Source organism: Macrotis lagotis, chromosome 5 (assembly GCF_037893015.1).
Source record: "Macrotis lagotis isolate mMagLag1 chromosome 5, bilby.v1.9.chrom.fasta, whole genome shotgun sequence".
Classification (NCBI taxonomy): Eukaryota; Metazoa; Chordata; class Mammalia; order Peramelemorphia; family Peramelidae; genus Macrotis; species Macrotis lagotis.
This window is the reverse complement of record NC_133662.1, coordinates 222,996,910-223,068,998: the sequence shown is the minus strand read 5'-3', so window position 1 is coordinate 223,068,998 and position 72,089 is coordinate 222,996,910. Positions and strand designations below refer to the sequence as shown.

The following is a 72,089-nucleotide window of genomic DNA, read 5'->3' as shown; positions in this document are numbered from 1 at the left end:
AAAGATAGGACACAACCAGTGAAAACACCTGGAGTTGGGAGATGGAGCTGGGCATTTGAGGAGCAGAACAAGGGCAAGTGTCACAGGATTGCAGAGGACATGGCAGTTGGGTTTCAGTATAAAAAGACTGGAAAGGTCAGAGAGAGACATAGGTTACAAAAGGCTTTGAACACAAAGAGAGAATTTACTCTTTTATTCTGGAAGTGACAGCAAGCCGCTGGGTTGATTGAATAGGGGGATAACATAGTCAGACCTTACTCAATCAACTCCAGTGGCTCCCTAGCTGAGTGGAAAACAGATTGAAGTGGGGACCCTTGAGGCAAGGAGATCAACCTACAGGTTGTTTCAATAGTTCAAATATGAGGTGATGAGGGCCAGCACCAAAGGAGCTACATGTTAGAGGAGAGAGAGGGGAAAGAAATGTTGCCTTGGCAACAGATGATCTTTCTCCCTTAGAGGCTCCTCTCCTCCTAACTTTACAATTACTGTGGAAGCACCACTATTTTTTCACTTGCCCTTGGAATAACCCACCAAGGAATGGGTTTACCCACTTTTCCATGCTTCCAGAAGTGAAATAGAAACTAACAGGCTTAACCAAAGGCTTGGTATAGGCTTACCACAAATATCAGGACTTCTAGTACCTTCTGCAAAAGTCCACTTATATACTGGCAGCAGAAAAATCTGGAAAGACTTATATGAACTGATGGGAGTGAACAGAGCCAGGAGAATACTGTACACAGTAATAATAACATTGTTCCATGAAGATCTGTGAATGACTTAGCTTTTCTTACTAATACAATGATCCAAGACAATCCCAAAGGACTAATGATGTTTTCTATCCAGACTGCCTTTATTTTCCCTATTATGAATATGTATATGTATATACATACAGATAGATAGATAGATATAGATAGATATGCATACACATATGTGAGTGTGTATGTATGGGTGAATTGTGTATGAATGTGTATACATGTATATATATAGATGGTTGGCTATCTTATCCTTCCTTGTTTGAGAGCAAGGAATAAACTTCTTTCTATTTCATTTTCCTATTGCCTATGTGGCTAATAAATGTATGTTGAATAAAATTGTTCAATTTCTGCTTATCCTCTAGCAGACTCCGTGCTTCAGGTTCTTAAACTGTAACTAAAGGGTGTGGGGGAGAGACAAACAGACAGAGACAGAAAGAGACTGAAACAGAGACAGAGACAGAGACAGAGACTGAAAAAGAGAGACAGACCAAAACAGAGACAGACACACAGAGAGAGACAGAGACAGACAGAAAGACAGGGAGAGACAAAAGACATAGAAAGAGAGGCTTCCATTAAGAAATTTAGAATGAAAAAATTTCTATAAGTCTAACTCCGGTCCATAGTGGTAAAGTCATTGCTATTGGAATCTACAAAAGCTCCAAGATGCCCTGGCCAGAAAACATAGGTTTGAATTCTTATATATTTGAGGGACTATTATTTGTAAGATGAGTTAAATACTCTATGCTTGTTACAAGCACACTAGATAGACTCTGGGGAAACTAGGAAGTGTGGGGCTATCCCTTCAGTTCATCTCAACCATGGCATCCAAAGGCCCCTTGCCCCAGGCTTACCCAGGCACATTTTTGAGAACCCAGGAAGCAAGAGACAATATCAGCTCCAAGAGCCTAGTGTTCAGTATTAATAGAATTCATGCAGTGACAGGCCTGGGCCATGTGGGTAGATAGCAAAAGCAAATGGCTCATTATCTCATGGACACTTATGGAAAGGATTTGTTCTTAATCTGTAAACAAGGAGAAGCTAGCTGCATCTGAATAGTTTGGCTAACTGGAAGGTAACCCTCCACTAAGCCCTTCTTCAGAGTGAATCTCCCTGTGCCAAATAAGAATGAATTGCATTTTGCCTCTGAAGGGTTGAGTTTTTATAGGATCTCAAGAGGTGAGTTGCCCACTTATCTGTGCTTCCAGAATGGAAGAAGAAAACGGCAAGTTTAGCTTAAGGCTTCCTATAACCTTATCACATAAACCAGGCCTTCCAGTAACTTTCTATAAAAGTTCACTAATATGCTGGCAAGCCTGAATCTGTTAATTTCTTAGTCATGTTTGACCGATTTGGTTTGCAAGTTCCTTATTTTTAAACAATTTCCCCAATGATCTCAGGGTTCCATTCTGAGATTGACTCAATCTTTTAAAAAATATATTTATTATTGGGTCATTGTTCCAATTGTCATCTCTCAGACCCTGATACACACTCTCTACCTCCTTTACAAGTACAAAGAGAAAATAGGACAAATTGTTTTCAAGAAATTTATGGTCTAACTGGGGGTTGGTTGATTCATCAACAGGTTGCCAAGAGATGATTCATAATTTGGCCACAGTAATTTCTCTGAACCACCTCATCCTCTAAACAACAGGTTGTAATCTATGTTGGTAGATGGAATACTGACACCAGGAAGATCACATATCCTAGAAGTAATGAAGGATTTATAAGGATAAAAGAAATGCAACTGTATGAAGAATTCAGAGAATGAGTCCTCTTTCCAAGTGTTTTCAAGTGACAAGGAAATATGAATAAAGGCATAGACATAAAATTATAAGCAAACAAACCTTCCCAGTCTACAACAGGTATTACCATATTCTATACTATTCTATTTAGATCTAGTTCTTTAAGCCTAGAATGATCCATGATTTCTTTACAATCTTGTAAGTTCATTCCTTTATAGTCTAGGATACTCAAAGGCAAACTGGGATTGGCCCCTATGTAAGTCCATTCAACAAATGAGATCGGTGAGTTTTTTCAACATAGACCAGTTTTAGGCTACTGTGCCCAGATCTAATCACTGAGCTAATTTCTACTCTCCTTCCTTGGTAGGAGGTTTGAAATGGGAGAGATGGATCAGTATGTACTTCCTTTAAGGTACAAATCAGGAAATACAAATAGGAAAATTAGATAGTGTTCCTATCAATCCTCATATCATAATAATTCAATTTAATACACAACAGGAACTTATAAAAAAGTCAGAGACTTTACATAGTTGAGAAGATTTAAGAGGAAGGAATATATGATACTAATACATTTACAATAAATATATATACATTAATAAATCACTAATTTTATTTGTCTTTTGATAATTCAAATGAGTGGCTGTAATATACCAATGATTCTATATACCATGGACTACATTTTTATTTCTCAGTCTTAGTCTCTTCATCTGTAAGATGGGGATAATAATTCAAAGCACATAGGTTTGAATTGAGGATCAAATGAGATAATAGGGGTAAAGTGCTTTGCAAACCTTAAGATGCTACATAGATGCTATTATTATTTTATCTCTTTCCTGCCTTATAAACAATTGGTGAGAATTCATGATTAAGATTCCAATGAACCTGCTATGGAATTGATTGAGCTCTCCAAAACTATTCCAGTGAAGTATAAGCTCTGGAAGGCTCTAACATCAACCAATCAATATTTATTTTGTACCTACTATGTATCAGACATCATGCTGGTACTAAGGATATAGGCAAAAATGAATCCAGACTTTGTTTTAAAAGAGTTAACATTAAATAGTTCAGGAAAGATAACAACAAAAATGGATTGTTGGGGTGGCTAGGTGGCGTAGTGGATAAAGCACCGGCCTTGGAGTCAGGAGTACCTGGGTTCAAATCCAGTCTCAGACACTTAATAATTACCTAGCTGTGTGGCCTTGGGCAAGCCACTTTAACCCCATTTGCCTTGCAAAAAAAAAAAAAACCTAAAAAAAAAAAACCTAAAAATGGATTGTTGATCACGTTGCCCAAGGACCAACCCTAACCAGATGCAGAAAGGTTCATCTCATTGCATACCAATTCATAATTTTTTTTAATCACAATAACTTATAAAATATTCAACAGTTTCAATCTGTCAATACTGAAGAAGTAAGTATCATGAGGATGGGGAAAATCAAGGTTCTTTCAAAACCTCAAGGACAAATTTACTAATGCAAGGAGAGACTGAGGTGTATGCATGTGTGTGTAAAGTTATTTGAGGGGAGGGGGATTTCCTGGCCTGTAATCACCTGTTTCCCTATTTCAAGGATCCTGAGTCACAAAGGTCACTATGGTCTTGCCCAGAATCACCTGGGCAACAGTGGTAAGCTAAGCACCAAGGTATTTCAAATTACAGATGATTACCTTTGGGGTGGGATTTTGGAGAACATTTCAGTCCAAGAAGTAGCATCTCAGTAAAATGATGTGACTTGTCCAAGGTCTTCTGACTCTCAGCCTAGTTACTTCCATTGAACTTTCAGATGATATGAAATGGAACCCATGAAAACAAGAGGCTTTTTCCCCCAATAAAATTAGCAATTCCTTTTCCACCATAATCCATTCTGTTTCCACCTTTCCATATTTACTTTTTCTTCTGTTCTACCCTAACCTCCACCCTTCTAGCCTATTGGGGCAGAAACCCAGATCCTGTGATTCTCTTCTCTTCTCCTCTCCTCTCCTCTCCTTTTCTCTTCATCCATCAAACCTTCAATCCTCTGATTTTCTGGTTGGGGATCTAGCCAATGAGGAGTAAATAGCACCTTTGTTTAGCTTGACCTCCCTTTTGACAGAGGAAAATGCCCTTCCAGGTTGACAAAGGATTATTAAGACCACATTTTTTTTCATGTTAATGCAAACCTCTTGAGTAGAAAGTTTTAGGGGAGTTTATTTGGTCTGTGTCATGGGTTGTTGTGGTTATACAATCTTTATTTCAAAGATGACGTGTGCCAGAAACAGTATAAAAGACATCATTGTATATAAATAGAAAAGAAATTGGATTGGTCATGTAGTGATAAAGAGAAGTGACAGTGGCACACCCCGGTACCTCTGAGATGTTAAAAGAACAAAAGGAAGCCATGGAAAGCATTAGGTGGATCCTTGTGGAGGATTAATGAGAAAACTTGGATAAGAATTACATAGAATGGGAAGCTACAGAAGTTATGCTCTGAATTAGTGAAGTTCCTACATGAATTTACCAAGCATACAAAGAACCAAAACCAAGGTTAAGGCATCACCTATAGATATTTGAAGGAAAAAATCATGAAAGCAGATTGGGATTTTTTTCTTGAAGTTCCCAATTTCTTGCATAATTATAGTTTCCTGGCAAATTTGAAAAAGAAGACAAGGGGATAGAGCCTAATGTATGTTAAGCAGGAGACTAAGATATTCTACCCTAAATTTAAGCTTGAAATCCCAGAGATTAAGACAATCATAAACGTCCAGTGTCCCCAAACATATTAATGACAACTCTTTGAGGTCATAAATACTGTTTCACAGTTCAGGTAACCATAAAATCTTAGAAATAAAAGGGACTTTACAGGCCATCTGTGCACCTCCCTATCTTGAATAAGAATTCTACAAAATTTCAATAAGATGTTTATCCAGTCATTATCTGAATATTTCCTGGGAGGGAGAGCTCCTTATTTTTACTGAGAAAGTTCATTCCATTTATGACCAGCACTAATTATTAACAAGTCTTCCCTAATCATCAAGATCTAGCCAGTGGTTCTAGTTCCGATCCTCTAAGGCACAAAAGTTTTGAAAGACAGTGTCTTCTAAGTGACAATATACTGACTTGGAGACACGAAGACCTGGGATTCTACCTTGAACACTTAGTACCTATCTGGCTGAGGGTGACTACTCTGGGACTTCACTTCTCTGGGACTCGATTTATCTCAAAAATCAGGAGGCTGAATTTTGATGCTCTCTTAAGGTCTCTTCTTGATCTTGAAAGCTACATTCCCATGATCCTCCAAAGAGTAATGTCATGGGAAAAGCATGAAATTTGAAGTCAGAAGACTTCAACTAGTCAACTGTGATAAGTCATTTCATCTAAGGAAATGAAAATACTTCCTTCATCAGTTTTATGGGGAGGGAGAGGTGTTGTATGAAGAATCAAGTGACATACTGCGTAGGTAAAGGTCTGTGTCTATAAAAAGCTGAATAAAAATGAATTATTACACAGAACGAACTTACTGTCTCTCTTCTCCTTGATAGCTCTCCCATGACACATATTTGATGACATATCATGTCCCTCCCGAGCTAAATACCCACAGTTCCTGTAATCATTCCTAATATGACATGGTTTACAAACATACCTACAGTGGAACTAATAATACCTTCATCTATTCACATTATATTTCTATTAGTGCAGCTTTTTTTTGTAGCAGTTATGGTGCTATTTTTTTTCTACTTAAATTTGTTTCACAAATGCTCTTGTTAATTTACCCTTCTCCACCCTGTATTTGTGTCATTGATTTTTAAAAAACTAAATGATGAACTATTTACATTTCTCTATAATGTTATCCATTTTTGTATGGGACATGGTGTTAGTTTCTAGCCTTAAGGGATTAATATTCTACAGGAAAGAGGTAAGGGATAAGAGGAAGAACAAGTACCTAGGAAAGTCAATACAAAATATATACCAGAGTAAGTTCTAGGAGAACAGGTATAGTAATCAAGATGTACGTACAGTGAAGCTTTGAACCTCAGAGGATTCTTTGAAACTATGTGAGTAGTGAAAGCATATTGTACAAAGGTGTGAAATTAGGAATAGAATATCAGCAAATCAGCCAATTTGGCCAGACCAGAGAATTCATTAGGTAGAGTTCCTTTTCCTCTGAAAAGGTGGGTTGAAGTCAGATTTAATTGGATCCAAAGAGGAGACTTTTATTCTGGAGACAAGGAAACACTGACAGTTCCTGATAAGTAGACTGATAAGCTTTAAGACTATCAGGCTATGTGGGGGAGGCAAAGCAAGGAGAGCAATTAGGAAACAATTGTCATAGTCATGGCAAGAGATGATTGAAAGTATGAACTAGAAGGTGATTGTGTAGGGGAGAAAAAGAAGCAGAAGCTGTAGAATCTGATGTGGAGGTAGAATCCCCCAAATTTGGAAACTGATTGGATATGAGAGGTAATAGAGAATGAAGAGTTGAGTATGGTTATGTGTCTGAGTAGCTAGAAGAATCAGAGTACCCTGGGAAGAAATAGGAAAGCAAGGAGGACAGGAGGATTTACTCTCGTTTGTTTCAGTTGATCATTTTAGTCGGGTTATGAAATTTGTAAATCTTGATTGTCACTTCATCATTTTACTATTTCTTCCAACTTGGTGTCATCTGCAAATTTGGTAAGAATATTTTTATCTTCCTCCAAATCATTTTCAAGATTACCTAATAAACAGAAAAGGGATAAAAATTGAGGACTTTAGGGCACAAAAATTCTACAGTTTGACCTTAAGCCAATTAATTGCCAATTATTGGATACCAATTATTACTAGTGTTCACAATAATAATAATAATAATATATAATACCTACTCTGTGCCAGGCACTTTATGAATATTATTTCATTTCATCTTCACAACAACCCTGGGAGGCAAGTTTCATTATTATTCCAGTTTCACAGTTGAGAAATTGAGGCGGGTATTTGTTAAGTGACTTGCCCAAAGCACACATCCAGTCCATGGCTGAGGTTGGATTTGAACTCTTCTTCCTAACTTGAAATCCATTGCTTTAACCACCATGTTACCTATTTATTCCACCTGAGGAGGATGCCTGGAAGAGAAAGTAACCTCCCTAGGACCCTGATCTCAACACCACCATCCCTTCTTCTTCAACTCATTTCTTTCAGGAGTTGGGACTTAGCAAGTGTTCTTTTTTGATGGGTCTGTGGAGGAGAAATCTATTAATGATGGTCAAAGAGATCAAAAGCAGAACAGGTCAGTATGGTTCAAAGGTACAATTCGCACTAAGAAGGTTTGGGTTCAATTCCTGACCAGTGTACTCATGCCTTTATCATACTTTTCTCCATCTTGTCTGAGAGGATTTTTTGAAAGTGTTTTTGAAATTTTACTGTGTGTCTTTAAAATCTAGATATCCTGTTACTAAGTTACTCCAATTTATTCATGCAGCAAACTTAAGAAGAAAGAAAATGAAGTTAATTTGGGATAATGAGTTCTCAGAGTACCCAAATGGTACCTAGCAATCTGAGTTCTCTTTTCTAAGTGTTACAAATCATTCATTTAATAATTCATCTCACAATTTTGTCCAGGTTCACAACCTTCCTTATTAAAAAAAAAATTAGGATATTTTAAACCTTTTCAAATCATCTACTTTCCCATTTTTCAAAACTTCTTCAAGATTTCTGTCACTGGTCTTTTTCCCTCACAAGGTCTCTAAGTGTCCTGGCATATATTTGTCTGGGACTAGAGATCTTAACATATTGAAAAACTGTTAGATGCTTTTACTATTACTTCCTCAATTATCTTTGATTTCAATTACTATTAAAAATTATTTCATTTTTAATTTATGGAATATAAGCTTTTCATAACAGAATATTTTGTAAAAGATAATTGCCCATGAAACTGCAAATCTATTATCTTCAACTATTTCTTTTAAATACAATAAAGTTAATATGTAAATTTATTTTTTTTACTTCTTAATTATGTTTTTCTAACCTCTCAAGTCTGAAGATTGGCTTTCTTGATGGAGAAGTCTTAAAACAAGATAGAAACTAAGTAAGTACTTCTGTTTTTTTTCTTCTTATTTTTAATATAGCACCCAAGCAAAGGGCCTATCTATCCCTTCTTTTTTTTTTTTCTTGTTCTGGACATCCCTTAAAAAAATATTTTTTTGGTCATCTTTACTGAGTTTCAAAAGACCCAATTTGTTCTGAGCCTCAGCTTTCCTGATACTCTTCTTAGAGATTTGTGTTCATTCTTGAACATGTTCCTACTACTGTTGGTTATACGTATCCTTTTAAAATATACATTTAAATGCATACACACACACACACACACACACACACACACACACACACACACACTCATCAGAGGACTTTCCATGCACCCATACATTAGTTTCTTTAAATGCTTGATCCTTTTCTCCTTCATCAGCATTATGTCATTGTGACATAGAAATTCCATTTTTAAGAACACCAATTCCTCTTAATCCCTCTTCCTTTTAAAAACTATAATTTCTAGATTTTTTTTTAAAATAACTGTCTAAAATCAGAGATATATACCAATCCATGCTCCACGTTCCCTTCTTTGACCTCAAGATACGTCCATTTTTCCCCTAAGGTTCCCATTAGTTCTACATTCAATTCAATTAATGTGCAAAGCAAGAACTTCTGTTTTATATAGAAAGGTTGATTCTTAACTTTTTGTGAGTGATAGACCCTCTTGGCAATCAAAAGAAATCTTTGGGCCCTTTGCCCCTTCATGGTTTTTAAACATATAAAATAAAATACATAAGAGTTACAAAGAAAACCAATTATATTGAAATGTTATTGACATTTAAAAAAAAAAAAAACCAAGTTCACAGATGCCAAGTTAAGGATCTTTGCTAATGTTCCCAGGCTCTCGATGATCCCATTTGGGGAGTTATTATTAAGATAATTAAAAGAGGGAAATACAGTCCAACGTGGGGCAGCTGGGTTTTTCCTCCCCAGGATCCTTCATCTTTGTGAATTATGAGATTGTCCAAAAAGCAGCTGGCATGGACCTTGCTCAAGGAAGGACTGATACCATCTCTCCAGAAGTCACTGGAAGAAATCTCAATAAGATATGGCCCTAATTTTCCATGTACTACCCTGCTAGACATTGCCAGGAGTAGGAGAGAGGAGGTGAGAGACAAAAAAAAAAAAAAAACCATAATGAAACAGTTGCTGTTCTCAAACAGATGATGATCTGGGATTGAGGACATCAAAGAATTGGATTATCCCTCTCATTACTGATCAGTGACCTAGTTTTCATTTCAAAGTAATAAACTGAGAAGGAATGGAAGTAGGGGCGTCCTGGTAAATATTTCACAAGTCACTCTCCAGAAAAAAAGAAGTCTTACACACTTTGAGGTTTAATCTTGCACATTCACTTTTTTTTCCCAATACTTTCTTAAGTTTTAACAATCAACAACACAATAAATCAAGCCCTGATCTATAACAATTGCCAATTTCATTCAGTATAAATGCTGATACTGAAAATTGAACAGTTTTCTCTAACAAGACCTGGCTCCAACTCACCACTCATGGGAGGGTAAAAAAGGAGAGATGGAATTTGCCAAAAACCTCCCTCCAGTCCTCCAACATGATCCTGATCTGAAACTGCAGGATCTTCCATCCGGAATCTGGTATTTCCATGTGTTCCAACCGCCCTCCACCTATGCACTTCTGATAATCAGCCACGTTGGGAAACTAAAAGGCTAACTCTTAGCTCTAAAATAGGAAGTTTTGAACTAGTGTTCTGAGGCTTCAGGCTGCAAGGAGGAAGAAGACACCAAGCACTAATTTTTGAGGAAGAATAAGTCTTTCCAAATGCAAAGCAGTGTTATTATTGTCATTCTACATATGCACTTGAAAGCAAAAGGCAGCTGGTCACAGAATTAGAGAAAATCAAGAGAGTTCTAGATTTTTGTAATGTGTCCATCGTAATTCTTGGCAAAGGAAAGTTGTTCCACAAAACAAAAAAAAAAAAATCGATAAATGACTGCTGTGTTTGGTCTATTCTCACCCGGAACAACATCTTTCATTTGACCTACATTGAATAGCCACCGCAGCCAGCCATGAAGCAGCAGCCCATCCACCCAAAGACCTGGGAAATAAGCATGCAGTGCATATTGGCTTCACCAGGTGCTGATTGACTCTCTTATTGGCCATGATGTTGTCACTAGTTCCTCTAGCCAATGGGGAATGTTACATGTTTCCAGGAACAGAACTTGAACCCACAAGCAGCTTTGACAGCTCTGACGCATGTGGCTTTCAGCCCCAACAAGGACGAGCATTGTCTGCATCCCCCACCCAGATCCTTGCTGCAGCTCTGACAGTAGTTAACCCCAAGTAGGTCTCCTCTTTTCCTGATCTTCTGCAGTGTTTCAGAGACTGAACGATATAATTTAGGGCTTAACTATTTGTTGTCTTATGTTCCGACATCATAGGAGACAAAAGGGTATTTGGCTGGACATTCAGGACTTGGGGTTTCAGAGTCCAGGTTTCAAACTCCTACCTTAGACATTAGCTGGATGATCAAGGACAAATTATGTCTCTGAAGTCTCAGTGGGGAAGAGTAACAAGTAAAATGTTGGCGATAATAACTCCTACAACAAAAGATTGTTGGGAGGATCAAATAATAAACTAGCACAGATAGCAAAGAGCCTGATTTTATCATTTATATACATTATAAGAAGGAGATAATGTCAAATGCTTTACAAACTTTATATGAAGTGTGAGGTATTACTTTGTTTCAGGAATAGGTGGGTGTGCTCCCCACCGAGACTTGTGGTTCCTTGAAGGGCGCAGACTCTGTTCTCTTCAATCTCCACATCCATAGAGCAGATGCCCAGTAACTCCATCCAGATCTATGAGATCTCAAATGGAAAGTAAAACTGTAGCAGCAGCATCTCAGTACTTACTATTTTTAAGTCCAAGTGACAGGGCAGCTAGGTGACACAGAGGATAGAGCACCAGACCTGCAGTCAGGAGGACCTGAGTTCAAATGCAGCCTCAGACTTAACACTTAATATTTATTCAGCTGTGTGACCTTGGGCAAGTCACTTAACCCTATTATCTTGCAAAAGCCCCAAATGAACAACAACAACAATAACAAAACAAAGTCCAAGTGACTTCAGGGGTTTCAGGAAAGCTATGCATGCTGCCAGAATGCAAGTTCTGGGTAGAAGGGCCCAGAATACAAAGCAAGTGACCACCTAGACTGTATGTGTGTGGTTGGAGGACCAATCTAGCCATGGGAGAAGCTCCTCATGAGCTTTACATAGAATTGCTTGCATGTAGTCTCACCCTTTACTTGTAAGCTCTTTGAGGAGTGTTGTAGGAGCTCAGGGAGGACGAGCACCTCTGGTGGGAGAGCTTACTGAGCCCTTTTCAGGACTGCTCATCCAACCTTTAATGGCATTCAACTCTCACCGATGGTTCCAAAAAGTTGTTGCATAGAGTGATCACAACCCAGCAAAACTATCTCCACAGATGGGATAAATCAGATTGAGAGTGACTGATGCATCTCAGACCCAATGGTGAATTAGGGGGATGTCCACCCCAAAATGTGAAGGCTTTCCTAGGCAGAATGGGCAAATAGATGACAGCAGTCTGTTCTAATGGCCATGAAGGTGGTGGCTTGTTGTACACTTACAGCTTGACCAGATGTCAAATTCCAGTGAATTCCAAATCACTGCCCATGTCTTGAGTTTTGTTTTGCCACTGGACTTGGATGACTGAGAACAGAGTGAGGCTGATAACTTTGCACAAGTCACTGAAATCCAATTCACACACAAGTCAAGAAATCACTCACTCCATGATCCCATTGGTTCTCTTCTAGAATGAGGGACCAACCAACAACAAGGACCTGAGAGGACAGGTATTATCTTTTGCCTCTTTGTAACCCCAGCACTTAGCACAATGCCTAGAATGTTCTTAATGTGTATTGAATGAATATTAAAAGTTGGTCTCAAATTGTTGACTGTTTTGCAAGAGTGGAGGGGGTTAAATTCTTATTATAAAAGAAAAGGGGGAAATTGTGAGGAAAATGTGGGTGTTTGGGTTCCACAAGAATGTGAAGTTTTCTAAGTTCACATTACAAAGACTGGGCTCCTATTGTTGCCTTATGGGCAGGTGACCTCAAATCTGATGAGATTGCCCCACCTGCTTTTAGCTTAACCTAGAGTCTTGACCTTCTCCTTTGTTCTTGCTCATTAGTGGGGGAAAATGCATTGGAACCAATGTATCAATTAGATTTGTGACCCCAGCATGAAGGGGCAGGATCAAAGTCTTTCAAAGTGCATAAAAGCTTGTATGTTGGGATTTCCCTGCTCCTCTCTCCCACCATGAGAGAGGTGTGCCATTTTGTTAAGATATCTTAATAAAAACCATTTGTTCAGAAAGAACCAAACTCCAGGCCAATTTCTCTTGCTGTCATTGAAGGTGATATGAGGACATCCTCACAGCAGTTAAGGATGATTCAGAATAATGGCTTCTGGAAGTACAAAAGAAAGAAAACCATAATTTGACATTAGCAACTTATTAAACCAGCTATTAAGGCCTATAAGGATTTTAGTTTGCATAGGAGAAAGAAGTACTCACACTAATGAAATTAAGAATCCTAAAACAAATGTAAAGGGTTAGTTGTAAGGAAGAGTTTTATTAGGTCTATAAATTTAAGTGTTAGGGAAATGGGTCCTCACCATGCTTGCTTCCCATTTCCTTATTCATATAGCATAGACAGACTGAAGCATTATTGACAAACCTCTGCTTGATCCACTTTACATTTATTGAAATAAGACCATGGAATCATAGATTTAGAGCCAGTAAGGTTCTCAAGAGCCCATTTAATCCAACACCCTTATTCTACAGATTGAAAAATTGGAGGCCAAAAGAAAGTGACTTGCCCAGGATCTCCTAGTTTGTATGATGCATCAGGTATATCCAGGAACAGTAAAAACTCTAGAGGTGAAGTCAAAGATGGATTAACTTTGTGGAAATAATTTACAAAAAGGCATCTAGAAAATGAGACCAAAAGAAACTGCAAGAGAAAAAGGTCCTTGTCTTGTACATGTTCAAATCATGTGAAGGCCAAAGAAACTGATACTTCACAAGGCGGGGAGGAAGGAAAACCTGAAAACAATGAGCTTGCTGCATGGACCAAATCCAAGGGAGACTTTCAAAACACATCACAGTGGAAGTTTTGAAAGTGAACTTTAAACAGATGAGGAGCCAGTCGAGTGGAAGAAAGCAAGAGGCATGCATGTCATGGTCGAGCAAACAATTGCTGACCAAATGACGCCTCTTCTCACCCAGTCTCTTTGGCAATGTCAACAAGCAAGAGCAAGTGTCAGAAAATGGAAAGAATTGTTCTCTTAAAAGCCTCTACCCTGACACTATTCAAGGATGAGGCCAGGACCAGTTTACTAGATTAGTGCATCAAAAATCCTGTTTACCACTCTTTTAAACTTCTAAAGGCTTTTGTTATTGGCTCAGTGTTAAGCCCCCTTCCTACTCAATCTCATTTTTTAATAGCTTCTATAAACTGGGTTACCAGGTTTCTGGTAAATTAACTGATGCCCTCTGTCTCCTCATATTTTTCCTTTTGCCAACATTATTTTGGGTATGAAGAAATAATACTCTACTTCTCATGGGGCTGTAAGCTATTAAATAGTACATAAAAGTTCATTGCTAAAAATAATAAATTTTTAAAAATTTCAATGTTAGGAGGGCATTGGTTTGAACTCATCTTAACACTTTCCATTTGGTCTTTTTAAATGTTGGGCTCTGCTATTGACATGAAAGATACTTTTGCTTCTGTTTAAAACTTCAAGCAAAAGGAGTGAAGGTCACTGGGCTTCTCCTTATCCCAATCTATGGAGAGAGAAGAGCATCCCAAAAGTCACAGCTGTTTGAGGAGACTACTGATCTGTGAAAGGAGCTCTTGTAGCTTAAGAGAACCTGCCCCGTTTAACATGAATTAGTGACAAGGTCACTCTCTCTTCGGCAGAATCCCCACAGGGATCACGCTACCCTAGGAATGGATGAAAGTTCAGAAGATTTAGTACTGCTGAATTTGGGATGTAGGTAGGAAGGATTTGTTGACATGAACTAAATGTATATATTATGCATATACATATTCTCATTTTCTTTTTCCTATAGCATACATGTGTATATGAATATATGTGAATACATAAATTGTATAGCATGCATATATGTATATGAATATAAATATATGTGAATATATGAATTGTATATGAATAAATGGGAATATATGTATACATTTGTGTATGTGTATACATATATACACATATACAGGACACACATAAATAGCAAGGTGCTAACTTGAATGACAAACAGAATGTAAGCATTTAGAACTGGCAGAGGATGTGCCTGCTTTATTTTAGGGCAATCTGAACCACCCAGCTTTGGAAGATAAAGGCAGTCATCATCATCAAACTGTCAAAATTCTCAAGCAATATAGCTAGTCTTAATATGCCTTTTATTTTTCTTTGAAGTGCAGAAGAAAGAATACCATAATTTGGACTTGAATAAGTTTATTGAAGTCTCTCCATTTCAATTCATCTGTAAAATGAGGATGATGGCTATAACCACCATACAAGGTTGCATGGGGTTTTAGCAGATGGAAAGGGACAGGAAAATCACCATGCTTTTAAGAGTATTAGAGAAGAAATCATAATGATCACAATTAGCATTACCTAGCACTTGAAGATGAGCAAGGGCCTGTCATCTCATTTAATCAAGGAAAGGTATTATTAGTGTTATCCTTCAAGCATATGCTTGCTTTTCCTAAAAAAAAAATAAAAAGTTGGGGGGCAGGCACTTGGCCAACATCACTGATCAGAAAGAACCAAACTCCAGGCCGATTGCTATCATTGAAGGTGATACGAGGACATCCTCATAGCAGTTAAGGATGAATCAGTATAACAGCTTCTGGAAGTCTGATCTCCAAGTTGGAATTGCTAACAGTTATGAATAGAATGAGAATCCATTCTCCCTTCGTTCATGTCAATGAGAGACTTTAGGGAGCTTTTCTAACTCCCCAATATCAATAGTACAGCCAAAATTGAATATAAGGTAATCTGGCTGTTGGGTAAAGGCTACTGACCAACACAGTAGGAGTGAGTCAATAGGCTATCACCACAGTCTACACAATGTTAAGAAAAGGGCTAACAAAAAAACGTCAAAAGAAGTGGATCACTTGAATTCTCTGGAGAGGTCAGAATAGATGCACACAGAAGCTTTTGTACACAGCAGCAATGAGCTATCAATTTCCTGCCAGGAATTAACTGGCTGGGCATTGTTGCACATTTGCCATCAACACTTATCTAATTAGTTAACTAACATAGTATTTGTTAACATAATACTGGTTAACAGGCAAGAAATTTTTTTCTGAAAGTTCTGCTGGTCAAAGGATGAGGCATTAGTGGGACAGTACCTAAAACATACGTCAGAACCTGTGTCTTATGAATGACATGATCCATAAGGAACAACATTGATGATTTAGAATGACCTGACCTTCAAAGTATGATTTATCCACAGTAAAAATCCATATTACGTACCATCCACAGTACTCACATCAGTAAAAACACAATTGACCAGAGTGTTTAAAATAGATCTTTATTTCTTGATAAACTCAAAGCTTTTTTTTTAATAAAGTTTTAACACATTTTGCATTGACAAAAGAAAAGTGATTTCATCCATATTGACTGAGAAGGTTAGTGACCATTAAAAAAGAAGTAATTCCACACATCTTGGGTAGCTAACAAATCAAGAATTTCAATGGTTATTTGCTCTGTAAATTTAGAAAACTGAAAAGAATTTCCTATTTTGCCTAATAGACTAAAGGTGGGTTTTTTCTTAGTTGTATATATTAATTTGGAAACAAAAAAATTTTTAAAAATCTACTAAAAATGTTAGGAGTTCCTTTATCTGTAAAATTAAATTTCAGGCAAAAAAAAAACCAACACAGAAACCCACATCATTTAATTTATCTACTTCTTTAATGAATGATCTTTTAACCTTCCCATGCATACACTGGAGTAGATGATTACTCTGTATCTTTGTGCCAACTACCACACTTGGCTTTTTTTTTTTAATATTACTTAAATTATGAGAAAAATAAGTGATGAACAAGATTTAGGCACTTGAAATTTCTGGTTTCAGCAAAATTAGTCTTTCCTTTTCTTAATTTGTTATATTATACCCCTCTGAAAAAGTTTTCTAATATCTTTCCAGGCTTCCTTTGGTCCTCTGAATCTTAATTAGGGGAATTGGAATTTGTTCCAGAGCCAGCTATGACCAGAGTAGATACAATAATGTTCTGGCCTCTGCCAGCTTAAGGATATCTGGCTCTAAACTTAGAAATCTGAGTGTTTCTTCTCTCATCTTCTAAGAAAAGAATGTTTGTACCTTAGATAGGTTGATACACACACAGTGGATTTACTCTGATTCAGACTTAATAATCAGATAACCACTGTGAATGATAATGGCTCATAGTAATATATACTTTCTCCCACCCTGTGGTAACATTTTTATTAACATCACCCTAAGGAAGAAAAGGTTTGAAGAATCTAACTTGGGCCCCAAACAAAGACTATTCCAACGGGGGGGGGGGGGGGGGGGGGGGGGGGGGGGAGAAAGGAGAGGAGAAAGCACTACTCAAAAGGTAATTATTGTTCTTAAGAGGAAGGGAATATCTAATGACTTGAGGGTCACTTCTAGCTAAGAACAGTGATAGCGATACTACTGAAAATTCTATCCAACTATTACTACTGCCAACTACCACCATCATCATCACCACCACCACCACTAGTGCTAATACTATTATTCTACTATTATTACAACAAAGGTAAAGATTAGATATGAGTGTGAGAGTGCTACCACATGGAAGATGAATTCAATTTGGATCTTTGGCCACTGGATGAAAGATAACCATAAAAATCAAAAGATTCGGAAGAAAATTTGAAACTTCATCAAGCTGCCCAGTTGCTTCTGTACCATATATGATTCAAGAAGCATTTGATCCTTTCCTTAACCCTAAATAGACATCTCCCTCTTATAGGCTGTGAACCATACCAAGTTTTCCCACATGTGCCTTATTAATATGAGCTACACTGATTGAGAATGTTCCAGTGAAATGGTTTGGTCTAAGTGTTTGCCAGTGAATTTGAATATGTGATACTATCTGCCAAAGTCAGATTATGAAGGAAATCTGAAAGCTTGAGGCCCAGGAATTTTAGTGTGAATTCCTTTGCCAATATTAACAAAAAGGTACATTTCTTATCTCAGCTGACCACTCAAAAGCTGATTCTCAAGAATAAGTTAAGATTACACTGCATGTTTGCAAAAGACCAAAAAAAAAGGGGGGGGGGACATCTTAAGGACCCAACATAAATCAGGTGCTAATTAACATTCTAATACTTAAGACTTCTAATTCCCTCTGTGACTACCAGTTTCCTATTTTTCAAAATTAGAAAGAAAGAAAAAAGGAACCCCTGGATTTGGTATAAATATAGACCATGGAAACCACTACTGTGGCCCCCCACAAACACACCTTTAAGCAAAATGTCCAGTTCATTTGAAATTTAATGATTACCTGGCACATCCTTAAACTAGTTAAGGTAAACTATACAACTGAGCCAGAGATTCAGTTTTAGTGATCCAGTTTTGTTCTTCACATGTGGGCTAGACCATGTGGCACACTTAATTTGGAGTGAGCAAGCTGCAGCTTAGGCCACTTTGCTAACTCCTAAACAAGCATCTATCTGCAAACTACAAAAAGAATTTGATCAGACTAATCTCAGATAAGATTTTATCACAAGGGGGTTCCCCAATGTGCGTGTAGGTAAGGGTGATGATGGGTAAAGATGAGCAAAAAGTACCAGAAATGTTATGTGGGCCCCAAACTTGGATACTTTTCTGTCCCCACAGTCCCTCCATGACTCCTAGTATTTTGAGACAAAATAGAACACAATAATTAATCTTAGTAAAATCCTACATGTTCTAGATTATCTAAAGCATGTTCCAGATGACCTAAAATGAATATCTAAAGATGTTGGTACTCCTTCAAGAGGATGGAATAAAGACAAACTTTTCACAGGTAGGAACAGAAGAAATGGTCCTCTACTTCCTCCCCTCCCCCAACCACCCTGTGATCTGGACATTAATACCAGAGAGAAACAAGAGGTATAAGAAGAATGAGCTTTAAAAAAAAAAAAAAAGACAAACTGGGAATTCAATTATTTAAACTAAGAGTATAGTCCTGAGGTCTACCACCACCCTCATCCCCAAACTTATCTGGCAAGCCTCTGCCACAGCTTTGGTTACTATTCTGCCCCAAATGGATAATTTTAGTGCAGATGTATTGCCATTATCTAGCCAAAGACAGCTTATCGTAAGGCACAGATAATCAAGTGGTTTGATAAATTCACATTCAGTCTGTGTTACACCTGAAATTCTAAGGGACCTCAAACCAATCCCGTTCACACCTGAGCCCAGTCTTATAACTTAGCTTTGATTTAAAAGCAAGGAGTTCACCATAATTTTCCAAGGTCTTCTAAAGAAGCAAATGCAAGTTATACTGCTAAGGTGGCTTTTTATTCACCTTGCTAAAGTTAATACATTATGAGTGACACCCAAGGGGGGAAAACAAAACCAAGCTCACCCATCTGTCTCACTTGAAAAAGGGGCCAAGATATCACATTCCAGACAGAGCACACCAAACATGTCTTAGCTTTCTCTTAGATAGAGAAGTCATTGATCTTCAAGTATTCTTTCATTAAGTTAGCTTTGTCACGGCCTAGGATTTCTATGGCCATAGCACAGTGTCAAATTCAGGATCTTGGATTTGAATAAATCCCTTTGAAATCTGCCAACTAGGCTATCGTTTTCCTCATCATCTAAAATTGTTTCCCTGAAGTAGGAGATCCTATAAAAAGCTACAACATGAGATTCCTTCTCTGTAGGGAAGAATCTGCAGTGGTCTTTACACATGATGATCCTGGAACTCCTAACCAAATTGAGCAACAGAGCCACTCGCTAAACACTGTCTTTCCCCTAAAGTGCAGAATACATGATAATTACAGTCAATCAAGTCAACAGCACAGCTAAGGAAGATCTGGGAGCTTTTTCCACTCACTAAGCCAGTCCTTAACTTAGACCGGAGAACTGAGAACTTCATTTACAAATCATTATCCAAATGAGGAGCTCTGATCACTTCCAAGCTAGACTTCTGACTAAGCCCAAACTTCCTCCAGTCATGAGATTTAGAATAGCAGTCTAAATTCTACAGCCATTCTAGGAAGCCATAAGCATTCACTCAAGGAGTCTGTTCAATTCAAGGGAATCTTTGCACACATCATTTGGAATTTCAGATGAAATGATCCCTACTAGTCCAAATTCCTATCCACATAAACATTCTAAATTCAATTGCAGTGAATAGCAAGTTAAGGAAGTAGTTACATTACAAAGTCTTTTTTTTAGGGGGGAGGGAGAATATTAGCACTCAAAATATTTCAAATAAAGAAATTAAGTTGTCATATTTGGCACGGGATCAAAAGGGGTATCGCATCCTACTACAATACATCAACAGACATGGGAGAGTCTGTATGGGCCATTGTAGTACCAAAATAAACAAGACCACCCAACTTAAGTCTTTAAAAGCAAGACAACAAAACAAGTCAGCTATGGAGGGGAAAAAAAAGACTGGATGGAAGAAACAACCAAAAATTCATTCATTAAGAATGCTTGGGAAAAAAATGTCATTTGAACATTAATTCTCTAGTCACAACCATCACCCACCACCACCAATTTTTTTTTCTACTTTTAACATTGTCTTACATTTTATTTTTGTTTTTGAGTTACATTTCCAAGAAACCTTTTAGGTCATGCTTTAATAGTAACCTCACACAATTCTTTGGGATAGCACAGCAACTAAGTCACTTATGCCACTTCTAACCAGACCTCACTTGGGAAGCTGTTGGCCTTGGTTTAAGTGATGAAGGAAACCTTCAGTTCTGCCGAAAGGGGTTAAGTCAGCAAACAGAAGCAATTTGGCCTTAACTCAAAAATCCCCTTGGAACAAGAACAAAAGCACCCAAGAAGACCCTCACCTTTGTCATACGGCATGAATTCAAGAAAAACAGTTTTGCCCAAGCGTTAGCTGCTAAGGACTGTGGACAAGGGCAAAAACACAGCCTAGTTTCGATGCAAGATTGAAATGAGAAGACAGTCGACTTTTAAGGCTTCTCACTGCTCAAGTTAGTTTCCATTCTAAGTAACTGCACTGCCAATGGGGCTCGCTCCACAAGTGCATAAGGTTCAGGACCATGAAGTGTTAAGTGTGTTTTGGACAGGTCAGGTTCCAAAGTGGCACTGGAATAAGGGTCCCTTTAAAAGTTTTCTCATGCTAGATTGTAGACCCATTCGATGGGTACACAAAGAAAATAAGCAGAATCAGAGCTGAGTTCCCCTTTAAAAGCCAAACACCTGCATCTAGAAAGGCTCCCCTACACCTCCTGAAAGCCCTTGCCCTTGGGAGGTTTTGTTTTCAGAAATCCTCAAGTCAAGACATTAATTAGTTACAGGGCAGCCAAGTGGGATATGGCTGGCTGTAGGGCATAGGAGTGTTGGCAACATAGTAGTTGTTGAAGTTGCCATCACTGACGTAGGGAGCGGGCTGGTAGTAGCATGTGACGTTGGTGGCATTAGGAATGATGTTCTGCTCCGCCAGCACACGCAGGGCCAGGAGGGAGATGAGGTTGAGGGTCTGCCTCCGTTCATGTCCCATGAGACACACAGTGCTCTCATTCACAACCCGGCGAAGGATCATGAGGTAGTCATATTTGCTTCTCTCCTCTTCAGCAAAGTGATTCTGGAGGTAGGTCTCCAACTTCCTTTGTTGCTCCAGAATGTCTGGAAAGTCGATGAAGAATCTGGAACACATGTACCGTTCCAGGGTCTTGATTTCTTCTTGGTCTGTGGGTCTGAAATCCCGCACCAGAAGGTTACTATACTTCAGGAGTCCCCCACCCCTGATTTCTTCTGGGTTCTTGGTAGCAATCAGTCTGTTCTGGAGGTGGTCAAAGGCTGCCTCAAAGTCGCCATACACACTCTCCCCAATCACAGTGGGGTGGAAGTGCTCAGACATGGGATTGCTCGAACAGTCATAGTACAAAAGCAAAGAGTCCAGAATGATTTGGAAGGAGTCCACGCTAAACTCGAACTGACGGCGGATGGAATCTACAAACTTGAGTTCCACATTCCTTCCGTTCTTGTTGGAGAGGGAGATCAGGCTCCAACGGTCAGTGTCTGTGCAGACCTTTACCAGTTTCTGGACATAGGCCTCCTTAAGAGTCACTGGACTGATTTTTAGTTTGTTGACTCCCTCTGGCAAGAAGTTCAGAAGAGAACATAGAACAACATCTCGAACAAGCTGAAACTCTGCCTCTGTTGGAAGAGCCACATGAAAAATTAGGTCCAGGTCTTTACAACCCAAGCCATTGTCTTTGACCAAGACGTGACCAGCTGCAGAGCCATTCAGTCGAACATCCTGCACCTTGATTCCTGCCTCCTCCAGCCTGCTGCGGACAGTCTGAACAATATCCTTCAGTGTGATCTTCAGGGTGGGGAAGTTGCCCCGTCCATGGATTGGTACAACCTCAGTCAAAACTTCATTCAGCCGACTGACCTGATCCCAGTTCAGCACACTGAAGGACATGCAATCCCTGGTGTTTGTCTCATCTGCCATCTTGGGGTTTAGTCTTTCCAGGGAAACTGAAAGGAGGGAGGAGAAATCAAAGTTAGCATTTACTTCCAGGCAGCAAATAAGCTCAAATGAACTTAAGACTATTGGCTTGGGACACATTCTGTTCCTGCCAACACCACCTTCAATTAAGACTAGTTCCTCGAGGAGGGAGGAAGGTGGGGAGGTGACAACACAAGAGGCAGAGAAAAGCCATCTAAATGACACATCCATTATAATCAGATAGAAGAGTTCAAAAACTTGGCAAATGAAATTCCTCTCCTCTATTCTCAGGGAACAAAAAATAAGGTCCTAAGAGTGGTCCTCTCACTAAAAGATCAATCCTATACCACTGGTTCTGGACCATCATAGATCCTTATATTCTTGTGTAACCTTTGGAAAGAGTAGAACCCTCTACAGGTTATTTTAGAATAACAGAAAAATAGGGACTTTATTTGAGTAGAAGCAAGCATTAGATTTAGAGTCAAAGGCCTGGCTCTGCCAGACTGCATGACTCTGAGGGCAAGTGCCTCCTCTAATAACTTTCCCTACAGTTCTCCCTTTGAATCAATCAGTGATGAAGCGGGTGGTGACTGCTAAAGAATGGCTCAGTAATCACAGGACTTGGAGTCAAATCCTCCCTAAGACACTGTTTCTGGACAAGTCACAACCTCCCTGGATCCTCGTTTCTTCATCTATTTAAAAAAAGAGAGAGAGAGAGAGAGAGAGTTGGACTAAAATGAGATCCCATCCAGAAAACAGATCTATGATCTAGCATAGTCTGGGAAGGGTGGTCTGCTCAACTAAGTATTCCTGTTAACTACATGTTAACTAGCTAACATGTGAACTATATAAAGAATTTCCACCATCATCAACTGGAACCACTGAGATATGGATATGTCTGAATAGCTTTCTATTTACCTTCCAACTATTATTTTAAGAAATGGTAGAAACAGGGTGACTAGGTGGTGCAGTGGATAGAGCACCAGCCCTGGAGTCAGGAGTACCTGAGTTCAAATACGGCCTCAGACACTTAGTAATTACCTAGCTGTGTGGCCTTGGGAAAGCCACTTAACCCCATTGCCTTGCCAAAAAAAAAAAAAAAGATTAAAAAGTAAAAGAAATGGTAGAAATAAAAGTTAAGATTGTCTCCAGGCTTTAAGTGGAATGGATCTAGAAAGAAATAAAGGTTACTCCACCAAAGCTTTGCATTGAAAATCCCATTAGTCATTAAAATAAATATAAAAAATAAAGCAATTAGAAAATAAGAAGCTAGAGATGGCTCTGAACAACAAAAGGGTACTATATAACGTACTTGGTAAAATAATATTAAATTAGTGACTGAAAAAAAAAAACCCAGTAGATCTCATATTGCCTCCATATCTCCTGAACAGACCTTGACAATTGAATCGACAGAAATGAGAAAGAAATAGGTTAAAGTTTAGTGTATGTAGCTAATCTGACCTGCAAATACATTACAATGATTTTATTGTAGTTGCTGTGAACATCAGATAGTAGGTTTCCCACCCTGCTCAGTCTAATTTAGGGCTCAACTGATATATGAAAAACCTTTCCAAGATTTCTAAAGCATTTTTCTTTTGTTGGAAACTTAAATCTTTTAAGTAACAATCTTTGGGCTCAGATTATCTCAGACTTTCCATCCTTACTACAGTGCCAACTGATTTTGATTTTGAAAATGGTTATAAAGTCAATGAAATGAAGATTCTTCATTTCACAAAATTTTACTGAGCAAATATCTGTATGGTACATGAGCCACATTGTTTTAGATGTCCCATGAATACCAAATCTTACACAGAAGAGACCTCTGACTCAAAGAATGTATCATATAGCAGGGCAGAGGGCACATGCTTATCAGCAATATGTGTTAAATGCCTAAATGGTACAATTATTTTAAAAAATCTACTTCCAGCTGGGGTGGTCAGGAAAAGCATTGTGAAAGTGGTACCATTTATGATCGAGCTGAAAAGGTGAGAGAGAAGGAAGCACTCCATAGTACATAAGAGCCATGAAGTTTGGGGAAAGGCAATAGTCTAGGGACTGGAGAATCCAGACTGGGGAGGAGTATAAGAGAAAGCTGGAAAGGTCTCAAATTTCAGCCCAACTTATCTGAACTTTATTTCAGAAAGCAATGGAAGATCTAATGAAGATTTCTCAACAAGGGAACACCATGATCATAATCATGCTCTGAGATCAATCAACAGCAGAGAAGAATTCTTAAAGAGGAATTTCTCTAGGAAGAACTTTTTTAAAGTTTTTGACAAGAAAGCACTCTTCCTAATAAGCAGTATTCTATCACTCCCCCCCCCATTATAAATTAAATGTTTTGCTACTGTTTTATCACAGGACAAACTGGTAAGTTGCATTTTTAAAATTATTATAGGTACAATATTGACCCAAAGTGACTACTACTTGCTACACTGTAGTAAAACAGGATAATTATGCCATTTTCTAGTTTCTATTTTGACTTGTCATATCTAAGATTTGAAGGCAAGTTATTAGTTACAATGGCAGAATACTAACTTCAAATGGCATCATTCCTGTTGTTCCATTTCATACCAATTTCCAGGACTGCCATGTTTCATATTCCAATTCCTTGAGATGGTTGGGAAAAGGACCAATAAAGAGGTAAGAATACATCTTTTACCTCTAACAGTCTCCATACAGTATTTTCCATAAACATTGATTATTTGTGTATGATCACATACCCCCCCCCCCCAATCCCATTAGGGCAGGAAATCTGGTGCTTCAATCCCCAGTGTTTTGCTGCAGGGTAGGCACTTTTTAAATGCACACCACAAAACTTAAGACTTAAAAGCAACCACACTGTGAATCAAATTCAAATCTCCCAAGGCCCAGACACCGATCTTTTTGCAGGGTCACATGACTTAGCTGTGAGAGTTTTAATAAAAGCTTCATTTTCCTAAAAATCCTAAATTCTTTCAATCATACCATACTGCCTTCTCTCTAAAGGTATGATATCATAATCACATCATGGAAAGAGGAAAGCCTTCATCCCATTTATGATGTGTAATCCACTCCATCATTCTAAAGTAGCAGGCAAAGGAGATTTCACTGGAAAAACATTTGAGTAAACAATTTTAGTGCAGAAACTATCTGAAGAAGTTTAAGAAAATATTTAATAAGCACTACTAAGCAGTAGCTTCAATGCTTAGATTCAAGGTCTTCTCTTCCCCTAATATCCTTCTGAAAGACCTCCTTTAGACTTTTTGTTTTGCAGTGTTTGAGCTATTGAACAGCCTTCCTTCATTATTCTCTTTAATTTCCATAAGGGTTATCATACCAGCCCCAAAGGAACAAGAAAAAGTAGTCTCCCATATCAGTCTTCTCTTCCCATTAAATGGGTTTCACATGTTACTAAAGATGACTCCCACATGTAGGATCCCTTCCTCAGTAATCTATACCAGTTTCCTTGTCATCTTTTCATTTTTTTCAAATTCATTTTATTTTAGGATTAATTTTTTTTAATTTGAGTTCCATATTCTCCTCTTCTCTCCAGCCCCTCCTCCACCTATTCATTGAGGTTTGCTTAATATCACTAATAGTTGTTCTACTACAACCTCAAATTCAATGAGTCAAATTAAACTTTTCTTCCAATTTATTTGTTGATGGCACATATGTATCAATTTCCCAAGTCATACAGGTTTAGAAACCTCAGGGTCATCTTCTTGCACATGCCCTTCATCAAACGCCAGAATACTTTTCATCTGCTCCATCTTTTCATTCACTGCCACCACTAAGGACCCCAGACTAAGCCTTCAACTCTTTTCCTAGTGTAATCCTCTCCTAACTTATCTCTGCCTTTTCCAATCTTTCACAAATCTTCCTAATACAAAGATCTCAAATGAACATTTTCCTGAACAAAAGTTTTTAGTGCTTCTCTTTTTGTCACTCCTCAGTCTGACATTTAAAGTCTGCTATAATATGGGGTTAACCCACTTTTCCAGTCAAACTGGACTACTGATTATTTCCTTATCTCATATTTCTGCACCAGATTACCTCTTACCCCCCTCCCATGGTGATTGCTTTCTATATATCCACCAGCTTCATTTCAAACCAATGTAAGTATTTAATAAATGACAACTACATCCTTAGTGCTGGGACTAAGGAAGCAAAGACAAGATTAAAGACAATCCATTCCCTCTCAAAGAGGTCCTTTAAGGTCCTAGTCCATTACTACTACAACCTCCACCAAGCCTTTCTAGCCTCGCCATGTGTCCCCCCCCCAACTCTACATCAGCCCAAAGGGCTAGTCTCAAGATCCCTGAGAATTTTATGAGCCTCTCTCCCTTGGATCACTCTCCATTAACACCCAGCTCAAAGGTTGGAAAGGACTGGAACCATAAATGCCTAACTATTTGGTACTGAATTATTACCTCTTTAAAGAAAAAAAAATTGTCTTTGCATCCCTAATATGACACCTAATTTATATATATATATATATATATATATATATATATATATATATATATGTGTGTGTGTGTGTGTGTATTTATATATATACATATATATATATAATTATGCACGCACACACACACACACACACACACACACACACACACTATATGAGGGACTGAATTTCCTACATTGTGACAAATGGATTGCCAGGCCTTCACAATGACAGCCATCACCACCACCATCAAATATTAAGTGTTTTTAATGTCATGCTAGCTATGTTTGTGGTCAAAATTCTTTTTACCCAGAATGATCTTTAGTTAAGCTTCTATTTGTGCATTCAATATTATTTTAATAGCAAGACACTTATTTACAAAAATGAAAGAAATAAAATAAATTTGGGAAAAAACCTTTAAGCTACAGTGTACCCATCATTATCATAGTCCCATTCCACATTTATATTTCTAAATGCTTTGTATTCCTGAGAAGCCCTTGCAGTTTTGTTTGATTTGCTCTGTCACATGCTAAGATATTCAAGAACTGGATAGTTACCAGTTCTTGAATTTTCACACACACACACCCCCCAAGTTGGGTTTTTTTTTAATCTAATGATCAAATATGGACCTGTCTCTGATATACTATCTTTGTAACACTGGTACAAGTTGCTTTACCTGAGTATTCCAGGCAGCGAATTCTAAATTAGAGAAAAGGTGTCCACCAGCACTGGTAGAGAACTTCCTCATCTGAGAAATCCCAGGTCTATTCTCTGTCCCTATCCATGTTTAGTTTGAGGATGGTTTGGAGACCGCAATGCACTGAACAATTCTAGGGGAACCCCCTCAATATGCATCCTAGGAATTTTTTATGCTTATATTTACAATAATTATAAAATTTTTCAGTCTTGTCTTGTAGATACTTAAAAGAAGTATTATTAAGTTATATTATTAAGAGTACTTAAGTAGTATTAGGTAGTTCACTGGAGAGAGCATGGAGCTTCAGAAAGACCTGGGCCTCAAATATGTACTAGCTGTGTATGGGAGACCTTCCAAGTCATTTAAACCTATTTGCCAAGTTGCCTCAATTGTGAAAACAGGGAGGAGAACAGCACCTTCATCCAAAGGTTTTTGTGAAGATCAAATGAAATAACTTACAAAGTGTTTAGGGTGCCTGGCACTTACCAGGCACTTTTTATTTCATACTAAACACTATATGGAAACATTATTGTTATTAATGATATTATACGAGTGGCAATATAAGAGGTCAAGAGGTTCTATGATAGCTTCTTTTGAGTCCCAAAGAGTCATTCTCCAAGTTTTATCTAACCTACAAGAGTAGAAGTCACTTCTAATCACTGTCAATTTGTATTTTCCAGTTTCTCATCATTTTGAGCACGAAGGATTTAAACTGTAAAAGCTGCTCAAGAATGAAGAGTGACATCACACTAATCTATTTTTTACTGCTAATAATGCAATTATCAATCACTAACTAATCCTTGTTAAGTGAAAAATGATTTCTCTAATATCTATTCTCCCCCCTCACCACCATGGTAACATATTTAATAATTTTAAAACTGGGTCAACAATGATGATATTGGGGTAGATGTCAGGACCCTGCCAAAAAACTGAATTCAACTAACAGTTTTGGTTGTAACTACTTTGGATCAGCACATAGATAATCCCTACATAAAAGAATCATGTGATATATCACCTATATCAGATCACTAGCTGTCAAGAGGGGAGGGAGGGAGGGAAAGAAGGGAAGCAGAAAAATATGGAACTCAAAATCTTACCCAAAAAATGAATGTTGAAAACTATCACTGCATATAATTGGAATGATAAATAAATTTAAATTTAAAAAAAGAGTCACATGAAGCAGTCCAGTTTCATTCCCAACGCATAAACAACTCCACTCACTAATAGGGAAATTCCAATGAACAGGATTAATATTTGAATAGTGACCAGATTAAAGAGTCTGGAGTCAAGTAGATTCACATGAACCAAAATATCCACTATTTCCATACTGTCTGAAGAACCTCTATAATCAAGTTAAACATTCATTCACAATGAGGTGGAAAGAAGCCAATGACTTCATTCAACTCATGGATCCTTATTAGACATAATATCCTTATTATAAAGTCATGAGATCATCAAGCTGTAGCTCAATTGCCAAGCAACGTATGGATCCTACAATCATTGATCCAACTCCTGGTGAATTTGTTCAGCCAAGAGTCAGAAGGACCCAAATTCAAACCCAGCCTCAGACTTTTAGCAGCTGTGTAAATTGGGGAAAAGTCATTAATCTCTGCCTCATTTTCCTCAACTGTTGTCTTATTATGTAATTCTGCTATATCTCATACTACACATCTCTTCCTTAAGGATATGATTTCTCTCTCTCATCACATTCAACTTAGATCAATGCATACTATGGGAACAACGTAAAGACTAACAGACTGCCTTCTGTGGGGGGGTTGGGAGAGGGAAGCGAGATTGGGGCAAAAACTGTAAAACTGAAAATAAAACCTTTCTAAAATTCAAAATAACAACAACAACAACAACAACAATAATAAGTACTACCTCCAATAATAAACATTACCTCCCAGGGTTGTGCAGATTAAGTGATTCATAGTAGGAACTTAATTTATTTCCTTTCTTTATTTCTGATTTCTTGCAAACTGGTAACCTCTCTTTCCCTCAGCTCCATTACTCCCATCATGTTACAGTGGAAAAAGAAATTATCACATACATGTAAGAGACTGAGGCACAGTAAGTAGGTTCTGGCTCTAGAATGAATATTTTCAAGGTGAGTATCTAAGACAATTTTTCCCCCACTTCTAGGCTAAGTCTTTCTCTGCCCTCAAAATCTGAATAGAACACTGTAGAAGTTTTAAGAGGATGCCATAAGAACAAAGAGGACAGAGAAAACAGAGATAAAATATGGCAGGTATAAAGATGGATAACTCCTTCAATCAGGAGTCTAGGTCCAGTCAAAAAGTATTTGAGTAGAATCTACTCTCAAACCAGCACTTTGGGTGATGAAAAAAAGTTAGAGATATGGTCTTTGCCGCCAAAGAGACTAATACAAGAGGAGAAAAAGATCCATCCATGTACATGAAATCAAAAAGAGTATATAAACTAAGCACTTGATTTCGTGGATTATAAATATATACTACAGAATTTTGCCTGTGATTATAGCTCCTGAATGATGGCAAGTTTATACTAGTGGTAAAGCTGATTCAGAGTATTCAATTCCATCAACAACTAAATTCAAAAATCTGTTTTTATGTTTTTAACTAATGCAAACAAGGACATAATAAATATCCACCATACAGTCAATCTGCATCAGATGCTTCAAGGTATATAGAGGGTACACATAAGCCTTGCCAAAAGGACCTTATAGTCTAGGAGAGACCACTAAACATGAGTATAGAACATTTAAGACAAACACCCACAGCAGTTTCTACAGAGACAAACTAAGATCATAGTATCAAGGAGAGCAATTGAGTGAAAGTCAGTGAAGGTCTGGCGAGGCAGAGGGCATTCTAGGTCTAGGTGGGAACCTGGAACAAACTGGGTGGGAGTGAGCTTTCTAAGTTTTAAAGAAATCTACATGTAAATTGATAATAGGTAGAATAATGGTATTAATAAAACAAAGAGACAACCTTGTCTCCAGGAGAGAGCGTGTATACGAAAAGAATGAGGAAAACAGTTAAATACGGCTACTAAGGTATATTATAGAGAGCTTTAAAAGCCAGGCAGACCAGCTGAGATTTGATACTGTAGGTAACAGGAAGCTATTGAAAGTTTCAAAAAGCTCCTTCCCCGTGTAGTTTAAAAAAAAAAAAATTCTGTTAAGAACAAAACAAAACACTAGATTTGGGGACATATCCAGCCTAGCTGGAGCCAGAAAATAAAACTATAATTAGAAATAGAGATGTGAGTGTTTCTATTCTTTGTTTAAAGAAACAATGACTAAGATATGAGGTCAGAAAAACTAAGTTCCTTTTAGAGGAATATGACAAAACCCTAAAGGAAGGCATCAAACCATTCAGGATCCATAGACTGAAGGACTTCAGGGATCTTTTGGGATCAGAAAGAAGCAAGAGTCCAGGATGACCAGATAATGAATAAGGGAGCTGGAATAATCTACCATCTAAAGAAGCAGACAGAGCTCAGAGAAACTTAGAAATTAAGAGGAAAAGGTTGGATTGATGTGTAGAAAATGAGTGAGGTGCTGGAAGTGCTGGACAAGAAGGGAAGAATTTCTATGCCTAAGACTTTCCAGGATACCCAATACCAGCTGAATTGGAATTTCCTATAATTTTGACAAAAGTATTTTTCATCCAAGGGCAAGTTAGTAGACAAGGCCCAGAAAGAAAATGACCCTAAACTTAAAGCAAAATGGAAAGGGTTCTATGTGAGCATTATACAATCAGAATCATTAAGAAGAACAGTGACCCCAAAGGTCACAACTTATGGGTAACTGACGGAAGAATAAAATAAAAACACCATGGAGTAGTCTACAGGGCACTTGATATATGTACCATAAAACAAATAAATATTAGATGTCTTACACTATTCTATAGTTTAAAAACTACATGAGAAACCCTCAAAGGACAGTAATATTAGATATATGCTTAAAAATAGATAATGCAATGCTGTAGAAAAATGGGAAATAGTAGTCTTTCTTTATAACTAGGTCAGACTCGATTCAAACCCTCGACTAAGTTCTTTGTTTCAGAATCCTATCTATATGATTGACTGCCAAAAGTTATCCACAGGGAAATGATATGATAAGCAGGAAATAATTTATCTTTTAAAGGCAGCCCTGGGAATCCTCCCTACCCTGATAGCCTTAGCACCAAACAAAACTCCTCACCATACAAACATGCCACCCCTTCCCCCACCCAAAAAAAAATCTCCATTTTTTGCACAGGCTATATAGAATTGTGTTCTTAATACTGGACAGGTCAAAGCTTCCTATTTTATTCCACCTCTTATTTCTGCCAATACATTTTTTTTAAAAATTTGAACAAAAAATTTTACCCATTAGCCTTGGAGAAAACACCTTTGTAAGACAAGGGGAATAATCTCTCCTCTTTTCAGTTTTCCAGTCACTGCTCTCCCTTGCAAAGTCATTTTCCCATCCTTCCCCTATTCTTTTTTAAGGGGGGAGGCTGGAGAAGGAAGATCAGAAGTGTTCCTCCCAAGATGATTTACTATGACCTCCAATCCCACTGAGGACTTCACCACCCCCTTCCAGCTGCAGAAGTCACTCCTTGGAAGCCCAATGAAAGAGTGGGATAGAAAGGAATCTGGAAATGGAAGCAGGATGGGGTATCCTATGAAGGAGTGGGTTTCCAAGGAACTGGTAAGTCTGGAGGCAGAGAAGATAAAGGAAAAGAGCAAGTGGATAAATTAGTTCCACCACCCCCCCCCCCCCAAGTCCAAAATTCTGGCACCTAAGCATTCAATCTGAAAACTAAGGGAACTGGTGTTCTTGTTTTAAATTAGCTGGAGCCAAGGGCAAGTGGAGGCAGAGCACAAAACAGTTGACACTTGCTACTTGGGTTGAGTCTACCAGTCTGTGGTAGGGAAAGCAGAGGGATCCTGACAAACCAGGATGAAAATGCTGTCCCTAGGAGGGGAAGCCAGGAGGGAGGATCTGGATTTCCCTATTCTGTCTGTGTTAGTGAAGAGGGGGGGAGTTTAAAAGGGAGGGAAGTGTTGGCAAAACATTTTTTCCAAAGCATATCTCTCCGATTCCTCCCTTCTTACCCGCCTCCAACAGTTCGGGAGAGAACAGATTTTTAACACATCAAATTCCCAACTTCTGATTGTTCTTTATACTTGAGTTGCTTCTTAAGTTAATAACAATAACAGCAGTGCATTATTTACATATAGTAAGAGAGTTGATTTCTTCCCAATAGTTTAATTTCTTTTTGTGTTGTTATTTTTTCATTGTTTTCAGTCCATCAATTTAATATCTTCCCCCCCCTTTCCAAGAATTTTAGGGAGTGTAGTCTATCAGTGAGACCAATTCTGTATCTGAACACCCAAGGACTCTTATCTTCAAAAAAGGGTTTTGGTTTTTTTTTTTTGGTTTGTTTTTGCAAGGCAATGGGTATGTGACTTGCTTAAGGTCACACAGGTAGGTAATTATTAAGTATCTGATGCCAGATTTGAACTCAGGTCCTCCTGAATCCAGGGCCAGTGCTCTGTCCACTGTGCCACCTAGCTGCCACTTATAATAGTCATATTTTATTTATACCATAGGAAAATTATTTTGATGATCAGGATTAAAGCAGCAAAGAGAACCTGACTATGCCCCTCCTTCAGTTATCAGACCCACTCTGCTGCTTTCCAGGAAGCCCCTGCCCCATGGTTATCCCACTTAACTCCCCACACTTCTGCTCTACAGCCACAGGAAGGCACTCCCCTTAGTAGAAAGTAAGGTATTGTAGGGGAAAAGGTGTGCCTAAAAGCAAGGCCACAGGTGGTCATGTCCCACACTTTATAGAATTCAGCCACCTGTGAATTTTTTCAGCCTTATCAGTATCCACACCACCATACAATATCAAATGTGTACTTAAAAGTCAAAAAATTCAGTTCCATTCTCACAGCAATTGAGATACTGCCTGGTTCAATGGAAGATCCTACTCCAGAAGGACCCAAAAGTGGTTCAGCTTTAGGATTCAAAGTTAAAGAAGTTGGACCTAGGGGGTGAAATGGGCTTTGTTCCACGCTTTCTAGTGTGAGCTTAAGAGATCTAGCAAATTTTTTAAAAACTATGCTGTAAACCACACCCCACAGAGATACCTCCCTAGGAGACTTCTAGCCAACTTGGAGATGTGTTCTAAATTGGTGTCCAGCCAGTCCTTCAAACGCTCATGCCCAAAGTAACATGGCTGAAGAGATAAGACTAGAAGAAATTACAGCCCTGTGACTGCGGGACATAGATTTGGGGTTGGGAGGAATGAAAACAGAATCGGCAACAAACCCAGACAGATAAGCTGAGGACATTACAGAAATTGAATTGTTCAGATTAGCCCTTTCAGGCAGTTCCAATAAACTGTGCATCAGTCATTAAACATCTATTCTGTGGGGGGAAGCTAGGTGGCAACAGTGGATAGAGCACTGGCCCTGGAGTCAGGAGGACCTGAGTTCAAATTCGACCTCAGACACTTAATAATTACCTAGCAGTTTGAGTCACTTAACCCCATTGCCTTGCAAAAACCAATAAATTTTATGCTTTCCTGCACCATGCTAAGCAAACAAAAGTAAAAGGCAGAGAAGTGAGAATAGTCCCTGCCCTCTCTATAGCTATATACAAATTAGAAATGTGCAGAATGAATTAGAAATAATCAATAGGTACTAGGAATAGAGGAGCATCAAGAAAAAGCTTCCCATAGAAGATGGTGTTTTAACTAGAAGCAAGGCAAGGCAGACACTAGAGGTGAGGAGGAAAAACAGGACAAGCATGAGAGATCACCAGAGAAAATGCCCAGAGATGGGAGATGGAATATCTTGTTCAAAGCTAAAGCATATTAGACATTTTCATGATAGCAAGATCCAAAAAGTTCTCAAGTAAATTTTGATTAGAAGAGTAGCATTAACCAGCTTTGTGTGAGATATTTAGATAAATCATAAATCATAGTTCCATGTGGTTAATTAAGAGAGAAAAAGGTTATTCTTTCTAACAAGATAATTGCTATAGTTAGGCATTGAGACTTTTTCCTTCCCCAAGATTTTAAATATCCTCAGAAAAAATACACAAGGTGCTGGGAAAAATTACTGTAACGATGCTCTTCATATCTCACTCCGAGCGTAGATGTACACACACACACAGGCACACATACACACCCCTCTCACAAGTTTCTGGAAAAGCATGCCAACTTTAGCATATAAGTTCATTTTCTTTTTAGAGTCACTCACTGAACAGGAAGCTCCTCAATCTTTGGGGGTTCACCCTAGAGTATGATGCTCTAAGGAGGACATTTTATATCCAAGAGGGTCTTACCTCAAAAGCACTTATTTTATGGTTCTCTTTCCTCACTATAATGTTCTCAAAAATAAAAAACATGAATAGTTTAAAAAAAAAAAAAAAGGATTTCAGGCATGGGAGAGCCCTGGTCCATTGCCAACCAATGTCCTTGGCGGTGTTATAAAATTCAGACCTCCAATCCGAGTTCACTCTACATTCATTTCTCTTTTGTAATTCTTGACTTCTGCTTAGAATATAAGATATTGAAGCAAGCAACCCTGGGAGAGACCCGAGAGAAAGGAAGGTAAGGTATTTAGGTAGTGTGAAAGACAGAGGACTAGGCCTGGAATCAGGAAAACCTGAGTTTAAATCCTAGCTTAGGTACCCCTGGGCAACTCACTCCAACTGTCTAAGTTTCCTCAACTGTGAAATTGTAATTGCAACTATCTCACTTTTATTGTAGATCAAATATGAAATCAAATATGAAAATATTTCTAAATAAACATTTGCTTATTGGACAGGTAACAGAATTAATTATAGGTTCAATTCTGGGTTCACATCATAAAACAATGACAAAGACAATCCAGAAGAAGCTAACAAGGGATAGTGACCCATACTAGGAGAATTACAATGTTTAGCCAAAAAGAGAAAACTTGGAGGGAAGTGTGATTGCAGTCATCTAGAATTTGATGGATTGTCATGTTGAGAAAATTCTAGCCTAGTATTTAATATTTAGTAAGCACTGAATTGCAATTGTTCATGGGATCCCAGAAAAAAATACTTGGAAAGAAGTTAGAAAAATTGGGGCTCTGAACAAAAAACTCGGTTGTCTTTTTCTGCAGGTATCCCAGAAAAAGGCTAGATGATGATATACTTGTTATACCACAGAAGGAAGGAGTTTCTCAATTTTGTGCTCTGTATTATGCTAAAATTCTATGTTTTGCAAACAACTGAAAGGAGGGGAAATCTACTCCAGTCTTAGATTCAAAGGTCTTGGGGGGGGGGGGTTCCCTGTATCCCAAAGGAAATAGAAAGATGGGGGGGAGGTAGATAGGAGGTGGAGAGGTGAATGCTGCTTAGTTCCCCACCCCCCTGAAATGGCAAGCTGCCAACCACTCCTTTAATAACCCTTTGTCTACCCTAGAAAGACACAGTGCATGCTCTGTTTAGAGAAGCCTCTGCTGGCACACAATTGCTGTTTCAAAGCAAGGGGGAAAGTTGTGTGGGTGGGTAGGAGGATGTCATGTGGAAAAAGTTCTGTTTTCTTCTTCAAATGCTAGGGAGAAGGACCAACTATGTGAATGTGGAATGCCTTCTCTCCTTTCTAATAGGGACAAGAACATATACCTATGGGAGGAACTGGAGACTTCTGCTGCAAAAAGAATATTAACCAATTGAGGTAAAAACACGGAATAAGCAAAGTTAATAAGGAAAGACACTTTAGAAGGCCATAGCTTTGAGCTAGATTTTGATGACTAAAAGAAGATTAATCGAGAAAAGAGATGACGTATTAGCAAGCATTTTTAAGATGTATTCAAGGGATGGTAGATGGATTAAAAAAAGACCTGCAAAAGGAAGCTGGTTGAGATGGATTGGGCTGAGATTAATTATAGCATAAAAAAAATTTTAAAGGGGCAATTTTTGAGTGGGATACTCTAGGATTAGCTAGAATGGCAGGAAAAATTAGGAGGAGTCAAATGTCCAAGAAGACAGAGAAGAGTTAGTGATAACAATAGCTTGTGCATACTGCTTTCAAGGTTTGCAAAGTGCTATCTGTAATATTACCAACCACAATACATCCTTACAGCAACCATATGAGGCAGGTGTTTTTATTATCCTATTTTATAGATGAAGAAAAATGTCTGAAAGAAGTCAAACCACTTGTCCAGAATCCAACAGCTAATTAAAAAATGTCCAAGGCAGAATCTGAACTTGAAGTCTTCCAGAGAGACTTCAATGCTTTATTCACAAAGCCAAATAGTGAAGGAGTCCAGAACAAAGAAAAAAGGTTCACAGATAACCTCAACAATGGAGAAAAGCTCAATGGCATAGATAAGAACATTTGGAGGGAGTAGGGACTGTATCTTTAACAACCAGCTATACAAAAGGGACTGTGGCAAGCTTAGCAGAGGCTATAAAATTATCCAACAACTCAAACTCCAAACGCAGTCAAAATAAATTCATTATCCTTATTGCTGCCTTCCGTATGTCACTTTTGTTTCAATTCCAGCCCAGGGTTATAATAATTATCACTATCCCAAGAATGAATGGCCCTGAATCTTTCTCCCAAGGATCACAAATGAAAAGATAAACTGTGAACAAGGAGATAAGGCTCCAAAATGCTTTTTTTTTATATAGATTAACATGATATAAAAGTAAACCATTAATTACATTATTAGCAGAAAGATTATTACCCCCTCAAACAAAAGGATAATTATTAGCATCTTTGGCCGAAATCATGGGCTGGATTTTGTTTTTAGGAGTTTTTCTTAATTCAGTTCAGTTTTAGTAGTTTTCCCACCATGTCTTTTCTCCTTTCTACAAAGCTTTACAAATAGATCTAAGTCTAGTACTGTAGTCTACAATGGCTGTTCTAATAAGTTTGTATGACACAACACAGGCAAGAAAGGTTGTGGGGTCTTTTTTGAAAGCTCTTAGGTTTGAGTTTTGTTTTGTTTTTTAAGTCCTTCCTAAAGATGTTTACTTCAGGGTTAGCTAATTAATGTTTCGGATGTAAGAGCAATTCTATGCTTTTTAGATAAAATAACTTGGGAGTACTTCTAAAGAAATCTGGTTGACTTGACTGTTAACATGGTTAACACTGTTGCCTCATCCAAATTCAAGGCAACTTAAAAATCTTTTTGACATCTTCATACTATGTTTGAATCATCTTAAAAAGATTTCTCTCCAAGTAACACACTTTCTCTTAGATAGTATCTTAGGTATTATCTTTGTAACACCCCACTACCTAGACTTCAAATGGCTACTGAACTCAACAAAATTAAGACATTGCTTAAGCACCCTACTAAGATCAAAACACTATGCCAGATGGACACACACACACACATACACACACACAAAGACATAATCCAGAAACTATTATATTACTCTTCCTTGTTAGCCTTCCACAGAGAGTTCAGTGAAGACTCAAAAAACCATATAACACTCCCCTCATTAAATCAAGTAACATTAAAAAATTGGAGTGTTTCATATAGAAATCCATCATCATCAACAGCAGGCCCACAGAGCTAGCAGGAAGCAGACAAGCGAGCTTAAGTCTTGATATGAGAACCCAGCCTTACCCGGATACAAAACCACAACATGAAATATTTAAAATGACAACCATTGTAATTGATGTAGGAATTTTTTGTTAGATGTGGCTTTAATTAGAAACTAGTTTTTCACCAATTAACAGCTGATCATTTGAAAGTATTTAAGCTATTTCACTAGGGTTAATTTAACACAACTTACACCTAGAAGAAAAGTAATGAATATTCCTAGCTTGACCACACAGAATCTACTTTATTTTGATGGTTATGTAGTAGTTGGTACATCTATACTTCCTAATTTTCCTTGACTAATAGACTATCTTAGATTTTTGGGGAGCATTCAAAGGAATTCTATACTACAGACACACACACACACACACACACACACAGCCCTAAATCTCACCTACACAGGTAGCCTACTGGTGTTTCTGTAGTTTGGGGATAGGCTCTTAAAAGTCAGGTGACCGTAGGATTGTGAAGAACCATTAAAAAAATTACAAGATAATAGTATCCTTGCACACAATATCCAAAGCTTTTCCAAACTCTGCAGGATCTAAACACTTCACAAGCTCCTGGAAACCAGAGATTGTCTCATCTTTGTGAACTCAATCCCTAGTTCATCAATTATTCTAAACTCATAATTGCCTCATTAGTGTTCTCAGGTGCTAAATAATTTGAGGACAACACCAGTGTCTCCTTCATTCTTAGAGACTCAACATGATTTTGTTAGGGTTATAGATAACTGTATTAAAGCCTGAGTCATTCTGAGCCTTACTGACAATAATATTCAAGAGCTCTGCAAATGGCAAATAAATCAGCATGTTAAAAACTCAAGATGTCAGATTATGTACGTAGTCCAACCTCCCTCCCCCATTTTACAGGTTAGGACTATTAAGAGGAGAAATGAAGTGATTTCTAGGATCACACAGGTAATACAAGAGGCAAGTTTTGAATGTAGGTCCTGTAAACAATCTGAGACTTGACAATCAGGGGAAAATACCACCTGTTGGGGATATTGGAGTATCTGAAACCATCATCTTTTCCTAAAAGAATACTTTGTTTAAATTATACAAGTACTGTATCCCGTCCTTTCCCCAACGTTTTTCACCCACACTTGCTACAGCAGCTGAACATAATAACGATGATATACTAAAGTGACATTACTTACAGAACGGATATAAATCCAGTGCTAAATTCCTGCCAGAAGGCAAGATGGATGCAAGGTCATTTCCCCCCACTCCCTACATTTTCTCTAGTGCCAAGCTATGATCATGCAAAACAATCACACAGTAAAATGGGCTTTGCGGGGAAAAAAAAAAAAAGACAAAAATAAACAGCTTCATTCTTGTCTATTAGAGCTGAGTGGGAACGGCAGGTCTCGTTCTGCGCCTTGGATCCCCATTTTGGAAGGGTGAGGAGGCTGCGGCTCCCCGAGGCCGGCTCCTCCAGTGCCTCCGCTCTTGTAGTACGGAGAAGCGGCCCTTTCCCTGGAAGGCTTAGTAACACGGTTTCCTAACTTTTATGGCTTGCTATAGGGTCAAAAGTTAAAAAAAGAAGAAATACGCAGAAAAGGGTCCTTCGGGTGACTTGGCGCTTTTGGTCCGTAGTTTGTGTCTGTTTTGCCAAAAGTGCGCTTTTTCCGACTCATCCTTCACGATGGCACCCGCGCCCCTAAGCCTGGGTGCCCAAGGGGGGGAGGGGGCCCCCTCCCGCATTCAGCCCACCCGAGGGCGGCCGGGGCTGCTTGATGAGCCGCGGCTGCCAGGGCCAAAACAGCAGCTCCGGGGCCGGGGGGCCCCTTGCCCCCCACCAGGCTGTCTGCGCGGTGGCGACCCCGAGCTCTTCCCTGCGGCCCCCTCCCCGTTGGGGGTCCCGGCCCGCCACCGCCTCTCGGGGAGGAAATTCCGCGCCAGCCCGTCCCCTTCCCCTGCCCGGGGGCTCCGGACAAGTCGGGCCGGATCCGCTCCTCTCCCCGTCAGCCGCGGGCGGCCGTGGAAGCGGGGTTCGCTCGAGCCCCCCGCCTTGCCAACGGCGGAGGCGCAGCCCCCCACAGCAGGGCCCCGCTCACCTGGGCGGTGGGTGGAGTTGCTGTTCGGAGGAGGAGGGCGAGGAGGGGACCGCGGCGATGGTATCAGCGCGTCTTGGCCGGCGGTAGCCCCGGCGGGAGGGGCTCGGTCACCGCGAAGCCCGGGAACCGGCACCGAGTGAGCCGCGCCGCCGCCGCCCCCTCCGCTCTTATACGGGCCTCAGCACGCCCCGCCCCCGCTCCGCCCCTCGCTCCGCCTCCCGGAGGCAGCAGAGGCGGGGCTGGGGCGGAGCGGCCGCCGCCGGGATCCTTCCGCGGGCCGCCTGGGGAGGCGGGGCGCAGAGCGAATGCTGCCGCTGATTGGCCGAGCCGCATCAATGGTTGCCCGGAGACCGGTAAATTATCGGAGAGGGGCGGGGGAGGGCCGCAGAAAGGGGACTGCGCAGGCGCCGCGGTCACTAGCCCTGTGCTTGCCTGCCGGGTCTGGCTCTGCCGGTCTTGCCCCTCATTCAGTCCCAGTGATATCTCATCACACCGACTCATCTATTAGAACTTAGTCCTCCTCGCCTTTTCCCCTCTTCCTCCCTCTCACTCCTTCCCACTCCCAATTCACTCTCCCTCAAATCCTAGAATTAGAGTCAGCGGGACCTTAAGCCGACCTGGGGACCAGAGCGGCTCATTCCCTCCTTTTATTCAATTTAAATACTAGGCTCTGTTTCTAAATACTCCTTCCTTGGGGAAATACATTAAAAAAAAGATACCGTCCATCCAGTAACTTTTAAAGTTTTTTTTAACTTTTTTGGTTAATAAATTGTGATTGAACACAGCTGACAAGTATAATCACAAAAGTCACAGCTCAAATGGATTTCCCCCAAAACCTCCATCACAAAAGAGAGGGGGTTTTTTTTTGGAATTTTAGTTTATTGGAAAGAGATTGCATCTTGATTTAATTTTATTTTTATGCTAACACTTGTTACTACTTTGGAATTTAGTTTTTTTTTTTTTGGAAAGAGATTGCACCCTGGTTTAATTTTTTTCATGCTAATCACTCTTCAAAGCTATCCCCACCCATCCACTGTCATAAAACCCACCTTTATAATAAAGAAAAACCAATGTAAATAGTTTTGCTAATAGTTGTTTTTTTAATAGAAATCACTCTTCAAAGCTATCCTCACCCATTCACTGTCATAAAATCCACCTTTATAATAAAGAAAAACAATGTAAATAGCTTTAAGTGCTATTAGGAGTAAAATCATTGTTTGAGAAAGGAGGGGCATCTCTTCATCAGGTCATACAAATCTTCACATAATTCTTTGAATTTTTATATTCACATTTTTGCCAAAATAATATTTTATTATGCTTGTAAGTCATGATTTATTCAGGTTGGCTACACAGTTTGTTTACAGATTTCTCCTAAAACAAATTTGATGCAAGTAATTTTATAAAGCTAACCATTTTCTTCAAGGTAGGAAGTGGTTTACAAAGTAGTTGGTTAATTTGTGCCCTTTCATCTTAAAAAAAAAGGAAACAGGCCCAGAGAGGTTGAAGGACTGTGTTCAGAAGGCACCTTCTAAGGTACTTCTTTTTTCTTGGCTAGTTGCAATTATTGTGATGTTTTCCCCTAAATCCAACTTAACTTTTTTGAAACTTCCATCTACTATTATTTCTGTCCTCTAGGGGCCAAATTCATATAACAAGCTTATTTCCTCTTCCTTATAACAATCTTTCAAATACTTGGAGATACTTAATATATCCCTCCTATGACTTCATAGATTTTTGTTGGGGAGGCAGTCAGGTTTAATGTCTTGCCAGATTTAAACTCAGGTCTTCCTAACTCCAGGGTCTATGCTCTACTCTTCCATTGAGCTTTCAAACATCTTATTTATCATCATCCTGAAGACTCATTCTTGTCATAGGAGCATATATCTATTGGCATGCTGGTAAACGTCTAACAACCTGCTAAGGGAAGTAGAATATTGGCAAGACATTTTAAACTTTAACTTGCATTATTAGCACTTTGCTAAGTCTAGACATGGCAGCAGGGCATTAAAATAGAGCACCAGGCCTGGAGTCAAAAAGACCCAAGTTCAAATCTGACCTCAGATACTTAATAGTTGTGTGACTCTGACCAATTCACTTAACCTTATTTGCCTCAGTTTCCTCATCTGTAAAGAAGGACATGACAACCACTCCACTCTCTTTGCCAAGAAAACCCCAATTGGGATGAAGAATCAGACATGACTATAATGACTAAACAACAACAAAAAGTCTAGATCATAAGATAAAACAATATATTTATATTTATAGCATTTGCAGATTTCTAAGGTGTAGATGCTCAAAAGACAATTTAATAATTGAGGAATGAAATGAGCAGGACCAAGAGAACACTGTATAATGTAACAGTAATATGGTTCCAATAATAACTGTAAATGCCTAAGTCATTCTGAGTAGTGTAAGTACTCAGAACTACAAAGGAAAGAAGATGCTGTCTACCTCCTGATAAATAGAAGTATGCATAGTTTTACTTTAAATATAAACACACATATAACACATGCACACATATACACATATCTGTGTCAAATGGTAGAAAGAAGAAAGGAATGGGCAGTTAGGTAGTGAAGTAAATAGAATCTTGGAGTTGGAAAGACCTGAGTTCAAATGTGACCTGAGATACTTATTAGCTTTGTGACCCTGGGAAGTCACTTAACCCTGATTGCCTCAAACAAGAGAGAGAGAGAGACAGAGAGAGAGAGAGAGAGAAGGGAGGAAGACAATTCAAAACTTAAAATGTATCACAAATATATTAATTTTTTTTTAAAAATTAATTGGATTTTTGGAGTCTATTTTAGTTGACCCCAGCATAGCCCTGAATTTATCTTATCCCTCCTCTGCTCTCCAGTCAATGTTCTGCCTAAAATATGGCACCTAAAACTGAATACAATAGTCCAATATGATCTTACCAGTGCAGACTATGATGGGAGTATTATTTCCCTTGGACTTTAATGCACCTGTGTAATAATCATAGGCTAAAATCACATTTACCTTTTTGGCTACCATATTACACTGCTCACTTACTCTTTTTTTTTTACCTTACAAACCACTAAAACCTCCAGATTTCTCTCACAGTAACATTTCTTCCATCTTGTTCTTCTGAAGTTGATCCCATGATCCTTTAAGTTGACTTTCTGAACCCAAGTCTGACTTTAATCTCTATTAAATTTCATCTTATTAGATTTGGCTCAATGTTTTGCCCTGTCAAGATCTTTCTGGATCCTGATCATTACCCAGTGTACCAACTGTTCCTCTTAGCTTTGTGCCATTTGCAAATGTAATAAGCTTAAAATATATGACTGATACAAGTCATTGATACAAATATTTATCAACATTGCTAAACCTTGACAATTCTTTTTTGGTTCTATCTGGTATTATCATGTCTTAGTAGATAGTAGTTATTTAGGGTTTTTTAGGATGACATTTCTCAGGATTTCTCCTTATCTAGGAAGTCTAAATGACCATTTATTGATATTTATCTTACCCATCTTATATTTATAGAGGGAATTCTTGTTCATATATGGGATGGACTAGATTTCTGGAGTCAAACTCAAATATAAACAGGTTGTATATTGACTTTAAAAAACACAAATTGGGGGCGGCTAGGTAGCGCAGTGCACAGAACACCAGCCCTGGTGTCAGGAGTACCGGACTTCAAATTCGGCCTCAGACACTTAATAATTACCTAGCTGTGTGGCCTTGGGCAAGCCACTGAACCCCATTGCCTTGCAAAAAAAAAAAAAAACACAAAGTAACTTTATCTATGCTGAATGGAATATTTATTTTTTATTAAACATTTTCCAATTGCATTTTAATCTAGGCTAATCCATACCCAAGAGTTTGACTTATCTAAGTTTTATCTCCAGTTCTGAGATTCTATTATGCTGAAGGTTAAATGATTCAGCCAAGATCATAGAGCTATCCAAGGGCAAGTGCAAAGAATTTAAATATAGGTTTTCCCAGGTCTTTGGACACCAAATCTAGGTCTCTTTCCACTACACATCACAGTTGTCCCAGAGAAGGGAAATGACTTTCCTCAAAACAGTAGTTATTCCTTGGATGAATTAATTTTAGCCAGACTTTTTAAGGTAGTCTAGACCAATAGGTATGCAATATATTTTTGTTGATTCATTGAGCAAAGGGAAGAGAAAATAGAATATATGCTTCATTTTATATTAAAGGTACAAGTTGATAGATTTCTATCTCAATGGACTTGTAAAAAACAGTTTTTAGTATGTCAAAGAATGATTCCAAAGCTCATTAAAAAAAAAAAACCTTAGATTTTTGTTCTTATATTGGATTTCTTATCCAATGCAAGAAAATCTCTCCTGAAATATCTTACCTTTCTTTAAAATACGGAAGCATTTCCCAAAGAGTTCCTTGTCTTTTTTGTAAATAGCATGCTGGCATCATAAAACTGCTGTCAAGCTGCCTTTCATTATCCCCATTTTATAGGTGGAACACAGGAAGCACAGAGACTCACCCAAGCATGCCAGGGAGTCATTGGTAATGGTTGGGCTGGAATCTGGGCCTTCTGATTTCTGCCCAGACAGAGGTCTCTAGTACACCAATGTTCCTACCTACCTACCAAGCATCTTCAGGGTTGGACCCACGGCATCTCCTTATTTCCTACACATCTCCAAGGATGCACAAATATTTTATAAGCTGCATTTACAATAAAAACAAGCATTTGCTGTGAAGGATACAGACTGGTAATACAATGGACATATGACTGGTCCCTGACCTAAAGAACTTAGAATATTCTTAGAGAAACAAGTCATACATGTAGACAGGTCAATTATAATGCTATTGTTTGTCTTTGTTCTCAAAGGGAGGCATTGCCATGACATGCTAGTCAATTGGATTTAAGTGAGGGAGGACTGTGAAAAGTCATCAGCCTTATTTTCTCTTCTGGGAGAGAAGAGACCAATGAATCTAGTGGTCAAATATGGGGCAGGATGACTGAAGATGATTTTGTTGAATTGGAAAAAGTCCAGTATTTAAAGCAATATGGGGGGGCAACTAGGTGGCACAGTGGATAGAGCACCAGCCCTGGAGTCAGGAGGACCTGAGTTCAAATGTGACCTCAGACACTTAAGAATTACCTAGCTGTGTGGCCTTGGGCAAGCCACTTAACCCTGTTTGCCTTGCAAAAACCTAAGCAAAAAAAAAAAAAGCAATACAGGGAGGCCATCTAGTCCCTCCACTACCAGAATTAGACAACATACTCCCACAATATTTAGAAGCAGTTAGATGGCTAAACAGATCACCAGTCTAGTAGAGTCAAGAAGACTTTTAAAAAAAAACAGGCTAAACCAGGTTGAGAGTAAGTGAGGGGGTCTCATTCCTGTCAGTGAATTAGAGGGGCATCCACCACAAGTATGTGAAGTCTTCCATTGGTGGAATGAGTAGATAAAAGCAATTTGTTCCAGTGGCCATGAAAGTAGCGAAGGAGGCATTGTAGAGTATTTAGAAAGCCATAGTCATTCAAAGTATCTGGAGCCATCACCAGAAGTCTTGACTCTGTCTTGCCACTGGTGACTTCATGCAACTCTGCCTCACTTAAATTCCCATAAATCAAAAGACATCCCAATACCATTTAACCATTCCTATCTCAAAGTCCTGTGGCAACAGGCAAGTGATGAATCAGCAGGTGTGGATACACTGGAAACTGTAGAACACAGGTAAACTAAGCCATAGAGTCATCTCCCCACTGGAAACAGCAGTAGGATACAGCAACCCCTGGATATCTGAATAGTCTTTTAAGGATCTGATTATATTCTGGTGTGAGGAAGAGGCAAGAAAAGGTACCCAAATAATTGCTTACCCAACCGTGGCCTAATTACCAAGGGCAGCCAGGATTCCCACCCTGCAGGGGAAACACAAAATATACAAAATATACAAAACCTTTTCCAACAGTGATTCTACTTACCATCAGTACATGAATTGTGTGCTCACTCATGGACAATACAAGATTCAATAGCTCTGAAAGAACAGCTCTTGTTGCCAGAGAACTTAGCAGGTATCACATCCAGATAGCAGCCCTGAGTAAAATAAGACTGGTAAATGAAGTCCACCTTACTGAAGTTGGAGCTGGATTCACAGTTTTCTGGAGTGGTTGAAGGGAACGGGAATGCTGTGAAGCTGGGGTAGGTTTTGTAATAAAGATTAATTTAGTCAACAAGCTTGAATGCCTACCAAAAGGAGTAAAGGACAGGCTCATGATAATGAGATTGCCACTTGCAGAAAGACTCCACATCACCATCATCAGTGCCTATGCTCCCACCATGCTGATCTCTGATGAGGTCAAAGAAAAATTCTCTGAAGACTTGGAGAACCTTATCACTGTACCAAAGAGGACATGTATATAATTCTGGGTGACTTTAATCCTAAAATAGGCTCAGACTAACAGACATGGCAGGGAGTCATTGAGAGAAATGGAGCTGAAAACTAACAGTAATGGTCACTTACTAGTGAAGACCTGCAACTCGGGAAGATCATAACCTCATCATGAACACCATCTTCCATTTACCTAATGCAATAAAACTTCCTGGATGCACCCTGCAGCAAACATTGGCATCTAATAGACTCGAAACTTTTTTTAAAAATGTTAAAAAAAATTATTTTTAACATGTAATTGGGGGAAAATAAAATATATTAAACTAAAAAAAAGAAATATTTTAGACTAATAATTATTTTTAAACCTTAGCTGCTTTCCCAGTTTGCCTAGCTGACAAAATGGGGAGAGTCTTTAGGCAATTTACTTAGCAAATCTGAATTGATCAATAAGGGACAAGTTAGGTAGCATGCTTACAAAGATCTCCTGAAAACTTCTGGGCACTCCAAGGACATTGTGTCATCACTTGAGTCTTTTGGGAATGACTGGCTATTTTAGGCTCATGTAGTGTGGCTTGGCATTTTAAACTGGCATAGCAAATCATCATATTCTAAGATCCATCCTTCCCCTCAAGGTGACAACAATGGGGGATTGGGGAGGAGGGGAAGTATTTTTCATCTATTCAAAGAAAAGAAATCTTTTTTGCTCAATGCCTTTGCATGTGACAGGCATCTTTCCCGGGGTAGAATGGGTCATTTCTCTAGTCGGGATCAATTGCCAATATTTCCCAAATGGAAATGAATAGGAAATGGACTGTATAGGTTTTCTCCTAGGACCTTGGCTGTCTTTACCCCTTTCTGATCTTAAGTAAATTAGAATCCCAGAGTATGTATGTCTAGGTTTAGAAGTGACCTTTTACATTTGAAAGATCCAGAGGTTCTAAGTAGCTGGAGGCAGGAAAAAGCTTCAACACTGGAGAGTTTGGCCATCAGCCTCTCTCCAATATTCCCTTTCTCTCCTTTGACAGTACCATAACGCTAGTGTAGGCCCTCATCACCTTATACTTGTATTATTGCTCTGGCCTGGTGGTGGGTCTGCCTGACACTAATCTCTTCTCACTTTAATCCATCCTTCATTTAGCCACTGAAGTGATTTTCCTTAAACCCAAGTCTTCCCATTTCCTCCCACCCCTCTGGCCCCAACAAAGTGGCTCTTTATTGCCTCTGGGAGCAAATATAAAATATCTATTTTAGAGCACTCAAAGCCCTTTATAATTTAGCCCAATCTTACCTTTCCCCTCACTCCCTACCTCATATTCCTCATGCCAGTGACATTGGTCTCTTGGCTGTTGCAGGAACAAGACAATCCATCTTTCAGCTCCTGAGGTTCTCTAGACAATTTCTCTGATACTGTTCCCCATTCTTGGAATATTCTCCTTCCTCTGTTCTGATCACTGACCTCCCTGGCTTCTTTTAAGTCCCTACTAAAATTTCACCTTCTATGGGGAAGATTTCTCCAACCCCCCTCTTACTCTCAGAACCCCCTCTCTGCCAATTATGTCCTATTTATCTGGAATAATGCTCACTTTGTATATATTTGTTGGCATGTCGGCACTCCCCAAATAGAATGTAACATTCTTGAGGACAGAAAATTGTCTTTTGTCTTTTTCTGCATCCCCAGAATTTAGCAGTGTCTTAGTAGATACTTTTTTTGCTGTTTTTGCAAGTCAGTGGGGTTAAGTGCTTTGCCCAAGGTCACATGGTATATTTGAACTCAGGTCCTCCTGACTCCAGGGCCAGTGCTCTATCCACTGAGCCAGTTGCCCTCTTAGATAGTTAATACTTAATAAATTTTGATTGATTGATTGAATATCCAGACTCCAAATAATCCTATGCTCTTCTGTCTATACCACAAACCACCTCATTACAAATTGACTAGTCATTACACAGAGCAGAGCAAGGTCAAGTGGAGATGAGGCAAAGGTCAGCTTTAATGTGGCTAAGAATGGATTTGATTCATATTACTTCATTCATTCATTTAACAAACCTATTAACTAATGAGAATACCTAGGGGAGATCCAAATTGCCTGTTCTTAAGAGGCAGGTACTTAGTAGAAATGGTAAGGAATGTAAATAAATAAAACATGTAAACAAAAATCCAAAACTAAAATAATAGAAAATAAATTATATTTTATGACCTCAGACTGATTATTCTCCTTTTTAGCCTCAGTTTCCTTATCTGTAAAAGAATATTTTACTGTTTTTCTTCAGGAACTTTCATAAAACTTAAAATACTTACTGAATTGTTGCATGTTGCTTAATGGAAGAATACAATGATGAGAGCTCAGATAAGAGAAAGATCACCTCCAGTTGGGAGGAAGGAGAAGGATCACATAATGAACACACAGCATGAAAGCATGGAATATTTACCCCCAAAGGTGAAGGGGGGCGAGCCCTGTCTTTCATTTAGTAGTTGCTCAATAGATTTTTTTAATTGACTAGATCTGAAGTGGTACCACTAGGGAAAGGGGAATGCCCAAAGTCTCCCTACTTAATCTGCTCAACTTCAAATTTCTGGCCACTCTCCCTCCACCCCCCAACAGTGTAGTATGTGAAGAACAGGAATTCTCCTGCCAACTCCCCTTTCCTTTCCTTCCCTCACTTCCAGTAAAGAAAGAGCTGGGGAAAGTAAGCTTTTATCACAGGCCAGGCTGACTTAACTCCTTTGATCCCTCAGGTTTCCTATCTGAGGATTAATGGTTTTCAAATCCTCCTACTGGGAAGGGAGATACCAAGGCAGTATAAACTATAAGGCATGGTTATTGTCATTTGTTCTCTTCATGTCTTATGAGTGACAGCTAGGGCCATTCAGGAAGGGTCTGACATCTATCTATCCAGCACCTAGTTCATTGCTTAGCACACAGGAGGTGAATAAATATTTTTTTTAATTGAATGACATTCAGATCTCCAAATGGCTTTCCAAATAGCCTGTCCCAGAGCTTGGAATTCCTCCCATTCCCTAATGTGGAGAAGTTGTCTCATGGAAGTACCCTGATTCAATAGTAATGCCTCATAGGAAAGAGGAAAATGTTCAATCCTTACGAGCTTGGAATGTTATATATGATTAAGACCTTAGATGTAAAGGACATCCTATTTTGCAGAGAAAGGAGCTGAGGCTTGGCAAAAGTCATACAGATAGATAATGGCCAAACTAAACAATAGAATTCAAATCTGGGGGAAGTCATGTGACACAAGATAAAAATCACTGCCCCTGGACTCAGAGGACCAGGGTTCAAGTCCTGCCTCTAATGATTCTTTTAACCATCTCACTTTGACCAAGTCCCTTAATCTCCCTGGTTCTCAGCTTCCCCATTTATAAAACAAGGGAATTGAACTAGACCTGAATCTGATGCCCAATCTGGCACTTTCCTTCATTAGGGCAGGCTGCTTTAGGGTACGGACAGCTAACTGATGCAGTGGACAGAGAGGCGAGCCTAGTGTCAGGAAGACTCACCTTCTTGAATTCAAATCTGACCTCAGACACTTCCCAGCTATGCCACCTTCAACAAGTCACTTAATCCTATTAGCCTCAGGTTCCTCATCTGTAAAATGAATTGGAGAAAGAGGTGGCAAACTACACTAGTGTCTCTGCTAAGAAAAACCCTAATGGGTTTTTCATTTGTGTCTGACAAAATGTCAGACAAGTGAAAAGAACTGAACAAAACTCTAGTCTGCTAGCTATAATTTCATTTATCAGATTCAAGCTAATCAAATATTTTATGAGACTATGAGAGAAGGAACATAAGCCTGTGAAATGCCAATGGAAGACTGGGAAAGGTTTTGAGGTTGAGAGGTCAGATTCAATGGATACAAGAGTAGGGAGGAAGACTCTGGTTTGTCAGGGGCAAATGAATTGATATAGTACTTACTCTACAAGATGCTTTACATAAACCCTCTGATTACAATAACCCTTTGAAGCAGGTACTATGCTTGTTGATAGTACATTCATTTTATAGATGAGACAACTGACTTTCAGAAAGGTTAGGTGGCCTGCCTATAGATATCCAGCTAATTAATGTCAGAGGTAGAATTCACATCTCCAGTTTACTAACTTGAGGTATCCAAATTCATGCCTTTCTTAGTGGCCATAAAAGGAAAGATAGGAGCTCTACCTAGTTTAAAATTTTGCTAAGAACTGTCCTCAGTTTCCTTTGGGACTCTGGACAGAGATAAAGATTGTCCTGTGACTTCACTGGGAACTTGTGGACTAGGTAATTAACTGCCTCTACTAATAAAGAACACGGAGACTTGGTGATTCGTCCTGAGCCCCACAGCCAATGGGACATAACCAGAAGTCCCAACTCTGCTACCTGATTTCAAGATATCCCTCAGTCTGAGACCTTTCCTGTATGGTGTCCTCTTTTCTTGACACCTCTCAAGATGTCTGACCAACCCTAATATATTTAACTAGCTCCGAGGTCAACACTCTAACCATCATGCTGTGCTGTCTCTTATAACTGAAAGTTATAATTCAAATTCTTAACTCATTTGACCTTTTATATTTCTTTCAACTTTAGTGTCTCCCAAAGAAATCTGGACTCTCTTCTTTATCAGTCCTCTTTCTTTTGTTGTTGTTTTCAGTTGCTTTTCAAGAATGTTGGATGCTTCATAACCCCATGGTAAAGATCCTAGAGTGGTTTGCCCTTTCTTTTCCATCTCATTTTCAGATGAGGAAACTGAGGCAATCAGAGTGAAGTGACTTGTCCATATCACACAGCTGGGAAGTGTCTGAGGCCAGGTAAATCTTTCTGATTCTGAGGTCCGGCATTCTATGCACTTCGCCTCCCTTTGTCTCCTAGCTGCCCTCTTTCCAGTGAGTCCTTCCAATGTCCTGGGTCTCTCCTTCCTCATCTGTAAAACCAGGCTTGAACTAGATGAACATAAAAGACAAGAGATCCAAGTTCTAGTCTCATTCCTCTATTTACTGTGGGACCCTGGATGAATCACTTCACCTACCTAGGCCTAAAATTCCTCATCTGTATAATGGAGGTAGCAATAGCTTGGATTACCTACATCTCTGGACTTTTGGGGAGAAAGTGTTATATAAAAGCACTAGAAAAATGTGAGTTGCCATTATTTTGAGCTTCTAAGAATGGAATTGAGCAGTGGTGCTCTCCTTAGCACATTATAAGAGCAAGCTCTCTGTATCATGACAAAGTCTCAAAGAAGGGTTTTGCATAATAAGCAGACTTAGCAAAAGGGGATGGCTGCTTGCTAAGTTGGAGAGAAGTCTATAATTAGGCTGTCACAACATCAGCAAAAGTATGTAATAAACATAACAGGAGAAGAAAATGGAAAATAACATGGCATCTGCTGGAACCTCCAATGGCGACTTAGTGGGTTCCTGGACACAACCCCACAGTTTAGATAAAATGTTTTGCATGTGGGTTCCCTTCTCTTTTGATAAAGTGGCCAACCAGAGATAGCAAGGCTTCCTGCTTCCCATCCATTCCCCCAGTGAATCCCCTCTTCCTCTTTTGTCCTATTCCTCAAATGGCCCTTTGGTTTTCTTCTATGATTCTGTGATTAAACCTTACAGGTCATGGTTCAAAGGGGAAGGGATTTACCCAAGGAGTATATTAATCAAATAGCATCAACTCCCTACTTTTCTTTCATCTGTGATGCCTCAGCCGTGGATTCTTGGTTATTTCTTTCTTTTCCATGTTATAATCCATATGACCACGGTGTAATCAGACATTGAGATCTAAGGGAACAGATTCCTTAATCATTCCATCTGTATCCCCCACACTATGATAACAAGCACATATATACAAGAAAAAAGTATTCCTGTCTTCAAGGAACTTATACACTAGTGGATAACTAGGTGGTAGAGTAGATGGAGCACTAGTCCTGGAGTCAGGAGGACCTGAATTCAAATTTGACCTCAGACATTTGATACTTATTAGCTGTGTGAGCTTGAGCAAGTCACTTAACCCTGATTGCCTCACATCCAAGGCTATCTCCAGTTGTCCTGATCCATATTTGACCATTGGACTCAGATGACTCGGGAGGAGAAAGTAAGGCTTGTGACTTAGCACAGCCCCCCCTCATTCAAATCCAATACATATACTTGTCATGGCATCCCCTGATGTCAAAGTCTTTTTTCCAGAATAAAGGACAAACAACAACTCTAGTGGAGGAAGACAACACATGACGGCGAACCAGAAGGATATGTGGAGCATCTTGGGAAATCTGGACTTCAGAAAGGTAAGGTAAAAGCTAGAGCCCCAGAGGTAGGGTGCCATTTTGCATATTGTATTTCAACCCCTCCCCAGGAGAGTAGAAAGTTCTTGAGGACAGGAACTTCTTTTGTATTTTTCTTTACATCCTTCACACCTGTGAGGGTCCCAGGTACATAACAGGTGATTAGAGAAAGGCTAAAATGTCTCTTTAAGGTCAGACCATGATAATATATCTCTTCCTTTTTCTTTAATCTCTTTAAGAATTCTGAGAAACCTGTAGGTGTTTATCTCATTAATCCTTCTGACATTTGAGCCAGGTGCTGGGTGTGTCTTTAGTCCCATTTTACCAGTGGGCAATGAGGCACAGATTTACCCACTGAGTGAGTTGGATCCGGAAGTCTCCCAGTCTGGTGTCTCCCCTGAGTCAGTTCCCTCTCCATTTTCCAAACCATTGACTTTTAATCATTCTGAAACCAGAGGATTCAGGGGAATCAAGTTTAACTCCACTTCTTTCAGGAAATTTATAAATCCAGGCAGTGACAATGCCATTCCTAGGATTATAGTTACAGAAGACCCATATTTAGACTTAATCCCTTTAATGATTTCTTTTTTTTTTTTGACATTTTAGATCCTGTTAAATCAATAGCTCTTGCCCCTTTACTACTCTTGGATGAGTTGTGACGTGTGTCATGCAATAGGAAAAGCATTCTGTGTGTTGAAAAACTGTCCTGTCCATCCCTCTCTCCTCGGATAGTACTGTGCTTGAAGCATCTTGTAAACCTGGCTGGCAGTTAGGGTAACTCTACAAAGCTATCTTCCTGGATTGTGGGATAGTCAAATTGGTCCATTGTGACTCTCAAGCCAATCCAACCAAAAATCAACATTATTCATGTGGATCTTCTAGAGTCCAAAAGGATTTGGATCATCTTTGTCCACATGATCTTGGCCCATCTACAGACCCAGACATAGGTTAGGTTGAATGGAGAGATGCTTACTTGGAAGTTGGAAAACTGGTCTAAAATTACTTACAATTATAAATGGAACGTGAGACACAGGAAGGATTTCAGAGATCATCCAGCTCAACCATGTCATTTCATGGAGGAGGAAATAGACGCCCAGAGAAGTTGTCAGATCAGCTCTGAGGGGAGGGTGAAAGGGAGATTATAGACTTCAAATTTTTCTAGAAAAGTACCCTACAATTAGAAATAATAGCTCAAATGTATAGAACACTCTACATTCACATGAATTATCTCATTTAATCCTCACAACAACCAGGTGAGGTAAGGAGTGTGAGTAGTAGTACTACCCCCATTTTACAGATCAGGAAGTTGAGAATCAGTGTGATCTGACACTAAGTGGAAGAACAAGGTCTTCTGAGGAATACTTTCCCCATGTACATAATCCAGTGCTCTTTCTCATATACCATGCTTCTTGCTATTCAAATGAGATTAAGATGCACTCTCAGGAGTTATAAGATCTATTTTCAGGGTGTCTTGCTTTTTTTTTTCTATTCCTCACATTGTGATAATAATATCAGTCTTTTTAAAATAGATATAAATGGGGCAGCTAGGTGGTATAGTGGATAGAGTCAAATCCAGACTCAGATACTTATAATTTACTTAACTGTGCTACCTTGGGCAAGTCATTTAACCCCATTGCCTTGAAAAAAATCCCAACTATATATTAGAAACTTAACAAAAAAATCCCCTTTAAGACTTGAAGAAAAGTAAAGAACTTAAGCAACAGATATGCAACACATTAGGAAAGAAACTTCTGGATCTAAATCTGGAATGATAGGATTATTCCTTCAAGGTAAGCAGATCTTTAGTAATATGAAAAGATCATTGGCTTTGAAGTCCAAGAACCTGGATTCAAACTCTGTATGATCTTGGGTAAGTCACTTCAGACCTTCTGGACCTTAGTTTCTTCACCTGTAAAAATAGGAAAGAAGCACTATATTAATTATTCTCTGGTCTTTCTTTCAGTTCTACAGCTATGATCCTCTATGTTTCCCTTCTGTGAACTTCATTTTCCTGTTCTGTAAAATGGGAGTGAGGTGAGCTAAATGATTTCTAAAGACCCTTCCAACTTTAAAACCTATAGATTTCATAAAAGAACCAGGCAAGTATCAAGTTTGACAGTTTCAGGGGAAAGCTGATGTGAATGTTGAGTTTTCTATCTAATTTCTTTACTGCTCCCTACTTCACAATAGACATACTTAGATAGTTAAAGCATGGAAAGTGGCTTTATTTTTCTTTTCATAACAAGCTAATGTAGTCTAAGATCAGGGAAAAATTTTAAAGGACTTGTATACAAATGGATTCAAATTTTTACAGATTGCCTATTTCCTAATTTGATTCACCGAGTGAAAAGACTATGGCTCTACCTCCACCCTCCTTGTTCACTAGCAATTAACTCTTAGTGTCCCTTCCCTCCCTGATCTTGTGCATGAGCTTCAGCTGTGGACAGCTCCCCCTGTCTATGGCTAGAGTTTCTCACTCTGTGAACATCTAAGTTCACAAGACAAAAGACAGAGGGAAGTGGACTTTGAGAAAGACAAGACAGTTCTCCATGTGAGGCAGGATGATCCAGTGGACTGACTCAGTGGACTTTGAAATGACTCATTCTTCTAGAAACATGGTGTTTGTCTTCCTTGTGAAGCATAAAGTCTTTGATTTGCAGGTCCTACAAAGGACCTGATAGCCATCATTTCTCTCAGCTGGGAGTAAAGGGCAGGAATGGACAAGGAAAGACAGAAAACTAATGCTCTTTTTTTTTAAATTTTGGTAAATAAATTAGAAGAGAGGAGAGGGAAAGAGAAAGGCAGAGTAAGATAGGGACTGAGAGAAACAGATTGAGAGAGACAGAGATAGAGCAAGATCAAATTTTGATTATCCAAAACAGAGGATGTTATTAGAAAGAATAGAAGGTGGGGTGGCTAGGTGGTGTAGTGGATAGAGCACCGGCTCTGGAGTCAGGAGGACCTGAGTTCACATTTGACCTCAGACACTTAATAATTTCCTAGCTGTGTGACCTTGGGCAAGCCACTTAACCCCATTGCCTTGCAAAAGAAGAAAGAATAGAAGGCATGAGACCTAGAACCTGGGTTCAAATTCTAGTTCTACTATTTTTTACCTATATGACCTTAACTATGTCACTTGAATTGTCTGGATTTCAATTTCCTCATTTGTAAAACTAGAGAATTGAACTAGATGACTTCTAATTTTCTTTCAATTCTAAATTCTATTATCCTATGGCTAAGGTTTGAGTCTACTAAATTGCTCGGTGACCTTGTGGTTCATTCTCTAAGGGTCAGTTTCCTTAACTGTGCCCTCCCTTTCGTTGTATTGTCTGTTCTGTTGTTCCCTTCACCTTATACTTTTTCCTCTCATAGTCTTCCTGTCTTCCTGCAGGCATGAAAATTTGGATTTTCTGGATGACACTACAAGTCTAGACCCCCCTCCCTAGTATAGGGGGTACCTTCTCTTTCTACCCTGACAAAATGGCCTAAGAAATAATAGGAGGCATCTTCTTTGGGCCTTACTGCCACTTTCAGTTCCTCTCTCTTCTATCACTATTCGACTCCTTTGACTTCATCCATTTCACACACACCCCCATTCTAGTTATAATCATCTGCTGGACCCAGGTTATTTTGCCTTTTTTCCTCATAGAAAGGGGAAAAGAATAAACATTTATATAGTGCTTACTATGTAAGCACTAGTAAGTACCTAGTACTTACTAGTTACCAAAAGTGCTTTCACAAATATCTCATTTGGACCATCTCAGGTTATCCCTCAAAGGGGCTGTTGTGCAATAGTCTAATAGAGTGAAGGCAGTGGTGCATAGAGACCATGCAGAGAAGAATCTGAAGCCCCTCAAGTACACATTAGCATGCTCACGAATAGGACAAGATGCCAGTCACTGGTTTGTGATCAAGTTCCCTTCAACAGTATTTAGACATGCCTATCTCTGACCTGGTTACCCCATAACCATGGAATCCTGCATCTGCTATCCATCTATCACCATTAAAATAGGATGGGTGGATGGGGTGTTTGGGGAAAACTAGCACCTCTGATGTAAGGGGCTGTTGAGCTCTTTTCAGGGCTGTTCATCCATCTTTGGTGTTCACCTCCAATCTTTGGCTCCCAAAAACTATAGCATAAATAGTGGAACACTCCAATAAAACCATCTTGGTAGATGGGCTAAATCAGGTTGAGGGTAACTGATGGGTCTCATGCTTGTTGGTGAATTTAAAGGTATGTCTACCCCAAGCATGTGAAGACTTCCCTGGCAGAATGGGCAGATGAAAACAATTTGTTCCAACAATCATGAAGGCAGCTGAAGCAGAGCTTGGTCAAACATCAGAGACACCAAGGTCAGCCACTGTATCCCATGCCATCATCAGTTGAACTGACTTTTGTGTTGCCACTGGACTTCCATGACCCTGGAAGAGAGAGTGAGGTTGATGACTTTGTAAATTCTGCTTCACTTAAATCCAATTCACCCACAAGTCAAGAGATCATCTGTGATACCATTAGTTCTCTTCCAAAACAAAGAATGAATAACAATAGGACTAGGAGGACTAAATCCAGAAAAGATACAAAGGGCTTACTTTGAGCCATGGTTTCAAATGGCCGTCTTCACCAAAACCTTATCTAGAATAGCAACAAAACAAATGCTAAAATCAATTTTGTATATTATTGGAGGAAAAAAATCACTTAAAAAAGGAAAGAAAAGTAGGGTTGGAATTCTAATACCTGGTCCAGTGTTCTTTTCATTGTTGCTTGTAGCAAAATAGATAATTTCCTATTAATAACTCATTTGCCTGCTACTTTAAGATTTACAAACTTTTTTCCTCACAGCCACCATCCATGACAGCTTTCCTTTTCATCCTGTCTTGTATTTAACTACTTTGTGCTTAAAGGTATTTTTCTATTTATGTTTTTATGTAGATGATTATATGTGCCCCTGTTGTCTCCTCCATTAGGATGTAAACTCTTGAGAATAAGCATTGTTTCACTCTTGCATTTTTACCCACATGGAATAGTATAGTGTCTCTGGTACTAATAGTTAATAAATACTTGTTAATTGATTGAAATATTTCGTGAGATAGCAGAGATGATACTTAACTCCATTTTAAAGATGGGGAGACCAAACTAAGAAGGGTGACACAATTTATCTATGCCAAGTAGCTGATCATGGTCAGCACTCCAACACAGAGCTAGTTCTTTGCAAATAGGTCCTCTTTCCATTCAAGAATGGAGATTTGGAGTTGAAGAGACCAAAGAAGCCATCTCCACTATATCTCTCATTTTACAGATGAAAAAACTGAGATCAAAGAAGAGCAAGTCATTTCCCCAAGGTAATGTGGGTAGAGGAAGACTTTGACTTCAGAAACTACTTTTTTCCTAGTGAACTAAACTTTTACTTCACCAGCAGAATCCCAAGCTGCCTCAACCTTTCTTTTCTCCTATCTGCCCTCATAAAATGTTCCTAATAGAGGAAAATTCCAGGAAGAAAATGGTGGTCTGGACCAACTACAGACTGAAGGTTTTGTTGTCATTGTTAAAGAATCATCTAATAAATGAACAGCAGTAGCAGCACACGTTTATCTCACCCTTACTGTATATATTCACTGTTTCTATTCCATCCACTGAACAGTCTAGCAACAGCAGGAAGCAAAGAACTGAAACTCAAGTCTGTGAATGGACCTTCGGATTCCTCCTTTTGATTCAATGATATTTCTCTTCATTATCTACACAATGTTTGTCCATCATTTTCAAAGAAGACCATGACATCAGGAAGTGATGAGTGAGGAGGAGCTGTGCTAAGTCACCAGCCTCACTTTGTCTTCCAGAGTCATTTGGGTCCATTGACCAGATATGGATCAGGAAAAGTGGAGATGCCCCTGGATATGAGGCAATCAGGGTTAAATGATTTGACCAAAGTCACCCAACTGGTAAGAGTCTAAGGTCAAATTTGAACTCAGATCCTCCTGACTTCAGGGAGGGCACTCTACCCACTTCACCATTTAAATGCATATTGATCCAACCAACATATTTATAAGGTATTTGGATGGGATACTTTGTTGAGAATTAGTTCATCATATGTGGTCTGGGGCAGTGTATCATCCCACTGTGCCTCACAGATCTATCTGAGGCCTAGCAATTACCTTGTGACAGGTCTCCCCCATTTTTTTAATTTTGTGGAGACAAAAAGTAGGTTGTTGAGCTGTTTCCTGTTTTTCCCCACTAACTTCAAGCTATGGTTTGTGATCTGAGTAGTAAAACTGGATTCAGGCAGACCTGAATTCAAATTTGGCCTCAGACACTTAATAATGACCTGGCTGTGTGGCCTTGGGCAAGCCACTGAACCCCACTGCCTTGCAAAAAACCTAAAAAAGATAAATAAATAAAAATCAGTTTGCTTCAATTTTCTCAAATGGGGATAATAATAGTTCCTACCTCCTAGGGTTACGGTGAGAATCAAATGAGATAATAATAATTGTAAAATGCTTAGCACAATTTCATATTCATAGAAGATGCTTAATAAATGATTGTTCCCTTCCTTTCTTCTTTTCTTTCTCATCAGACTCCTCTGAAATTAGGCCACAGCATTACAGACCTTAAAGCTAAAAGGGTTCATTGAATTAGAAGCTTATAGGTTTAAAGTTGGAAGGGGATTTAGAAGTCATCCAGTCTCCCCACCCCCTGATCTTATAAATAAATGAGGACATTGAAGGCCTGAAACCTGCCCTAAGTTACCAGGTAGTAAGAAACAGAGCCAGTATTTATAGACCCAGTTCCCCAGTCTCCATACAGAATACTCCTACCACTCCCCCCCATCCCAGCAAGCTCAGGGATGGAAGAGTGGGAGGTGTACAGGAAATGAGACTCCAAACTGGGCTCTTGTCCCAGGGCTATTAGTGACCTTAGGCAAACAATTTATCCTCTTGAAATCTGTTTCTTCATCTGTGAAATGGAGATAATCATACCTACTTTTATTACCTTATTGATACCTCAGGATCAAATGAAATGGTGCACATGAAAAACCTTTGAAAAGAATATGCAGATAGAGGGGAATTATTGTGCAAGAGATTCCCCACCCCCTTGGGATCTTTTTTCAATGTTTCACAATCACCATTGTCAAAAAAAAACACTTCTTTCTATCTCAACTTAATCATTTCTGTTAAAAAATATTTAAGTCTGTGTTCTATTTATTCAGGATAACAAAACAATTGAAATGAAAACTAGCTAACAGCTATCCAGGCATTTTCTTTTTATTTGGTCTAGATTTATATTTTTATCTGCTTGGGGAACACCCTAGAGTTTCCACCAATGAGCTTGGGTGGTTCATTTTTAGCTTTATATAACATATGAGGGCTGGCTGAGGCACTGAGAGATTAAGTGATTTACCTGTCCTCACATAGCAAGTATCTATAGGGAATGGAAAGAAATGAGGAAGAGAGGGAGAGAGGAAGGAAGGAAGGAAGGAAGGAAGGAAGGAAGGAAGGAAGGAAGGAAGGAAGGAAGGAAGGAAGGAAGGAAGGAAGGAAGGAAGGAAGGGAGGGAGGGAGAGAGGAAGGAAGGAAGGAGGAAGGGAGGGAGTAGAAACACAAGTTAAATTTCAACTCAATATAAGGAATAACTTTCCAATAATTAGAATTATCCAAAACTGAAAAAAACTTCTCATTGATGTTCAAGCAGATGAGATGACCACTTGTTGAGGATTTTGTAGAAGGAGTTCATGATCAGATAGAGGTTAGACTAGATAACCTCTACATTTATTGCCACTTGTTTCCACTCCATAGAAGGCAAGCTCTCTATCCCCAGAATGGAGACTGGGCGGGGGGGGGGGGGGGGGGGGGGCTTTGCAATAGACAGACAGGTCACAAGAATTTAGTAAGTGCCTACTATTTGCTGAATACTGTACTAAATGTTAGGGATAATAATGTAAGCAAAAATAAACACAGTCCCTGACCCCAAGGAGAATATATTTTAAAAGGGAAAGCAAAAGGGAACTGAAAAGCAGAGAGACAAGGTATCTCACTGGGGAACAGTGGTGAAATCCTTAGAAGCACAAAAAGGAAGGTACTAGGATAATTGACTTAAGTCCCTCAAGAAATATGTCAATGGGAAAAGAAGGTTAAAATGGAGGGCTACTCCAGGGAGTAAGCAAACCCAGACACTGAAGAAAATTCTAGAATTAAAAGACAGCTGAGTTAGCACAGTAGGTATTTAATTAAAATATGTTGAACTGATGGATTAAATAATGTTCTTTGTTGCTATAATTCTCTTCCTTAAACTTCATAATCACATTTCTTTTCACTCTGTAAGCCTTGTTTCTCCAAACTTTTAATAACCTTCAAATCATTGTCAAATCTTTAGTGAATATGCAGTGGGATCTGTGAGTTCCCAGGTTTGTGAATTAACATCAATCCATCTGACTCACATTCTCCCCCATTAGTCCAGATGTGGTATTTCCAGAGCATATCAAAAATACACTCTGAACAGCTCTGGGAACTATTCCACTTATGGGGAAGTTTGAAATGCGCCTCTTCTAAGAAAACTCTTCCCCCAAAGACATAAACATACATCTATCTTTCCATTATCTATGTGTTGGGACATGGAGTTGAATTCTAACTCAGCTGCCAATCCAAACACCTTTACTCCCTACACTGTAAGTAATGACAACATTTGCACTGCTGCCTTGACAGGGTTGCACTTTTTAAGCAATAAAACACTATACAAATGTGAACTAATCTCACTATTATTGTTTCTATTAATGCATAATTAGTGGGAGTTTTTTGGACTGAGGAAAAGTAGTCCTTGGTTTCTCATCTGTCTCTGTTACCTAGCCTTAGTCACGGAATAGGTATAGTCTCAATCAAACTGTGACCTGGGAAAGGCCTATCTTAAAAAGGCCAAGATCTTTCACTGCACTGGGGATCTTCTCCAGACGTTCTGATCCATATCTGGTTACTGAATCCAGGTGGCTCCAGAAAAGAAAGTGAGGCTGGTGAGTTTGCATAGAACCTGGTCCCTTAAATCCAATTCACTTGCCTATGAATCACCTCCCTAGTGTCATGGTCTCCTTTGAGAATAAAGGACCAACAACAAGATCTTCCTAGATTACCTCCATAATTAAATCAATCTGCATATAGAACAGAAAAAATAATATGAGGGAAAAACTTCCTAATAATTAAAAAGACTGCCTTCAATTACAATTCTCCACATCTGGAGTTATTCATACTGTCAGGCTAGAAAAATCATATTTCAGGAATAGTGTAAAGGGCATTTCTACACTAAGAGGGATATTGAACTATGTGACTTTTTCCATCTCAATTTCAGCTATTTCCTGAGTAATTTATTTTATCTTTGAAGACTCAGAAGGCACCAAAGAATCTTAGGGTTGTGAACAGCCATCATTGTATGAAAAAAAGCTCAGTTCAGAAATTGAGATTTTGGATCAAAAGAATTTCAGACAAGTTATCACCAAACCATCAACAAACACTCTAATGAAAGGCAAGAGTCCCTGTGCTCTAAAGGAATGACCAATCCAGTTATCACTGTTTCAGGTCTAAACAGCAAACCCTACCAAGAAAACAAGTTATATCCCACAATCAGCAATTAGAGAAGTTGTCTTTGGTTTTCTCTTGGTAGGCCAAAAGATACTTACAGACTGCCCTCATACAGATAAACCTAAAAACCGAACTCCCTTTCTTCTCTTTTGTCTGAAGAAAATACCTCAGGAGGCAAAATGATGAACTCTGAGTGATAACGGAAGAATAATTTTCTTGCTCTATTTTTTTTGTGATATAGCTAATATAGAAATGTTTTGCATTATTTCACATGATTGCCTTCTCATTGGGAAAGAGGGTAGGAGGAAATTAAAACTTAAAATTTAAAAAGAGAAGAATGTTAAAGATGATTTTTTTCCCCTTTAAAATCAAATACCCCCCAAAAATATCCCAGGGCAGTCACCCAGATTGTAGTCACGGATTTGATGGTAACAGAGAAAGTCTCACAAGGAAAAGTCATTGCCCAAAATGAAGGCACTTGGGATGGGGTTTTTATATGTATATTTATGTATGTATATATATTTTTAAAAAACAGTATCGTATATCTGATGGGAAAGTGGGAAAATTCAGATGGCCACCAAATTTTTGACTTTCCACTATGCTGGGTAATGTTTGCTCTGCTAGATTATATGCTTTTTTTCATTAAATCAACTATACAAGCCCATATTTCAGAATTCTGCTACTAAGAGACATTCTTAAATATGGGCAAAGGGACCATGAACCAATTAAGCCAAAGGGTAAATGGCAGGGAGTCAATGTTCTAGAAGGAAACTAGGTCAGATTAAAAATCTGTAACAAGGTTAGGAAGGAAAAATACCAACAACAGGTCCATAAACCAACCGGAGAAATAAGGGAGTTTGTGAGGGAAGTTAGGATTGCAGGTCACCAAGGACTTGACCACACAGAAACAGGAACTAGAGGTGCGGTGGCCAGGATGTGGTGTCTGCAAGAATTATTTGCTCACTGTACTCCCTTCTTCTAGGTTTTAACTCTATTTTACTCTCAGCTTCTGACATCATGTGCAGTCACAGAGCATAAAATCTTATCACTTTCTATGTATTTCCAGATTTAGGATCTCAGGTGTCCAGCCAGAACACACTTAGAGATTATCTGGTCTAAGGATTCTTAACCTTTGGGGAAGGGGGATGGTCTCAGACCCCTTTGGCAGCCCAGGAAAGCCTAAAGGGACTCTTTTTTAGAATGATGATCTTAAATATATAAAATAAAATCTATAGAATCACAAAAGAAAGTAATTATATTGAAATATAATTGTCATAATGTGTTTGTTTTAATTCATGGAACTCAGGTTAAAAAACCTTGATCTGATCCAGCTCCCTCATTTTACCTGGGGTCTAGAGACCTGTGTTCAGGTAATCAATGGTATTTGAACCCAGGACTGCTGACTCTGGAACTCATTGTACAACACTACATCCCCTCTAGCACATATGGGAGCCATGGATCTTGAGTTGGATGTCTTCCTACTGCATATGGAAGCTGACCTCTTAGCAACTGATGTTTCCAAGTCAGGGTTTGGCACCATAAGACAGTACATGAATTCTAAGACTGAGAAAACAGCTTAGTTCACCTCACCTCACCTAAGGGCCTGCCTTCCTCCCTCACCATACTTCACTGATAATGGCTCTTCAGGTTTGAAGCTGGTGATTTGCCAATCTAGTTGGAGGGCAGCTTGCTTTTCTCCTGTCTTCATCTGTGTCTTTCACCAAATTCTAATGGCAGTTAACTCTTGTTGACTGACAAAGAAATGAAGTAGTAAGGCATCCGAGCTGTTGAAGATAATGTCCTAGACCTAGGCGATGAAATTCCAAAGTCTCCTTGCCTGCTCTGAGGAACCCTGCTATTTTAATCTTTAGGACAAAATACAAATTCCTCAGGCTGACATTCAGACCTTCTGGCCACAGTCTGCCCAGTCAGGCTTATCTCATTTTATTATCCTCTAGCCACTGTTCATTACAGTCAAACTGGACTAGTAACTCTTCCCCTAAATGGGCCTGCTATCTCCTCCCACCATGATATTTGAATAGAAGTTGTCCCCCAGGGCTAGAATGCATTCTTTCCAGATCCAGCATTTTAATGCTTAGCATAGTCTGGCACATAGTAGCTTGCTGGTTTGATTTGACTTTGAGAAAGAACCCTCAGTCTCAGGGCAGCCAGGTGGTACAGTGGATAGAACACTGGCCCTGGAGTCAGGAGGACCTGAGTTCAAATCCAGCCTCAGACACTTAATAATTACCTAAGCTGTGTGGCCTTGGGCAAGTCACTTAACCCCATTGCCTTGCAAAAATAAAAAAAAAAATTAGATAAATAAATAAAAAGAACCCTCAGTGTCCTTCAAGGCCAAGTCACATGCTCCCCTCTGTAAAGTCTTCCCTATTCAAATATACTTGGAACCTTTATCTGATCTCTCCTTTGTCTCCCTCTACTTCCTTCTCTAGATGATACTTTCTGCTTTTTTCCCTATAGTAACATATAAGCCTCTTGAATTTCATTTTTCAATTTTGAATCCAAATTAGCATAATTTCTCACACATAATCAGCCAAATAATCTATCAATCACCAAGCATTTATTAAGTACCCATGATGAGCCCAGGACCATCCTAAGCACCAGGAATGCAAATACAGAGAAGGAAACCATCAACAGGCATTTACATGCCTATAGTGAGCCAAAGACAAAAATGAAATGTCCTTATGGATCTCAGATATGTAATACATAGTTTAGAAAATTGAACTAAACTGAATTCTCAAAGCCTGTATTTTCTGTGTCTCTCTCTCCCTCCATCTTTCCCTCTCTCACTCTCCCTCTCTTTTCCCTCTCCTTCTTCCTCTTCCCCTCTTCCCCTCTCTCCTTCTTTCTCCTTCTATCTCCTCTCTCCCCCTTTTCCTCTCTCCCTATCTCTCTTTCCTCTCTGTTTCTCTGTCTCTCTCTGTCTTTCTAAGTCTCTCTCTGTCTTTCTCTCTGTCTCTCTGTGTCTCTCTGTCTCTCTCTCTCTCTCTCTGCCTCAAAGGAAGTAGCTGCTTTCCTTTTAGGAGTTTCCAACTGTTGACCCAGTACAACTCATTCTGTTCCCTTTGTCCTAGGAGATTAGCTAGACCCAGCAAGGAGGAGGCACTGTGGAGACTCCCCCACCCACTGGCTGTGTGAGTTAACACCAATATCTCTGACTCACATTCTCCCCCATTAGGCCGGACATGGTATTCTCAGAACTTATCAAGAATGCACTGTGAGCAGCCCTCAGATTGTTCCATTTATGGGGAAGTTTGAAATGCCTATCTTCTGAACTCTTCCCCCAAAGACAGTAACATACGTCAGACTATTATGTGTATGTTGAGGTGTTTGGGATTGGGTTCCAATTCAGTCACCAGTTAAAAGACCCTTCCTCCCCCCCTCCACATAGAGAATGGACAGATAGAAGGGATTGGGGAGGGTTTAGTCTAGGGAAAAAAGAATAGGGGAACATGATAATTGTCCAATGGCTAGGATATGTGGGAAAGGCAATAGTTTTTTTTTTCTGTTTAACTGTAGAAATTCAGTTTTCTTTGTGAAATTTATAGACAATCCATAATGAATATTGAGTACAATAGAGAGAATGGGGTAGGGGCTAGAAATAGAGAACCAGTCTCAAAACCAGGAAGCCCTGGGTTCAGGACTAGATTCTGATACAAATTGCTTGTGCAACACTGGACAATCCCTGAAGCTCTCCCTAAGTCACTTAAGATGTTCCAGGCTGTTCTCTAACACTATACATTTCAAAGATGGCATTTCACTACATTGGCAGAGGGACTTTCTTCACCATTTTCTTCATTCCATAGACCAATGAAAATCCCAAATCTAATACCTATCCTTGAATGTAATAACCAGTGTGGCATTTGTGTGTTGCTCTTTGATGGAGAAGGTAGGGGAGAAGTGACAATGTGGTTACCTAAGGGACATTTAGGGATTTATAGGCAGCAGGGCAGATCTAGGCATGGTTGTCACATATTGACTCACAGAAGGGACAGAGTGTATTGTAACCCTACTAATGAGTCAGATGAGGCAAGATGGAAGGTGAAGAATCAGAATTTCCTGGGAGGATACCTCCCCAAGTTTAGGATTCACTGAGCAAGCCTAGACCTGAATAAACTTCTACTTTCTGCATGTCAGAAGTCATGGGGATTCTGGGGGCTCTGACCTCAGAAGATGAACTTGAACCTACAGTGGTTAGTTCCAGTCATGTCTACTGGTCATATAATCCTCAAAGATACTTTGTATTGCATACCCTTCCCTTATAAAGAAATTCCTACCTTAAAACTCTAAGAAGAAGAAGAATGGAAAGCTGAGTAGACATTTTTTGTTGTTCAGTCATTTCAGTTATGTCCACTCTCTCCATGGTCCCATATGGGTTTTTGATGTGTTTTTTTTGGCAAAGATACAAAATAAGTTTACTATTTCCCTCTTCAGCCCATTTTTACAGAGAAGGAAACAAAGTGAAATAACTTGCCCAGGGTCTCATAACTAGTAAGCTCCTGAGGCTAGATTTGAACTCAGGAAGACTAGTGTTTCTGACTCTATATGCTACCTAGCTGTCCAAGACCAGATATTACTGATGTGAACAAAATTCTGGCAGGCTAGGGGAGGTAATGGACTAGTGAGTCTCAGTACTGGTCAGATTGGTAGAACCATAGAATAGAGAGGAGTCACAGAACAGGAACCTCTAGATCTAGTCAACTAATCTACAAGTCTCTATTAAATGACAACATGCCAAACACTCTCCTAACCACCAGCAATACAAAAACAGCTACTTAAAAGTCTACGCTCAAGACTACGCTTTAGTTGGGGCAGAACAATATGTCCATATATGAGAAAATATCTATATCTATATCTATATCTATATCTATATCTATATCTATATCTATATCTATACATATGGATGTTAATATAGCAATAATATTTGTAAAACAAATTTTGAAATATATACAAAATAAATTCTACTCAATTTCAGGAGTGGAGGCACTAACAGCTAGGAGAATCATGGAGACTGGAGAGGAGGGATTTTATCTGAGGAACAGCAAGTAGTTTGGTTAGACCAAAGGATATATGAAGAAAAATACTGTAGTAAGTTTAGAAAGGTAGGATGGAACCAGACTGTGGAGCATTTTAAATGACAAAGAAAAGAGTTTATATGTTAACTTAGGGGTAATACGGAGAACTGGGACTATTTGAGCAGGGGATGATACAGTCATACCTGTGCTTTATGTGTATCACTCGTGTGAAGGATGGAAAAATCAGGCAAAATCAAAAGTCTTTATTAAGTGCTTTTTCTGTGCCAAGCACTGTGATAATGCTTGATTGACTGGTAAGTGCTGGTAATAAAAATTTGAACAAAAAGGAAAATAGCCCCTCTCTTCAAAGAGTTTGTATTTTAACAGAGCAAAGACAACAACATAAAAGACAACCAAGGGGAGAAAGGGGACTGAATGGGAACATGGTGTTGAAGTCCAGAAAGTCAAAAGTGTAGCCAGGAGCAGAATGAAACTTGCCTCCTGAAAATGGAGGCCCTGGAAGGAATGAACCCATTGGAGAGGGGGACTAGCATGGTGGACAAGTATTTCAAAGTAAAAATGCCATAGGGACAGGTGGCAATTAAGAGTTAATTGGTAACTTTGGACAGAGCAGTTTCAGTTCAGTAATGAGGCTGAGAGCTATATTTCAAGAGGTCAAGAAGTCAGGCTAGAGAAAACAGAGCAATAAGTGTAAACAGTTTTTTACTAGGAATTTGCCTGTGAAAGCACAGAGGGATGTACAATAAAAGCTTAAGAAGATGATGATGATGGCAAACAAGGGTTTCTGTAGATGGAGAAAACCTGGGGATGTTTTCAGGAAGTAAGGAAGCCGTCAGTATAAAAAGAAATAGTGAAGATTAGCAAAATATGGATTATTATTGAAAGCTTTTATTCAGGAAGAAACAAGAGGGAATCCAAGCAGAGTCTGGCCTTGGCAATGAGGAATCGTCTCTTCAAACGAGACTGGAGGAAAGAAGGAAGAAATGGGGAATAAACTCAAAGTTTAAGGTCAAGGTGAGAAGCCCCTATTTTCTCTGCAAAGTATGAGTGAGATGCAGGGGGAGTAGTAGTTTAGAAGTTTAGGAAGAGGTGGGAAGGTTTAGCCCAGACTGAGTAGAGACAGCTGAAGATCTCTGTATGCTGTGAAAACCAACAAAAGCCAATAGTCCCTATTTGGCTAATATCTTAAATGACAGATTCAGGATTCAAGATGATAGATCCAGGAATAAGGAATCAGTTAAATCAAATAATCTGAAATTTGAGAGGCATAAATGGAAAAAAATCTTACACTTTACATTTTCAGTAAGATCAGCAGTACAAATACAGAATGGGAAGATTTAGCTAGACAGCTATTCGTATGCAAAAAGGATTAGGCACTATAGTTGATTATAAATTCAATATACACCATTAATGGGGCAGCTAGGTGGCACACAGTGAATGGAGCACCAGCCCTGGAGTCAGGAGTACCTGAGTTCAAATATGGCCTCAGACACTTAATAATTACCTGTGTGTTCTTGGGCAAGCCACTTAACCCCATTGCCTAGCAAAAACTAAATATATATATATATATATATATGTATGTATATAATATATATATAATATATGTATAATATATAAATATATATATATATATATATACACACACCATTAAAATGCTTTAGCAGTCAAAAAAAGCTAATGTGGTGTTAGATTATATCCATAGAAGTATAAAACACAGAAAAAAGTAAATGAAAAATTCTACAATGTTCTACCCTAGTCAGACTATATGTAGAGTATAATATCCAGTTCTGGGTGCCACATTTTGAGAAGGATTTTGACAAGCTGAAACCAAAAGAAAGATGAGAAGACTAAAAAGAAGACATGACAACTATCATCAAATATTCAATGGATTCCCAGTAGAGCAGGTATTAGATGAACTATATAGGAAAAAATGGGATCAAAGGTTGGAAGTGATAGAGTTGGATTTGAGCTCAGTATAAGGAAAGACTTCCTAAGAGAGTTGTCCAAAAAAATTGTAACAAGTTGCCTGATGAGGTATTAAAAGAGAAACTAGATGCCTCATTATTGATGTAGTCAAACAGTATATCAAGAAGACAAATGTTTGTTAAATGTTGGCTGTGTCAGGAAACCTCTAAATTTTAAGGGATATCACTTAAATCATCCTCCCCTCAAGGAACTTGCAATCTGTTTTGCTTCTCACTATTATCTCCCTTAATCTACCCTCTCTTTTTCCCCCACTTTCTCTTAGATCCTTCTCTTTCTATATCCTTATTGGGTAAAATGAATTTCTTTACCCAATTGTGTATATGAATACTCTTTCTTCCTTTAACCAGTTCAGATGAGAGTTCAAATGGCACCTCTCCTCACCTTCCCCTATATTGTCCTGTTGTATAAAGTCTTCCTTGCACAATCCATTTGTGAGTTAATTTTCTTCATTTTTCCTTACCTTCATTCTTCTCGCAATGCATTCTTCTTTCCCCCTCTTCCTTTCTTCTTGTAAGATTGTCCAAATGCAATAGAATCATACCCAGGCCCTCCCTCTAATTAGACTCTTTCTAAGACACTTGGTAATGATAAAGTTCTAGTAGTTACATATATCCTGTCCACATATGAAGAATATACATAATTTAACCTTGCCAATCTCTTATTTAACCTTATGCCAATCTCATTCATTTTCACTTTTTTTTTTGTTTCTATTGAGTACTGTGTATGCCTGTCAAATTCTCTATTGAGTTCTTTCATTGGCAATACTTAAAGGTCTTCTATTTCATTAAATGTCAGCTCCTGGGTAGGTTATTCTTGGATGAAAGCCTGGATCCCTTGCCTTCTAGAATATCATATTCCAAGTTCTCCATTCTTTAGTATAGTGGCTGCTAAATCTTGTATTATCCCATCTAAGCTTATTTGGCACTTGATTTCCTTCTTTCTGAAAGCTTGCAGCATTTTTTCTTGACCTAGAAGCTTTGGATTTTGCCTATAATATTTCTGGGATATTTTTCATTTTAGTTTCTTTCAGAATGTAACTGATGACTTATTTCAATCTCTACTTCATCTTCTGATTCTTAAATATATGAGCACTTTTCTTTTAGAATTTCTTGATGATATCTAGGCTCTTTTGATCATAACTTTCAGGTGATTTCAAATTATCTCTCCTTGGGATAAGAGAAAAAGAGAAAGAAAAGTACAAATAGAGGGAAATAGGATGGAAAGAAATACAGAGCAGTTAGTAATCATAATTGTGAATATGAATGGGATGAACTCTTCCCATAAAACAGAAATGGATAGCAGAGTAGATTAAAAACCAAAATCCTACAATGTGTTCTTTACAAAAAACACATTTGAAATAGAGGTATACATACAGGATAATGGTAAAAGGCTAGAGCAGAATATATTATAGAAAGCAGGGGTAGCAATCCTGGTCTTAGTCAAAGAAAAAGCAAAAATAGATCTAATTAAAAGGGATAAGGAAGGTACCTTCAGCAATGAAGTAATAGCAATATTTAACATAAATGTGCTGAGTGATAAAGCATTCAAATTCTTAGAAGAGTAGCTAAATGAGTTACAGAAAGATATAGAGAACAAAACTATATAAGTGGGGGACCTCAACCTCCCTCTCTCAGAACTAGATAAATCTAACAAAATAAACATGAAGGAAGTTAAGAAGGTGAATGGAATTTTAGAAAAGTTAGGTATAATAAAACTCTAGAGAAAACTGAATGGGGATAAAAATTGGGATAACTTTTTCCTCAGTGGTACAAGGCACCAAGTATTAGGGAATAAAAACCTCATAAATTATTTCTCCTTGATCTGTTTTCCAGGTCAATTTTTTTTTCAATATGACACTTTGCAATTCCTTCTATTTTTTTGTCTTTTTTACTCTGCTGTATTATTTCTTTATATTCCAAGGAATCATTGACCTCTCTTTAGTCAATGTTTTGGAACTGTTTTCTTCAGTAAGGTTTTATATCTCTTCTACCAAGTTATTAATTTTCTTTTCATATCTTTCTTTCTTAACTCTGTTTTTTAGAATATTTTAAAAAAATCTTTAATTCTTCTAAGAATTCTTGTTGGATTTGTGTCCAATCTGTACTTTTTTGGGCTTAGCTTGTAGATGTTTTCAAGTCATTCTTTTCTCTGTCTTAAGCTTCCCTGTAATCATAACTCTCTATGGTTTGGTTATTTTGGTTGCTTATTCTTCCATCCTATTTTTTGATTTTGATTTTGATTTTAGACTTTATGTTAGTGCTGGGTCCTGTGTTGTTCTTGGGTGCTTGTAAGGATGTCTGGCCAGAATCCCTTTCTTTCTATGATCTTCTACCATCTTCATTACTCAGTCTGGGGGCTACAAGTTCCCAATGCTTCCAAATTGGTGTAATTGAAAAGAAATCTATTTACTGCCTTCCATTTCTGAGTTCTGCAAGTTCTTGACTCAGGTTTAGATCCATGGACTTGTGTGTGGTTGAGTTTTAGTAGACAGCTGTTGGACTCAGTCACTGTGAGCCTCCTGAAAAGTTCAGTAGGTTCTGAGCAACTGAACTACTGACTCCTCTTTGGTCTAGTACTCCTGTTCTGGTTGCTCCATTGCAAATTAGACGCTAGGTTAAAACCTAGAACTGAGTCTCTGCTACTCTGCTCCTAGGTTCAAAACTGCAGAACTACATTTCTGTAACATGTTCCTTTCTCAGTTCACAGTTAGTTCAGATTTATGTTCCCTCTAACTTCTCCTCTCTGCCCTGGATCTGAGGACCCAGAACTAGGCAATGTGCAATTGAACTGCCAGAAATCATTCACTCTTTCACCCAGTACTAAGTCAGGGATCCCCCTTCTGCCCCATTGCTTCCAGAACTG

At 38.8% G+C, this 72,089-nt stretch overlaps 1 protein-coding gene and 1 long non-coding RNA gene across 5 annotated transcripts in view; one reads left to right on the top strand and one right to left on the bottom strand.

The window, feature by feature from the left end:
* The window catches only part of LOC141488467 (uncharacterized), a 22,909-nt gene extending 19,866 nt beyond the window's left edge, over nucleotides 1-3,043 (top strand). For 3 of the 4 annotated variants that reach the window (XR_012468695.1, XR_012468696.1, XR_012468698.1), the window contains exon 4: nucleotides 1-983. This exon is cut by the window's left edge and continues 3,834 nt beyond it. This is a non-coding gene — a long non-coding RNA (uncharacterized LOC141488467). Of the gene's footprint in view, nucleotides 984-2,337 lie in introns of those variants that run through there. The other variant, XR_012468697.1, reaches the window with a different exon arrangement.
* Nucleotides 3,044-16,128: 13,085 nt separating this feature from the next.
* Nucleotides 16,129-40,267, bottom strand: TENT5C (terminal nucleotidyltransferase 5C). Its single transcript, XM_074188553.1, has 2 exons — nucleotides 40,018-40,267; nucleotides 16,129-22,298 (listed from the first exon to the last, which is right to left on the bottom strand). The coding sequence occupies exon 2, from the start codon at nucleotides 22,270-22,272 to the stop codon at nucleotides 21,100-21,102; it is 1,173 nt and encodes a 390-aa protein (XP_074044654.1). The 5' UTR covers nucleotides 22,273-22,298; nucleotides 40,018-40,267; the 3' UTR covers nucleotides 16,129-21,099.
* Between the last annotated feature and the right edge of the window lie 31,822 nt (nucleotides 40,268-72,089).

What these genes read in the sequence shown, in the direction of transcription:
- TENT5C (XM_074188553.1), bottom strand. Translation starts at nt 22,272, where the DNA reads ATGGCAGATGAGACAAACACCAGGGATTGCATGTCCTTCAGTGTGCTG.